The sequence below is a fragment of the Tachysurus vachellii genome, chromosome 6 (assembly GCF_030014155.1).
Source record: "Tachysurus vachellii isolate PV-2020 chromosome 6, HZAU_Pvac_v1, whole genome shotgun sequence".
NCBI lineage: Eukaryota > Metazoa > Chordata > Actinopteri > Siluriformes > Bagridae > Tachysurus > Tachysurus vachellii.
Window position 1 is genome coordinate 12,231,277 of NC_083465.1, and position 72,089 is coordinate 12,303,365.

Here is a 72,089-nt window from a genome sequence, read left to right on the forward strand (position 1 = left end):
ATAAAACTCCCAGTGAGCCTTCATATGCTGTCTGTTTGAAGGCTCGCTGAATGAACCAGTGGACTGAGGGCCAAGTAGAGGACAGAAGTATGCAGGTAGAAAAGCATGTTTAGACTATTCGAAGCACAGGTTAATTTACTCTATTAGATTTATCTACAAAGAAAAATGTTTTATTTCCCTTATACCAAAATGCTTTACCTGAAATTGCAAGTTGTCATTTATTAATAAATATCACTTTAATTTAAACAGGTTTAATGAAAATTATTCAAATTTTCAAAAATTAAAATGATGGTTTTAAATTGGTTTATCGATGTGGTATGTCTATGAAATAAGACAGTTCTTGCAGCTCAATCTCTTACCAGTCATTCTTTTTTCTTTCTCTCTTTAATATATACAGTATATATAGATATATTCTGACTTGTATACTTGCCAAGGAACCAGAAAGCACAAAATCCTCTTACCTGAAGACTGTTACAACACGATAACACCTGAATCGTCTTCCATAAATGTTAAAGGAACTCTGCTTACTTACTTACTTACTTACTTAGAATGCTTCACCATATCAATGACTGTATGCATTTTCTCTGTTAAATAACAAAATGTTTTAAATCCGCTTATTTTTAGGCTTAGCTTACATGGACCATTCACCATACAAGTACACGTGAGGGAGTTAACACTATAAAAATGATGAGTGCTTTGACTGTCACAATTGTTTCTGTTTCTTCAAGTAGTACCATCATGTTTTTCTAATATGTCTCACGGTAATGTTTCCTTTTTTTTTTTAATGTCCCATTCATTTAGCAAAAAAAAATAAAAAATACAGAAAACAGTTGTGAAAATATTTGTGTAACAAAATTAAGGTATTTACTCAAAAATGACTAAACAGAACAACTCTGGGAGTACAACTCAATTACACCACATATGCCTGACATGATTTTGGTATTAAATGAAGCCAGTGGTGTGTAACATTATAAAAAGACGTCGCAGCTCAGCTATGTACCACTTAATCTCAAGAGAGCTTAAATCAGTATTCTCTTTGCTCTGTGGGGTTCAAATTGTCCACCCCGATATCTATGCAGTAATTTCACAGAAAGTATTATATAAATAAAATTGTTCTTGGAAGAAGAGTCCATGTGAGAGTACATTGAGAAAATCTTATTCATTTTAATTCTCTGCTGTTGCAAGTGGTCTCCAGTGGGTGCACACATATACTTGATGCATATTAACTACATATATAAAAGTAGCCTTTGCTAATTTCATGCGATTTAAAGCGTGTGTGTGTGTGTGTCCAACAGTAAAGTAGGACAAATGCACTGATGACTCACTCTTGTGTTGAATACAAAGCACATATGCTCATTGATGCAGCACTTTTCAGAGCACTTTAAACGGATTTTTACTGCATACGGAACATATTGTTTCTGCTCAGTCTATCACCCTAATATACACTGTTGCACAAACTTTTATAACTGTATCTCTTTCTATATACACACATATATATCTATTTCATGACTGTAAAAATCAGTGACATGTGAGGAGAATAAATCTGGTCTGAAAGCCGAGCTACCTGAGTCATTAAGAAACAATAAGCCATGATTGAAATAATTGGATTAGGAAATGAAGCTTGGAGAGAAGTCAGGTTCGGCATGGCACCTGTTTGAAAAGAGGGGTGTGATAGTGGGAAGTGAGGAAAGTGGAATATTAGAATAAAAGCAAGAGTCTGTCAAGAGCTGCTCACATTTGTATTAAAGAGCAGCGCAAGAGATCAGTTACATCACATCACTTTGCCACAGAGTCACTGATCACGACTGCAATGATGTTTGCAATGATGCAATGATTCGTGGCAAGCTTATCCTTTTCAGCATTCACACCTCGTTTCTGATTCACACCTCGTTTCACCACCTACCCACATGCAAACACATTTATACACACACACACACACACACACACACACACACACACACACACACACAATAAAATGGTCTATCACTGACATATCAATGCTTCTCTGATTGGAAACTAGGAAGGTATACATACTTACCATTTTTTCTAAATCTGCCTCATCCCATCCTCTCTCTCTCTCTCTCTCTCTCTCTCTCTCTCTCTCTCTCTCTCTCTCTCTCCCTCCCTCCCTCTTCCTCTCTCTCTATCATCATCATATTCCGTTTTGTTTCTGCCCCTGATAGTTATGACATGCTTTGCTAAGCCCAAATCCAGCTGCAGCAAGCCATTACTTCCTCAGTGTGTTTTTTATGCATCCCTGTCAGACATTGCAGGCTTCATCATATCTGATGTATTTATTACTCATTTAATCTTCATTAGAGCAGTGGCATGTAGTAGCATAGAAATGAAAAGCTGACTGGCCATTATTCAGACAGGAATAAAATTATTTTTGAAGACAGATAAGAAAGTGGACCCTGATTTTAAAATTCAGTCAGGAAACAATTATGTAAAAATAATTGGAACGATAACTGCAGACTACACTTAAATTACACTTCCTTCACAAAAAACTCTCCCTTTAACTTCTATAATTGCTGCACACACTTCTTTCATACAAAGTTGGTATTTCCAGCTGTTTCTCAGATGTTCTGCAGTGCCTTTTCTACAACTTCCCACAGGTTTGTGCAACTGATTAGACACCTCACGCGAAACTTTTGATCCAATTCCTCCCTGTGCAGCTCAAGTGGGTTAAGGTTGGACGACTGCCCGAGTTCTTCCTTTACAGACAGAACTACCTCTTTCCTCTCCAGATATGCAATGTGTACCTTTGAAGTATGTCTAGGATTGTTCAAAATATAACTCAAGACATTTAAAAAAAGACAAGATATCTCCAAGTGTATTACTTATGTAATTATTTTCCATAAATATGTGAATCAGAACTAGCCCCACCCCATTATTTATTCCATGATCAAGTAAAATGTGTAGAAGTAATTTCCACATTACATCACATCGTCCACATCAGCTGTGAGTTTGTTATTGTAAATCAGGTAAAAGATAATAAAGCACACCCCCCACCCCCCACCTCAAGTTGATAACACCCACGCACTGACTCACAACATAGGGCTTGATTATTGAAGATTGACTTAGAGCACATGTAGGTTTATAGATGAAAGAAATCGACTCATTCAGAGTAAATAGACTTTTTTCCCGACTGTATACTGTACAGAAAATAGCTGACTATAATGATATGCTTGCATCAAATGTTTTCAGATGTTAAAAACTCACAGTAAATGATGTGTATAAGTTTTAAACAGTTACAGTGTGCATTAATTATACTGTTTGTAATTTGTTTTAATTAAACAATCATTTTATCATAAATGTGGATGCTAGATAGATAGAATAGACAGATGGATGATGGATGGATGGATGGATGGATGGATGGATGGATGGATGGATGGATGGATGGACAGAAAGCTAGATAAACAGATGGAAATTATGTAATAACGCTGCAGATATAACAAAGCTGATTTTGTTCATTCACAATTCACTCACCCCAATGTTCAAATCAAACATCAACAGTATATAAAGTAAGGTAGCATAAGGTCAATAGGTTAGCTAGCTAGTTATGTGAATTCATACATGTTTCTATGCAGATATTTAGCTATCCAGCAAAGTTGAACTTTATATATTATCCTGAGCATTATTTACAGGCATTAGTAGTGCTTACTGTAGATATATTTAACATTATATCTATAACATTATTGTAATAAATAATGTGCATCCAAGTAACATATTCAATTTATAAGTGTGTGTCCATACTGGCTAGCTCAATTAACTCACTCAGCTAATTCATGTAAATACTTTTGCTGAGTGTAAAATACTGATATCTCCACAGGTTGCGGATCACACAATTTTCGGGCTAGGCATTATCATCTGACTCCCTTGTCTCAGACATTCCTGTTTATTAAACATTTGAATTGTAGAATTTTAGCAGGAATCTGCTTTATTTTTAACGGGTCTTGAAAATGAAATATTTTGCCTTTACTTGGCTTATAGTCTTTCTGGGGTTAATTTTATTTTCTCCCTGTAATGTTAAAAATAAATATATACAGTATAAATATATAAAATTATAAATATATAAATGTTTTAAAGTAGTGATATGTTTTAAAAAATTAGCATTACAGTTAACTATGTATTCAAGTACTGATAAAAGTTCCTTTTTTTTCTTGCCACCTTATGCAGAGGAAAAAACCATCACAGACATAATAGGCTATTGCAGGTTTTGAGCAGATCATTTAAGCAGACTGTACTTTTAAGGATATACTATACATGCAGGAAATATGTAATGATTTTGTGAATTTTTATGTATCAATATTATTATATGGACAATTGGTCTGTTGAGCTTCCTACATTATGTAGGCCTTAAATGTAAATTAAAGGTAAGATACTGCATTCTGCCCATGTGCTAAACCTAGTCTGTACAGGGTCAACATCGTCAGTATTGCCTGTATTGCCATGGCAACAGCACATTTCATTTTAAACCTGCATAGAAATTCTACTTTTCTCTGCTGCCAAAGAAGTTTAATTGTTTGAGCAATAACACTATTGACAATTTTATCACATCCAGGTAAATCCAGTCTCGATATCATCCAGGTCGTCTAGATTTGATATAATTTTTCACTGTCCATAGTGAGATAGATGCATAAAGTTTATTAGGCACTGCCACTATTAATGGTTTAAAATACTACTACCTAATATGCATGATTTATCTGTTAACATCAAGCTTGAAGATTTAATGAACTGCCGAAGTGCCTTGTGGTTATATAACTAGCATGTTGTTCAACAAGCATAAACACCAAACTGACACTTTCACATACATGCACTCTTATGAGTCCAGTATAATCCATAGCTGTTATTTATTTTGAGGCTCCTTTTTATTGCATGGGTCTTTTTAATCACAGTTTGTCATAGGAAGATTCCTTCATAAATACATTAAATTATTTGTAATGCAAGATAACAAAGCTTATGGGAAGAACTAATGCTATATACATTAACCTTCTATTTCTAAATGAAATGCACAATAGATGTGGGTAAAGCTATCCATGCCCCTAAAAATAAATCTATCACAAAAAATTAAAATTAATGCATAATAGGTTTTTGTTTGTGGGGACAAAATATGTTGTCCTTGACAAGTTTCCATCAAGATCTTCATGTATATTCCAAACTGCCCTTCCTTTTTTTCTTGAAATCTTATGCAGAGGAAAAAAAACATCACAGACAGTATAGACTATTGCAGGCTTTGCTTTATAGCTTTATACATACTATACATACTATGGCTGCTTACAGGTATAGAGTTTAGAAAGACTGAAATAGGTTCTGATGATTCATTTAAGCATAGTTGTCTTTATTTACACAATAACTGCATCAAAAAGAAATCTAAGCCCAAAATAATTCATTGCTGTCTTTTATTTACATTCAAGGATGTGTTTTTGCTTTTTTAATGCATTTAATGCACAAATTAAATGAGTTACTATTGTAGTTTAATTTACAATTCACAAGTTAAATAAGTAGATACATGTTTTAACAGCTGCCTTAAAAAAGGTTGAAATTCTATAGAGGACATTGAAGTGCTATTATGTAACTGATGTCTGTTTTTTTTTTTATTGTGTTGAACCAAATTAATATAGATGCTTGAATGTCTTAAGAATGATTGATTTCTTAAGTTATATTTTGTTGCTTGTGTTTCTTGGTGCCATTCCACCTTGTGTAGCCATGTTTTTGCAAGTAGAAACCTTTGGGGAAAGGTTTGGATGCAGGAGTTGAAGGGAAGGTTTGTTTAATCTGGCAGAAGTTAAATAACTTCAACATTAAATACAGTCACTTTAATTTACTCCTCTCCTCCACTCCGGCTTTCATGTAAGAATCTCACCAACAGAAAGCACCCTATTTGGTCTATTGTAGTCGACAGAAAACAGATTGCCTAAAAGATAATGGGCGAAAGTGATGTTTGTCTCACATGTGTAATGTGAATGTGACAATGACAATTTGATCATTTTGTTATTTTGATTGTTTGTTTGTTTTTTGAATGACCATGTGTTTGTAAAAATAGAAAGAGAATATGTAACAGGCATTCAGCAGACTCTCCTCTGCGGCAGCGAGCTTGGAGCTTTGAAGTTGACACATAAGCTGAGTAAGGAGGAGAGTGTGGCTGTTAAAAATAGAAGTGTTACACAGACACAGTGTTTGAGGGACAGTGGATTTCTGAGGAAGATAAGCAGGAGTTTGAGTCATTGTTAAACTTACAGCTCTGATGAATGCTTGCAATCTTGAATAATCCCTACACTTCATCTTACAGTGATATTGATATGTGTGCTGGATTTTTTTGTGTTGGATCAGACACAGAGTATGAGTCTGCTACTGGGCCCAATTATGAAGGACTTGTATTATTTTCAATTAGCACAGAGTTAATGGCATTAGGCTTAATGATGATTAGCGCAAATGAGAGTAGAGCATTAGAGGCTAAGTGAGCACTGGCCTGAGGAGAGTGAGTGTGACTAGCAAAGAGAGACACAAGAGAGATATGAATTGCAATTAAGCTGACAGCTTCCTACCTGCTTGGTGCAGAGATCAATTTTGTAGTCCTGTGATCACTGTACTTTTGTCTAATAGGGTGTTTCAGATATACATTTGCACTGTGTATATGTGATGAACTATAGAACCTTTAAAACAGTTGTTTACAGTTGATAATGGTCCCACACAAGCAATGGTAATGGTAGCACACAAGCACCAGTTCAGACCACACATTTCTCACTCAACCACTTTCTCCATCCATTCCATCTCTCTCTGCCTGTTCCTGTGTCTGCCTCCATCCTCTTGGTGTCTGATAATGTCCTTGACATCAGTCACCATAAGTCACAATCAAAGCGTCATGCTGATGATGCGTAGCTCACCAAAGGACCCTGGGTTAGGACCTATCCATCATTCTGTCCATCTAGCAAACAACTCGCTGCACCAGGACACGCAGTGTGCTTTCCTATCATCCTCTACCAACAGCTTTCAAGTACTTCTAAACAAAAAAATAAGGTGCTGTACAGACAGTAGCTAACAGATAAAAATGTGTCATTTTGATAAACAACTAGTACTTGGTTTAAAGAGAACAGATTATACTTTTAAAGCAGGGTGACAATGTGTTACTGTCTGTGAGGACTTTCACATGTTCTCCAGAATCCATGTAGCTTTCCATCAGTTTTGCTCTTTCCATGCAAATCCCAAATGCCAGTATGTGAATTGATTGCTCCTTAGGTCTGAATGTGTGAATCCAGTGTGTACTGCTGCCTTTTTCCCAGTGTTCCCATAGGCTGAGCAGGATAAAATGCATACAGAAGATGAATGAATGTGATAAACCAATACAATATCATTATAATTGTGTTTCTGCTTCTCATCAATCCTTAATCTCTTATACAGTCCCTGCTTTTATAATTAGGCAGTACAGCATTAACAAGACAGATGATTTTTGTTTCAAGTATTAAATATAAGCCCATGTCATTTACACCACCCACACTCATAAATTTGATCCAAAGTTTGGGAACACCAAGAGACTTTTAATAAGTGTGCATTTTACATTTACTTTGTGTCTTATTTACAGCTTCATACTTGCTGTTTGAGAATGCTGGGAATCAGATCAATAACTGTCTGGTTACTAGTTTATAACCATTGACCCACTTTTCATTTACTTATTAGTGTTAACTTTTCAAATAATAAATGCTTTTTTACAAATAGACATTAATCACAGCAAAAAGGTTTTCTTTCAGGACTTAACAGAGGTCTGTGATCCTGGCTGGACACTGTTCAATCCTCTCAACACAACTGACTGCTACCTGTGCAGTTAAACTTGGTTAAGAGAACTCAAGGAGGACTGAAAATTTCATAACAAACAGCACTGCCTCCCTCCTCTGCACATATTTCTTCCAGAGTCTGGGGTCACTGACAACCATACATAATCAGAAAATAGCAAAAAGAAAAAGTGTCACCAAAGTTTTGATGGATAGATCATGTTAATGCCATTTGTCCTCTTTGCACACCCACTTTGACACAGTGAACAGATGGGGGAAAAATACAAGCACTATCAAATTACAGTAGTCTTTCACAAGGGTGCAGAATGCGTTCTGACAAAATTGTAAAGAGGGGATCAGTAGGAGAAGGAGTCCCTCTAATCTATCTATCTAATATATGCAATGTCTACCTTTCAATATTTCACAATTACACCTAAATGGATCATAGCACATCACTTGACTGGTCTCTTTCTAAGGCACTTATACATCTACTAAAACACATTATTCCTTAAAAAAAATCACAGATATAACACATTTTCTTTCAATACTCTTTGTCAGCATTCAGTTGTTTAGACAAATGCATTTACATCTTCTAAACAATACTGTTGAAATTAAAAGCGCTGGTCTGCCAAAACACATTAACTATATACCTAGACCAAAATTTGAGCATAAGGTTTATTCATTATTGATCTGTTCCTGGGAACCCAACAAACCTGTCAAGATCCTTTTATCAGGCCAATATACTATATATACGGTATATACTAAATAAACTGGCTGAGACTTACATTGGTGATATAGGACCAGCTTAATCCTTTGTGGTTAGATAGGAACATTCAGGTTGTACGTACCTGATACCCCCTGTAGAATACAGAGGTGGCCTTTTGATAGTGTGTCCGTTTTGGTGCTGGTTGCTGGTGAAGCACAAAGTGTAAATTGATGATTAGAATTAATCTTAAAATGTTTTGTGTGGAGGAGTAATTAAGGTCCTTCTACATGCATCTCTGGCCTTGATAGATATAACACTAAGAGACGCTATGCTCTTATTCTATCCAGCACAGAAAAAAAGAAATAAATGCCCTACAAAAAAGACAAAAAGTTTTTTGAAACAACAAAAATATATTTCAATAAAACTATACAATCTTCATCTTTGTTTGAGTTTGATATCACTTGCTCATTTTTTATGGAGGTTGCCAATAGTTCTCAAATACTCTGTATGTCAATGTGTCATAGTTGATTTAAGTAAAAGAAGAATAAACAAAAAAAACTGCCAAAAAAGGAGGGAGGCAAATCAATTTTTAAAAGATGAGTCTGCCAGATATATAATGGTTCCTACTCCTATAATCTTGCTACACTCACTCTCAGAGAGCAGTCATAGTGACTTTGTGTAAGCTACGGCAAAGCTGTGCACAGAAGGCATGGTGCAAAAGCCCTTTTATAACTGCAATAACCTAATGTTTCATAATTACGCTAATACAACTCAGTGGAGTCTACAGAGGCATGAATACTAACACCTGCTTTTAGAGGCAAATGGTATATTTGAATAATCCGCCATCTGCTATGTCTCTGGTCCATTCACAGTGGCTAATTAATGACCATTTAGACACAGTAACATCATTATTTTCCTCTGCTTCAGCTACTGTGTCCTCTTCCTTTCATGGAAGTTGAAGATGCAGAAACCTTCTGCATTCAGTGTTTGATAAAAAAAAAAATCCATCCACAAATTAAGAAGAAAAGCCTTGGTTTAAACAAATTATTTTAGTTAGCAGAAGCAAATATATTACTTTTTTCATTTTATCACTATCAATTAAAACTGTTTTAACCTGATCAGGGTCACATTAGATACAGAGCGTAGCCCAGGAACACTGGTCAAGAGACACTAGAAAAGATTTCATACACCCACCTTGGATGAGACCACAGTATATTGCAGAGTACCATGCATACCCTTATTCACACCTCTTTGGCATTTTTAACATAACCATGTAAACCTGTAAGCTCTGGTAAATCTGTAAATGTATCTCTATTAATAACTGTAAAAAATAGTCAACACCTACATTATGGTTATGAAAGGAAGGATGAGGTATTGCATGCTGAGGTACTACACACTTGAGCAGTAATGTGTGGTCAAGGCTGAAATTAAAATGTGCTTGTAGCTAATAAAGAGCTCTCTAGACAGCAGCTGTATTTTATTTCTTCCCCTTAGCACAGCCTATATACTATGTCCAATTCATCTTCAGAGTAACTATTCAATAACTGTTAAATGTTAATCAATTAGCAACCTTAAACATTAATTATAGCTCACAAAGTAAAAGATGCATGTGAATTTTCTAGTGGTTTATTAATGTCACCAACAATCTACCTTTAACAAACTCTTTCATACAGGAATGCTTTAACGGTCTTTGAATCCATTCTCTTGGTAGAGCATCTGTAGTTTGTGTGATTTCCATTGATAAGAACTGTCAATGGGAAATCAGAAAGATCTGAGAAATCTTGTTCATTAGGTAGCTACTTATAATAGAATTCCAGTTGCAAAACAAAACCATTACAAACAGTATAACAAAAAAAAAGCAATTGTAGTCATTTACAATTTCACCATATCATACTACTGTATGTCCAAAACATACAAACTGAGGAAACAGATATACTGCATAACCAAAAAATTCTTCCCACAGGAAAAGTGGTAATATCTCTGAGAAGTGAAATGTGTCAGATAATTGCCTGTGGTAAATACACATATGCGTTAGATGTGGTAGATAGAGATTAGGTTGAAATGTACTGGAGTATTACTTGAAAAGAATCTAAAAGCCTGATAACTAGAAAATGCACACTGTTGCATTCCATGAGTGCATTTGTGTCCTCTATTGGCTTTCCAAATAAAAAAAAAAATACAATTTAACCGGAAAGGCCAAATCAAACTCCCTTCAATACCTACACTTCTTACAAGAACCAAATACCACATGTTCACACTAAGTAATATATTAAAGAGCAAAGCTTGTCTAAATGCTGAAGACAGCAAACAGTACAGGCTTCTCTACATAAGCACACTGGCCACTCTGTAGAACAAAAAAGTGCAGTTTCAGCTCTTTTTATCCAATGAATGAGTCCTTTCTGACTTTCTGTCCTTTCTGTAGTTGGCATTAAACGAGAGAGATGGGGAGAGACAGAAAGAGAGAGAATTCCTATTATCTTGAGGAGTGTATAGATTTCTAAACTCTGATTATAAAAGTGTGTACTGTGGTATTATATATTGTAGTATTTATATGAATTACAGGCCGCAGATGAAAATACTCAGAAAGCAATGCCATATATAATCATTCTTGCTTCCTCCCCCTTTTCTTTCCTGTACAGGCACCAGGTCTCTGCAGATGGCCTTGTGTCACCCGTCAACAACAAAATCAATCAGAATAATGTGACATTACTCACACACAAACACACAGACCCAATTCATTGCTGCAGTGAACCATCTGTGAGGCAGAGTCTAATTTATGTATACAGAGGTAAGTATCTCTCTCTTTCTCTCATCTCACAAAGAGAGAGAGAGAGAGAGAGAGAGAGAGAGAAAGAGAGAGAGAGAGAGAGAGAGAGAGTTCTTTCTCCACTTTACTGAGCCGTAAATGGGCTGGGAGGAAGAGCTGAGTCCTCTATCTTCATCAGAACAAAATTCTCAGTCCATTGACCAACAGTTCTCTCTCCCTCTGTCTTTCTGGATTGAAGACACAGTGGTGAATAATCTATCTAATAATAGAGTCTATCTTCTCTTTTGAAGCAATTTTGAGCTAGAAAAATAAAGGTTACGAGACAAAGACATAACTCAGAACACACTTGTCCTGGAGCAGAGATCTCCATGATCCCGACCTCACAATGACACAGAGCATTCAGAAAGTATTCCTACCCCCTTCTCTTTTTTCAATTTTTTTATATTGCAGCCTTATACTACAATCATTTAGATTAATTTTTTAACCTATTAAGCTGTACTCAGTACCCAATAATGTCAAACTGGAAACAGAATTCTAGAAACGTCTGTAAATTTATGTATGAAAAAAAAAAAAACCCAGAAATGTATATAAGCATTCAGAACCTTTACTCAGTACTTAGTTGAAGCACCTTTGGCAGCAATTACAGCCTCAGGTCTTTTTGCAACAAGCTGAGCACACCTGGATCGGGGTAATTTCTGCCTTTTTTTTTTTTTTTTTTTTTTTGCAAATCCTCTCAAGCTCGGACAGGTTGAATGGGGACCCTCAGTGGACAAGCCATTTTCAGGTCTCTCCAGCAATGTTCAATAGGGTTCAATTCTGGGCTCTGGCTAGGCCACTCTAGGACATTCACAGAATTATCCCTAAGCCAATCCTGTGTTGTATCTGTCTGGGTTGCTGTCATGTTGGAAGGTAAACCCTCGGCCCTGTCTGAGGTCCTGAGCACTGTGGAACAGGTTTTTATTGAGGATATCTCTAAACTTTCCTACATTCAGCTTTTCCTCAACCCTGACCAGTTTCCCAGTCCCTGCTGCTAAAAACACCCTCACAGCATGATGCTGCCACCATCATGCTTCACTGTTGGGATGGTATTGGGCAGGTGATGAACAGTGACTGGTTTCCTCTAGACATAACATTTAGAATTGAAGCCAAACAGTTGTCTTTGTTTCATCAGACCTTTCAAAATCAAATCAATTTCAGTGACTGCAGGTGGACTCCAATCAACCTCTTAGTAATGATCAAGAGAAATGGGAGGCACCTCAGCTAAATTTCTAGTGTAGTTGCAAAGGGTTTAAATATGTATGTACATGTGATATTTCAGTTTTTCCTTTTTCATACATTTGCCAAGATTTCTAGAATTCTGATGCTATCATTAACATAGACCCCCAAACTGGACAGTTAAAAACTGGGGAAAAATAACAGGTTATTCTTTTGCAAGTCTGTCCAAATTGGGTGACCCAATTCCTGTCACAACTGTAGTGAGCAGCAAGGCATCACTGAACACACAACACATTAAGCCTGGATGGGTTTCAACAGCAGAAGATCACATCAGGTTTCACCGCTGTCAGCAAAGAGCAGGAATCTAAGGTTTGTGTGTGTGTGTGTGTGTGTGTGTATGTGTGTGTGCGTGCGTGTGCATGTCTGTCTCTCTATGTGTGTGTGTGTGTGTGTGTGTGTGTATGTGTGTGTGCGTGCGTGGGCGTGTTTGTCTCTCTATGTGTGTGTGTGTGTGTGTGTGTGTGTGTGTGTGTGTGTGTGTGTGTGTGTGTGTGTGTACGCCTGGCAGCAGTATTCTCTGAAATCATTTCTTATCTGTAATTGTGTGCTCTGACAGTGACATACTTAGAGTAATTAAATAGCAAACAGTGAATACTAATCAAATTCATGAACACACATACACACACACATTTCCCTGTATAAAATAATGAAATGACAAAACACTGTTATAAAATATTACAGTATTATTTTTATATTTATGTATATAGTAACAAGATTACTTCAAGAAAAACTAGACACCAGAAATTCTCCATCTGTTACTTTGGTGTGATTTAGTCTGCTAAAGTATGAAACGACCCTAACATTAATTATTTATTAATTAGCTACAATCAGGACAGTTTATTATCAGGTAAACTTTAGTCCTTGACAACATTATAGGCTTGCAGAGAAAATCAGCAACATAATTAAATATATTTATTAACCTGGCATGAAATCAGTTTTAACTGTACATATTTTATGGCATAAAGGCTCTTACAACCAAGCCTGCAGCTGCCTGAGGCTAAAGCCTGGTACATAAGGAATAAAAAAACGATGAGGCATGTTGGTATAGGAAGATGCTCAATGAGTGCTGTTGTGTTAGTGTCATTTTTTTTAGAAGTTCATAGTTTTTTTAATTCCACTTATAGCACACTGTTGTAATAAACTTTTACTTTTTATTACACTTTAGATACTTTTACAGTTTATAGTTACATTTAATATTGCAGACGTTTTTTATTAAACGAACATCTTCTTACGTCTCATTACAGAATTTGACCAATCAGTTTGAAGCATTCAGTAGCATTGAGGTTTTCTATGCTTTAACTTCAATCTGCCACGATCAGCATATCATCAACAAAATAACAAATTCTATTTTATCAAATTAATATTTTATGTTATTTATAGCAATCCACTTACATGCATTCACTATTGAGGACCTTTGTGTATAGAAAGGTTGTGGCAGTGGGTCGTGCTCCAGCATCAGCTGTGGATGCAAAGGAGGAGGGTTGAAAGAGCAAGAAAAGCGTGAAGGCGCTCACCTGTGTTTCATTATCACCAGTCTACTTATTTGTGTCTCCTTGTATGCTTTCAGTGATTCCCATAGCTGGAGAGAGAGAGAGAGAGAGAGAGAGAGAGAGAGAGAGAGAGAGAGAGAGAGAGAGAGAGAGAGAGAGAGATGTAAGAGAAATCATTTTGGTCATATTAGAACGCACAGATCTGGGTCAATTTGTGTAAGTTTTAATAGCTAAGTGATGTCAGTCTGGCACTGTCAGGTGCAGCACTGAAATAATTTCTGCATAAGATTCCTATGGGGATAGTCTAATTGTCACACTGACTGAGATGAGCTGAGCTTTAGCCCATCAGCAGAAGCCCACACACACACAAATAGGAAAATAAACTACACAGGGAAAAGAAAGACAAGGGGTGGGGAGATAGAAAAAAGGAGAAGGCTATTATTTTAACCATGAGAAAGTCTTAAAAAAACTGTTATTGCTCACATTGAATTCACCATGAAAATATCTGCTAAATTTCCCATCATTTTAGCCCTCAGATATATACTTAAAACAAATTCATACAGAATTGTGAAACTGCTAAACTATCGTAACACTTCACAACAGTTTAATTACACACCTCTGTGTTATTCATATTATATTTTTTGTTCTAAGTTTACACCTTAAACGTAGCTGCAGACTCATTTGCAAAACAGTATGATGGAAAGTGTGAACATCTGCCAACAAGTAAGGGGGAAAAAATACAAAACCACACATACACAATTAAAACAAACAGCTCTGTTTCTATGAGAGTAGAACATGAGGATGACCTGATATGTTTACTGCCTTGATGTTTTCATGGCGGATCAAACAGAGCATGTGCGTAATCTGAAATAAGTTATATTGTCATGGGGTTGATGTTCTTGCTTGAAATTGAGCAATGATCTTTGTTTAGTTATTAATAAGGTAATACAGAGAGAGAGCCATTTAGAGTTTTATTTAGTAATTAGAGTTATTGCTAACAGACGTTATATGGACACTTATATTTCTTAAGAGATCATTTGTAATTTGGTGTAACCGATTTAAACTCCCACAACAATATAAAATACTCTGTATGCAATACACTTCATTAAACTATGGTCTATTGCTGCTACTATTCTGGAAGTACGCTGGGCTTGATTTAGTGATTGTTCTACAATAATTGTTACACCTGAATAAATGAGCATAAAAGCTTGTGGAAACTACAATTTTATTATTTGTGGCTCTGTAGGAGACATGCCAAATTGCATGGCCCATTAAAGAGCAAATTAGTCAGCAAGCCATCTACATTACTAATTTGAAAAGTAAAACAAAACAAAAAATATTAAGTTAGTTTCTGAATACAATACTAACCGCCTTCTGAAGTATTTCATGAAAATGAGCAAAAAATGACTATATATATATATATATATGAATATATATATTCAGTCTTCAGAATAACGAATAAGTTATTCAGAATAACTTCAGAATGATGAACATGAGATCTGGTCTTTTTCTAATCCACAACTGTCAAGTTTCAGTGAACCTATGTTCACTGTAACATTAGATTTTTGTCAGTGGTTGACAGGAGTGGAATCTGATATAAATCTTCTGTTGATGTAACCCATCAATGTCTGATGTGTGGTCCACTTTAAGATGCTTTGTGAAAAGGGTTTATATGAGTTGCTGTATCATTTGCATTAACTTAGTCATGACTGACCATTCTTCTCTGACCTGCTCATCAACTGCTGCTCACTCAATTATTATATAGATCCTCAACCCCACTCTTTGTAGATTCTAATGTCATTTATTTGGAAAAATACAAGATCCTCTAATACTCTATATCATCCTATATGACAATAACAATAGGTATTTGGTGGTGCCAATAATAATAGTAACAGTAATAGGTGGTGCCAATACTGTAGGTATTCTAACTCTAAGTCGTTGAGAAATCTGTGATGATTTACAATGTTATTTGCTATGCAACACATTGAAAAAAAATGTTTTTTCAACTTTCAGACACTTTAAACAGCTGATGAATATGGTTGCATGTGTCCTGTGTCTGCAACCAAATCACTGCCATGTTGATATTCAGTATAACACACTCTTGCTTGAGCGATATTGCTTAATTACATATTTGGTGTTTGTGTTATAATTATATAAAGCCCATTTTAAAAGGGATTTGAGTAGTGATTACGGCTTGCGTTGGTGCTGATGAGGACCAGAATCATTTGCTGATGCTAATCTAACAGGGATTTTACCGTAGCTTGGCTGAACTGAGACTGCGAAATATACTAACCATAATAAACTGCACAGTTCTTCTTGAACTTTCATCCAGTCTCAAACCAGATGACTCAGAGCAAACTCACCAACATGCAGTTTAACTGAGTTTGAACCCAAGAAAATAGATCTCATTCCTGAGCTCGGCTGATCTAAAGTAGAGGGCAGGAGGAAGATCAGAAAGGAAAGGTATTTTATTTCCTTTTCTTCTGCCTAGTCAATGGATGTTGCAGAAAGCTACATTGGTTTAGCTGTCCTGTGAAGCCCTCAGTGCTTCTCACTGATAAACACTGAAAGAGAAAGCATTCAAAGCCACCCACAGTCCACATGAAGACACTAAAGGATACAAATTCCATTTAAATGAAACTCAAATTAATTTCAATATTTGATGTCCAGCTTTAGACCCGAAATGACGGCTCAAGCCTCAAACCCACAACATTTGTTTTGAGTTTTATAGTGTCTTTCATTAGAAAAAATGGTTGATGTAAAACAAGTGAAAGTCAGTAAATGGTTGCAGAAGGTAGAAGAGACAAATTTTAGTAGTTTATATAAAAGTCAAATAAAGGAAAGCAGGTAACGAAAAACAGCTTGGTAGAATATTCAGATTTGTACCAATAATGTACATTTATTGTCTATGTGTAGTTACTGTATTCCACATTTACCTCAAAGTAAATATTATAGGCATTTTATTATTTAGGCAAAAAAAAAACAAAATAACACCATAGTGGAATAGAGACCAAGAAACCATTTAAAACCAATATAAATGTGATTACTCTGGGCATTTATTATAGTCTGAGGGAAAAATTCCCAATTTAGTACACGGCATCATTAGACAGATGAATAACAGATTTCACAGTTGAAGCAGAAGTAAATATGCCAAGACATTTCTATGATTTCTGAAATAATTGTGTTTGTGGTTTACTACCCAGCGGCATCCTGAAATTATATTCTCTACAGTAAAGAACTGTATAATAATGGTGCCTTTAATCTATTGCTTTGTCACATTTCACCCAGAAGCTTAGAAAAGAACCTACATGGAACACTAAAGAATCATAATGTGACCTTGATCATTTTTTCCAACACGTTTATGCCGATGTCTGTGTATGTGAGGCAGAAACAGAGTGCAACAGAGACGTAGGTAATAATCATGCTTAAAATGACACACAGGTTGATGGTAAACACTTATTGGCAGCAGCAGTTTCAGGAACAACTCTTTCCATTGTCATGGATCTACAGGGATACAAAATTAAAGCTACACGATGGAAGATTTTGGCATTTTGCCATCTCCAGTAGAAAAATACTATCAAGACAATTTCATAATGTGGGTTGTTCTATGCTGTGCCTGCATTCATCTCACAGCTGCAAGTGCACACGTTCAGATAAATGGCTGTGTTCCAAACAGAAATCCCTCTTAGTTGTATGCCTAAATAGTAACAGTGTAGTGACTTTCTATTTATCATGGAAATATACAGTTTGAAGTGTGGTCCAAGTACTCAAGATTGCGAATACTCAGTATTGCAGAAGCATATGATGAAACTAAAATCATTTATTGTGTACATCAATGTGGCAGTTGTTGTAAACTTTTTCCAGAGAAGACCAGGAGACTTGGATATCCTTGTGCAATAGTCTTTATTGTAGATACACGATGAAACGAGTCTGCAAGTCAGAGCGTACTGGCACAGGCACTGCAGTCATCAAGTCTGACTTAAAGTTGTAATACATTGTAAATATACACATTTTAGGGGGTAGTACCATCAGATAGAGACAAAACACTCAGGTGGCAATCAAAGCATGAAAGGATGCAACAGCCCCCACACCAGATCCTGGAATTCCTTAAACCCATTAACATAACAGTCTTTATGTTAAAGACCTTGAATCAAATGGCCATCTTAAACAATGGGACAAATGGCACAAAGAGACAGATGAAATCCTGATTTACCTTGCCCCTTTCCTTTCATATTAATGAGATACAGGAACCACAAGTCTAATGTAAAGTTTGAATTTAACTAGCATTGTAACTTGATTTGGCTTCTACATGATCCACAAAAATATGCTAGAACTAAAAGGAAATAAAACAATGAGTTAAAATTATTTTCCCACACAGTCTTAGTTACAGAGTAGCAGACAAAGAAAAAACAACAATATAAATTTGGTATGAATCAGTGATAATACACAAGATGAAAAATACACAATATACTCATTAACCAGTTACTAACCACAGATATAACCAAGATGTAAATAAAAACATACAGAGAAACCTAAAGCACCTCACATTTGATAGTAGCTGATGATCATGAGTTCTCGAGCTAAACAACTTGTCAACTGGATAACTGTGCAAACTCCACAATAAGCCTAAACCTACTGACAGTTTATTATTAGAACTTTAAACCAAATTGAAGAACAAATAAAAGCCTCAGGATCTTTTTTTTCCACTAAAGTGAAATATTTGACTCACTCTAACTCTCCTTTCTAATTGGATGCCTGTCACCATTTAGTTGAACTTAAAGCTGAGGCATGATGACTTATATCCATGATATATCCAATCATGAGCAAACGTTTTTGCCAACCTGCCTATGACACCCATATGTGATTTTGTAACAGTCTATTCCAGATTTATTTTTATAATATACTCCATGCTCTACAAAGGCATTCTACTAGATTTTGTAGCATGACTCTGGGGATTTGTACGCATTCAACCACAAGGGCATTAGTGATGTCGGGCGAGAAGGCCTGGGGCACATGCTGCGTTCCAGCTCATCCCAAAGGTGCTCAGGTTTGGGCACCTTAGTTCCAGTGAAGTGAAGGGAAATTGTAATGTTACAGCATACAAATACATTGTACACAATTGTCTGCTCTCAACTTTGTAGCAACAGTGTAGGGAAGCTGTATATATGGTGGTATGGTCAGGTGTATTTAATATCTTGGTATTATATTCTATATTGTAATTAAAAAAGATTCACACCAGATCCCACATGACACAGGATTATTAAGAAAAGCTGATTATAAATTAAGACTAATCACAATAATCAAATTATTTACAGTTTTTTACAACTGTAGATTTAAGCACTCAGGAAAGCAGGTATCACAAAAGCAGAGAAAACAAAATCCACATCTAATTTCTGCTGCCATTTTTGAAGCCAGGTTTGAGTATTTACTAGTTATTTGCCAAAGCATTGGAAACACCTGCCCTACCCAAGTTCACACATATTTAAAGCAAGGTTTTGCAACCACTAGTTCTCGCTTTCATTAAGTCATGCATTAGTAGAGTATCATTTAAATGTTTGCAATACATTTTACAGAGTCAGACATTAAACCTATACTTCACCATGTCAACAGATCATGACAATTTGAACATAGATTTTGGATTTAGCATTTCAGATGTGAGAGTGAGAGTGAAGAATGTCAGGTTGTCAATCATTGTCAAGAATTTCACAGACATCACAGTACTTCTGGAGGTACAACACTGCCCCCTAATGGAATGTGAGGCTCAGAAGTGAAAGGATTTAGACAGATTTAGACAGAGAAACCTGATTTATCACATTTATTATATTTTGAACATGTTCTTATTATGTATGAAGTGTTACCCCACAAGTGTGTTTTATTGGAATATAAAGGATCATAACAGTTCCAGCATGTAACACTGCTTTTTTCCAGTTAAGTTCCCACTGCATTCTAAAACAATCATGCAATTTTCACACACACAGACACACACACAGACACACACACTTAAACACACTTAAACGCACTTAAACACACTTACTTCCAGGTGACTCAGATATGAATTTGCCAAATTCATTAACACTCTCTCCTAGATACTGTTGATATTTCTGTCTTAAACCTATGGAACTTAGGAAAAATCCTTAGATGCAACCTGTTAGGCATAAAACGTTCCATTAGATGTACAACATTCAGTCAAATTCTATCCGTCATTAAACTGAACTAAAGAGCTTCCCTCTACGCTTGCACAGCACATATCCAGATTATTTGCCCATGTAGCTGGATAGCTCTTTGTCCAGGGTATGTACAAAGCGATGGTTAAGGAAGAGCAGCTGCCCATGGGGAAGAAACCTCTGGAGCATTGCATCCACTCGGTCACTTTTTAACAGCACCTGAGAATGATACCAGTGTCAGCCAATGTGAAAAGTTCATGTGTACAACAGACAGAGAGACTAATAATAAGAGAAGTAATAATAACGATCATAAGAAGATTCATTTATATACCAATTCATATAACAACATTATACAACAAGATGTAATGGAGATTAATAAAAGTATTGTGGGGCAGAAAGAAAAAAAAACAAAAAAAGAATAACTGCCTGGCTACTGATGAAAAACAGCACAGAGGGAGAAAGAATACAACTGTGGATCGAATTAGAAGAGAGATGAGATTTCACTGAGGCTCTGTGGAAGTAAAAACCAAGGTTTGAGCTCCATGACACTGAAAAACCTGATGACTGTTGGAAGAAGAGAGTGGGAGTGTATGGGCGTAATAGTTCACCACAGTAACCCATAGCACAGCTGTTTTAAAGCACATGCTTTGATTGTAGGGAGCAGGATTTTGTTCTGAATGCATTTTAGATATATGCTCAGGTCTATTAATATTTGGACACTGACACCGTTTTTTATTTTTGTTATTTTAGTTGTCTATCACTGTACAGTGGATTGGAATTAAATGGTGAATATTCAAAGTGCAGGCTTTCAGCTTTAATTTGAGTGTATTTACATCAGAATCAGACGACCTCTATAGGAATTACATCACATTTTATAAGTGGTTATTAATTCAAGTAACATTACTTCACTTACAAGTAGGCAGCTAAAAGGATAAGAGCTTTAAAATTACTAAAATCTGTTGCTGTTAATTCTCAATATGAAATCTAACGAGCCAGTGAAGCAAGTAATATATAGGCTTACTCTATCAAACTAAATCTATCAGAGATATAACAGAAGCAATAGGCATGGCCAAATCAACTATTTGGTATACTCTTAAAAATAAATAAAGGAAACCAAAAGGCTTAAAAGGCTATGTACAACAATTTTGGTAGATGACAGAACGATGAGGAAAAAACCCTTTACAACAGATGGTCTGATATTGTATATTTATTAGTGTGACCAAAAGTAATGGTGCCTTCCTATAAAAAGTGCTCAATCCCTACATGGTCATTTCAGATTCAGTAAATGCAGCATAGCGATCCCGTATCAGCAGGCTGCAGGAGAGCTTCGTCCAGCAGGCCATCAGAGTGTTGAACTCTAACCAATAACACCACCACTAGCACAACCTACTCTACCCTCCATGCGCTGCACTTTATCATTTATCACATACATTTACTCTAGACTCTTACTGATGATAGCACTGAGACTCTGACTGTCCTTGTACTGAATGTACAACATCCCCCACTACAACACGTTTTGGACTGCACACAATGTTCAAATTGCTAAAAGCAAGCAATTGCATTATTTTACTTGCTAAACTACATTCATAATTTAGAATACTGTATGGGCAACATCTCTTTTTTTACGTCGAAACGTAAAAATCAAATAACTTTGTCAATGTCCATATAAATATAGTCCTGACCATATCACCAAGTCTGGTGAGTGTTCTGTCAGAAAGGCCAGTGCTAATTGCAATAATATGATAAGGATAGTTATGAAGGAATAACTGTAAGCTCAGCTAAACTGATTTTGTTGGTTGAAATCCATACAGGGTGGTGCAGCGAACAATGTAATGCTCCGTTGGACTTCATTTTCATACAGCAGATTTTAAATAAATCTCAAATCTAACAGACTTTTATATTAAGACATTTTAGGATTATCTCTAATTATCACTGTTATTTAGCACCAGTGGGTTCAAGATTGCATCAAATTTGTTCAATTAAACGACCTGGATCTCAGAAGAGAACAGCATAGGAGATGATGGTCGTATGAATATGACAGTTTTAATCTTGTTAGTGCATCACAAATTACAAAGGAGTTTTTTTATTAGTCACACTTCAACACACACGCACCTCACTTCCAGGACCAAGCAGGCGCAGTTCCTCCAGGCAGTGGCGTGTCAGGTTCCGCAGAGTTCCTTCAGCAATAAACAGGTTCTCATGTGGCTGACACACCAGAGTGAAGGCCAAAGACTGAACCCCAAGCCACAGAGCAACACAGCGCCCTGAAAATGGCTCCTTGTTAGCCAAAGACAAAACGCCATATTCAGCATCACTCAAAGCAGTAGCCTCTTCACCGAGCCCAGCCTCTACAGACACTCTGCCTGATGCCTCCCGGCTTGCAGACACAGCACTGCGCACCTGCCTGAGAGAAAAAGAGAAAAACTGTCTCTGGATTCAAGTACAATTTTCAGTGAACTGTTATCAAAACTTTCCCTTATGGCACAGAAATAAAGTAAATAAAACTAGGAAAAGGCCTAATGAAAAGCCTTTTGGGCAAAATGTATTCATGAAGTCAATCAATAGCTGTGCACTCAGTCCTCAGCCAAATGAATGACCTTTTAATCCTCTTTCAGCATGGTTTTAAATGTTTAATGATGGTCATTCTGTACATGTTAACTAAAGGTAGATTTAAAAAAAATATACTCCAAGAAACAGTTAGTAGTTCACAATTCCTCAGTAGCAATCACTGAAGTAAAAAAAAAAAAAAAAAAAAAAAGTTTACTTCTCCATCTCTAAATGTTTCTTATTTCTAATTGTTACTATGCACACATAGGCAATTATAAGATTATTTTATAATCTTATAAAATTATAAAGGATCAGGATCACTGTACCGTAGTCGAAAAAATGTTTGTGTGAGTGCGCACGTGTTACGCATGCGCAATAAAGGTAAAGCGTGCGCTCTCACACAAACATTTTGCGAGTGGGTGTTATTGCAGAGAGCGACTTTAGTGAGGTTTTTGGACAACTTTTACATAGTTTTGGAAACATTTCGGAATGTTCGGAAAGAAGAGGTTAACAGAGAAGGAGACAGCTGCTATGTTGGCCGAAAGATCCGACGACGATATTGCGTCCTCTTCGGAAAGTGAAGAATCTGTGGACTCTGAAGCTGAGGAGGATTTTCTAAATGGAAGAGATCCTGATCTAGAACTGTGAGTACATGTTATGTTATGTATTTATTATTTTATGCGTATATATATATATATATATATGTGTGTGTGTGTGTGTGTGTGTGTGTGTGTGTGTGCGCGTGCGTGCGTGTGTGTGTGTGAGGAAAAATTGTAAATGTGTAATTTCTCATTGTAAATTGAGAATTGTAAATTCTCTGACTGTGGTCAATACAGAAACTTTGTATTTTGGGAAGGGTTCTGTGTAAATAACAACACCTGCCTGGTATTGCAGTGGGTTTATTCTGGGTGTTAAGGGATGTTAGTGTGTGTGTATGAGGTGTGAGATAAGCTAATCATTGCATTTCTGTGTTTCAGAGAACCAGAGTCATCTGACTCGGATTGGCAGCCAGATCCAAAGAGGCCCACGAGGACCCCAATGACTGTTGAGGAGGAGGAGGAGGAGGAAGAGGAGGAGCTGGAACCCCATCCCTCTACCTCCACACAGCCTGCAAGACAGGGGAGGGGGAGAGCCAGAGGAAGAGCCAGAGGAAGAGCCAGAGGAAGAGGCAGAGGAAGAGCCAGAGGAAGTGCCAGAGGGAGAGCAGGAGGGAGAGGCACTCCAGAGAAGAGTTCTGGACCTGAAGGTGCATGGCAAGGCACTGATGTGGAGGACATCACTCCTGAACAGCCATCCTTCCACCCAGCACGCACACCTGGTAGCCAGCTCATGGGTGGTGTACAATACACCGTTCTACAGTTATTTAATTTGTTTGTGACCAATGATATACTCCAAGTCATTGTGAACAATTCCAACAAGTTTGGAGAAACTGACCACCCAGACACCTTTCAGAGGATCACCTTGCCAGAGATGATGTCGTACTTGGCGATTATTATCTACATGGGACTAGTCAAGGCACAGAACATCAATGACTATTGGAGAAGGTCTGAACTATACACCTTTTCTTTTCCATCGAGTGTGATGTCAGGGCGCAGGTTCAAAGCCATCTCACGCGCCATCCACCTCAGTGACATAGATGACGATGCTGCCAACAACTTAAAAAGAGGCACCGCTGGGTACGACAGGCTTTGTAAAATTAAGCCAATGTACAATGAGATTAGGCAGGTGTGCATGGCGTTTTACCAACCCCACCAGTGTGTTGCAATTGACGAGAGGATGGTCGCATCCAAAGCCCGCAACAATCTCCGCCAAAACATGAAGAACAAGCCTGTGAAGTGGGGTTATAAGCTGTTTGTGCTGGCGGATTCCACCAATGGTTACACCTGGGACTTCTTCATCTACGAAGGCAAGGGATCACAAATTGTCAAGGGGCTCAGTTATGACTCCGTAATGCGGCTCATGAATACGCAGTTGCTTGGTACCGGGTACAAGTTATTTGTGGATAACTTTTACACAAGCCCAGATCTCTTTCGTGACCTGCTGGCAAAGAAGATCTGGGCCTGCGGTACCATTCGCGGACAGCGTATTGGGTTCCCCAAAGACCGGCCAGGCGGGCTTGAGAGGCGGGCTCCCCGGGGCACCATTCGCTGGATCCGCGAGGGGCCCATGGTGTTTGTTCAGTGGAGGGACACCAGAGATGTGCTAATGTGTTCCACAATCCATGCAGCACATGGAGAGGATACAGTCCAGAGAAGGATCAAGGGGGCAGATGGGCAGTGGTCTATAAAGGATGTCCCCATTCCACCAGCCATCAGGGATTACAACAGGTATGTACAGTGTTTTCATAGTTTCAACTCTTTGAATTGAATTTTGATATCATGACAATGCATCAATATCAGTGTAATATAACGGCTATGTTCCTTTTCTACTCAGAAACATGGGTGGTGTGGACCTGTCCAATGCCCTGATTGGCTACTACTCCATCCTGCACAAGACCAAGAAGTGGTACCGGTCTTTCCTGTTCCACTTCATCGACATCGCCATTGTCAACGCCTTTATCCTGTACAAGGAGATGGCCATTGCAAGGCAGGAGAAGGTGATGTCACACAAGGCCTTTCGTGAGACCCTGGTGATGGAACTGAAAGCGGCTGGGTCTACCACCACAGCCCCTCCACAGCCACCCACTCCTGCTCCCCAAGGTGCCTTACACAAACCTGTACATTTTTCACAGGATGGCTCCGTAGGTCGGAGGAGATGTGTCCACTGCCACCAGAAGACCGCAGTGAAATGCTCCTCCTGTGATGTGTGCCTGTGCTTCACAATAACCAGGGACTGTTACAACACATGGCACACCCTGAACAATTTTTAATTTTATATATTATGTAAATAGTTTTTTATCATTCGTGTGTGTGTGTGTTTGTATTATGCACAGTTCAGTTTTGTCATTTTCTCAGGCTCTTTGGTCATGTAAATACTTTTTGCTTCATTCATGTGTGTGTATTTGTATTTTGCATAGTTTAGTTAATACATTTTCTAATCTTTCTATATAAAAAACTTTTACAGTGCACTTTGCCCGTTTTTATCAAAATCTCTCAGGCAGAATGGAAGAATATGGGTTTTGTGTGGTTATGCTAATGTAATGTTGTGCCTAATTGACTGACATCAAATCCAAATACATAAAATACCTCAATGTTTCAGAGCTTTCATCAGATACCAAGATTATGTTTCTAGGCAAAGGGGTTCAAAAGTTATAAGCCTTTGAAACTCAGCATGCAGTCTTGGTAACCAAAGTTCCTTTTGGAGTCTCCAAATGGCACAAAACAAAAACGCACAGACATATCTGTAGAAAAAAATTCATAGAAAATCCATTTTTGAGTCTTTTGACTTCAAACCTTTTTCTGTAGTAAGCTAAGCCATGTGGCTATGACCTTGAGTTTGTCTTTATCTCATTAGATGTGTTTATAGCAGTGTATTTTAGTCAGTTTACAGATGAATGACTGACTGAAATAAAAACCCTCCATTCTAGCCTCTGTAACTCTGTGTCAGTGAGGTCTAGAGTCACGCTGACACTTGTATCAGAAACCAGGATTGTTTCCTTTCCAATGATACCAGACACACCCCTGAGTGTCAAAGTATATGGGAGCTGTACCACTTTAAATTTGGGTATGTCGTTTAGACAAAAAACATGAAATTTCTCTCTACCTTATCCATCAGCAAGCATAAGTGTCTGTGCTAGCACAGACTAGCAGGAATATGGGCTGACAACAAATCATTCATCTATTTATTCTTCTTCAGTTATAGATACATCCTTCTCTAAGTAACAGTTTTAGTGAAACTGGAGCCAATCCCAGCAACAAAGGACACAAGGTAGGAGATGGGTCGTACATTGCATCGCACCATTTACACATACACATTCACATGCTCATTAACAATATTGGGCAATCTGATACAGTCAATCCACCTACATACATGGTTTGGACAGAAGGAGCCAACCTGAAAACCCAGAGGAGACCCCCACCCCACAAACATGAAACTCTGACCCTGGAACTTTGATGGGGCAAGTATACCCACATCATGCTACCCTGAAAGCAAATCAACTTTACTTAAATGCAAATCAATTAGATTAAAAAAATAAGATCAATAATAACTCAGCAATTTGAGCTTCTATAAAAAATATCATTATGAATTAAAATTACTTCCAAAAGACTCTCCCCCTTAGAATCCATTGACAGTAGCTTCACCACTATTGCTGCTTGAATTGCTTAAGGACTTTGTATGAACTATTCTAAATAATGCCAAAGTAGTTGATGATTGTCTCTCAAAGCGCACACAGCGTATCTATTACAACATTTGTTCAGTGCTCTTTACTTGATTATTCTTTTGAGGTGCTGTATTTAGCAAATACACATGTAAAGGCTGTTAACTTATACCGATCATAATCATGTTTCCAGCATTGTTACCTGGACGGTATTCTTGTTCAAACAATTTGTAAACAAGTACTTCCCAAGTGCTTGATTAATAACTCTTGACTAGAGACCTTTAATTGTTAGTGCAACCCAGGGAGCTATTGTAGTACAGTGATATATAGACAGGGATGCACAGACTTCTGAAGCAACTGCTGTGATAAAGGAGTGTAGCTTTGCCATTGTGCAGTGCAGCTTTTCAAAAGTGAGATAAGGTATAACTCACTATTACCATACAAACTACTGTGAAAAACATTATTTCTCTATCTTCAAGGTGGCTATCAAAGTCATTATAACTTAAGCAACTTATCAAATATATCACAATCAAAGGCTTAATTCATGCATAATGTAGATCATTTAGAAAAATGATCATTCTTGTTTTCAAGAATTTCTACATTCTACAGTTCTTGCTATAATTCCCTTATAGTGTGCAGCCTGATGGCCAGAAATGTTTTAAATTAAATCTATAACGCAATAATGTGTGCAAAATACTGAAGGGTTATGGTTAGGATCTTAATACATTGCTAATACACCATAGATTTGTGTATCATCTGTTAGATAGTGATTTTGTTGCCTTAATTTTTGTTGTGGTATTTTTGTGATATTGTTGTGTAAAATGTGGCCTAATGGGAGCATACAGAAACTAAACAAAGTTCCAAGCCCACAGACCCACGTGGTGCTCACAGATTCAGTATTAGACATGACTTGGTTATTCAAATGTGCACCTTTACATTTCGTCAAAATCTAATGTCTACCAATCCACCGATTACCAAACGTGCTAAATTCACCTCTTTTGATCAAACCAAAAAAACACTACACTCGTTAAGTAATCTATTTTTTTGTTCAACAAGACAATGTGTGATTAGTCCATCTACTTTTTGGTTCTCTTCCAAATTAATTTTGATAAAAGGATGTTAGAATAAATAATCCAGCACATTTGTGTTCAGTAAACCTGAACACAAAGAATGTGATGACCACCCCATTCATGCTACATGTATGTATTTTTGTTTTCCAATTGCAAAACAATCCAATATAATCTGTACATTTGTTGACAAATCTGATGTGGGTGTTAAAAATCAAACCTTTTGCTTATGTCTTTTTATCTTTGAAAGACAAGGGCACTTATGTCCTGTTTATACCAGCAAGCCCTGGCGACCCCATTCTGCCCTACAAAGAAACTTTCCATCCATGTACTGTTTGTCATCACACAGGGTAAACGGGAGCCTAAAGCCTATACCGGGTGACACTGGATGGGGTGTGAACACTACACACATACCCATTCACACACTACATACAATTTAGAAACAGCAGTCAGCCCACAGCAAATGTCTTTGGACTTGGAGAGAAAGCCAAATTACCTGGAGGAAACCAGCGAAGGGGGAAGAACATGCACACAGGGCAGAGATGGGAATCAAACACAAAGACACAAACCGAGCAGTTAATATCCCACCCGGATTTCTATGGTGAGAGTGAAAGGGGGACAGATGAAGTGAGCACACTTCTAATTCTGTATGATTATGGTTGTGCAGATTCCTCTGAATATACATAAAAAAAAGGGAAGGAAGTGAATGGGGTTACAATAAAGCACAGCATGTGAAGTCACTGCCAACAGCAGTATGTAAGAGTTGGTGAAATGTGGGCGAGTGAATATTACCTGGCTACGAGCCCTACAGTCTCTTTTTGAGCCAGTCGCTGGTGCTCGGCGGTTCTATGGAGCAGTGTGAGTTCCTCCGGCCCGAACAGGCGAGAGTACAGTACCCTGCTCTCACCAGCAGGGAGCGCGCTCACCGGACACACGGTGTGGATCAGAAAGCACACCACCATGACTTCTTTATAACAACAACAACACAATTATTACACTAAGAGAAGTTCGTAATGCGCAATTATAGAGTTAACATGCATGTTAAACAATGTTAAACTTACAGGATGGAATAAAGCGCAATAAACGTCCACGGATAGATGTTTAGCACAAGAAAAAAAACAGCATAAATATAACTAGAATAACATATCCGTAGCAAATCCTACATTTCTTTATACTTTTCCTACGTTTCTATTGCAAAACACTTTGGAAAGTGTCGGTAAATTACACAATTAAAAATAACAATAAAAATATATATTGTTTAATGAATAATATCTGATCCGTTCGACGTTAAATACAAAAACATTTCCGGGTTTTAGTCACGTGACCAATGACAAGCCTCATACATAAAGCTTCAATGCTAACACAAGATGGCGACATTAGTTCAGCGCTAAATTATGATACAACTTAAGAGACAGATGTTAAGGCTAAAGGCTGTTTCCTCGTTAATTATTCTCAATTTCGAAAATCAGTAAACAGCTATAAATAAGTGAATTAAATCTGACACTAAGTCAAATGAATGGTGCAAGTCAGCAGCAGCTGGTGTGTGAGGAGTTTCTTACCTCAGGCTGATTCCAATTACCCAGTGAAAACACTAAGGAACACACAGCTGTTTCACAAACATTCTCAGCTAAAACATTTTAAACAAAAACTGGTTAAAATATCGCATAATATCTTAAACTTCACCTAAAGCACAAAAAATATATATTACATTTTAATACACTAATGCAGTATGTTAAAAAGTGAGAGATGGTGCCAGGAGAACAATCTTCTCCTGAAAGTCAGCAAGACTAAGAGTTGATAGTGGACATCAGCACGAAGCAGGATCGGTCATACCAACCGCTAAACATCAACGGGACCCCATTGGAGAGAGTGGAAAGTTTCTGGTACCTAGGTGTCCACATCACACAGGACCTGTCTTGGTCCTGTCACATCAACACCCTGGTGAAGAAGGCCCAGCAGCGTCTGTATTAGTGTTAATTTCGTCAGACGAGACGAGACGAAATATGTTCGTCAACAACCTTTTTTTTATGACTAAGACGAGACGATGACAAGACTGCACCACTGTCCAAAAACGCTAAGACTAAATTAACATGAATTATTGTTGACGAAAAAAGACGAGACGAAAATGTTTTGTATAAAATAAAAACTAAGATAAAATCTCTCTTCATTTTTGTCTACAATTGTCTCTGCTTTTTCATCAGCTGTTACGCCTTTAAAATATTCACAACGAGTTCGCTGCTTCGCGCTGTTGCTCAAGTTACAGGTCCGAGAAGCGGATCCCGCTTATTATATTGCTACCTACCAAATAAATCGATAATTTGACACAAAATGATGATTTAAAAAGAAGTTTATTTATTTAAAAACAATTGTATTGTTTCCGCTAAAGAAAATAGTGCGCGCCGTCTCTACCCAGTCAGCAAATTTCCTTTGGCCCAGATTTGGGCCAGATAAACAGCTGAGCTGTGGCCCAGATTAGTTTGTGTTTGTCGGCCCAGAAATGGCCCACATCTCCTTTGCCAAAACTGAACCAAAGCAGTGCCATAAGTCCACCAAGCATAAGCCAAATGTAATTTATATGGCCCAAATATGGCACACCTATTCTTTGCCAAAACTGAACCAAAGCAGTGCCATAAGTCCACCAAGCATAAGCCAAATGTAATTTATATGGCCCAAATATGGCACACCTATTCTTTGCCAAAACTGAACCAAAGCAGTGCCATAGGTCCACCAAGCATAAGCCAAATGTAATTTATATGGCCCAAATATGGCACACCTATTCTTTGCCAAAACTGAACCAAAGCAGTGCCATAAGTCCACCAAGCATAAGCCTAATCTAATTTATATGGCCCAAATATGGCACACGTATTCTTTGCCAAAACTGAACCAAAGCAGTGCCATAAGTCCACCAAGCATAAGCCTAATGTAATTTATATGGCCCAAATATGGCACACGTATTCTTTGCCAAAACTGAACCAAAGCAGTGCCATAAGTCCACCAAGCATAAGCCTAATGTAATTTTATGTGGCCCAAATATGGCACACCTCTTCTTTGAAAGAACTAAACCAAAGGAGTGCCATAAGTCCACCAAACATGAGACAAATAATACAATTTAATGTGGCCCATATGTGAGCCTTATATGCAATTTTAGTATGGTTGAGTTCTGTTAAAATCTAACGGCCCATATGTGACCCACATGCAGCTGACAGTATGTAAATATCTAATTAACTTAAAGGTAAATGAAACACTCAACAACAAATGTACTCAAAACAATTTACTTCAAAACAAGTGTTTAAATAATTACAGCTTTAAGAGTAAACATAAGAATACATTTAAGAATGTATTCAACTCAGAGTAATAAAAATCACAGAAAAAAATACAAAAAAATCAGAGTAACTTGTACAGAGAACTTGAATTGAGAAAGTGAGTTTTGATGTGCAGGGACATTTTGATGTGGTTTTGATGTGCCCAATGAGGGTCGGCAGTGTTTTGTTGGGCCTTGTGTTTCTTCATTCGCTCCCTCCTACCCCCCCTCTCGGTCTCCAGCGAGGTGCAACCATTTATGTTGATTATGTCTTTATTTGAGGCTTTTGCAGTAAGGGGATTCTGCCTGACTGCACCTGCAATAAAGATAAATTTAAATAATGCTAGCAGCAATACAACCTGGAAGTTAGAGCTGGAGGATAATGGGGAAAAAATCATTTAATATAAATTATTTCCTTTAATATTTTTAATTGCAATAATTAACCACCTCTGATTGACCAAAAAAAAAAAAATTCCAGTATATTTTCGAAAGGAATTGCAAATTGTATTTTTCAATATGTGGGCCATAATAATACCATAATTTCTTATAACAAATTATTTAGATTTTGTTTTTAGAATATATTTTTAGAATACTTTTTCAACAACCGGTTAAAATTTACAACACGATGTATTCTGCTTTAAAAAAGACATGCATTACTTTCAGTGCATGAGACAGATTCCAAGGGACCGTCTGCAAAGTGCAAATCCCGAAAAGCGAATACTAAAAAAGTCAATAACGTCACTGTAATACTGTACTGTCACCAGCTCACACACATCACTGTAATACACTGTACTGTCACCAGCTCACACACATCACTGTAATACACTGTACTGTCACCAGCTCACACACATCACTGTAATACACTGTACTGTCACCAGCTCACACACATCACTGTAATACACTGTACTGTCACCAGCTCACACACATCACTGTAATACACTGTACTGTCACCAGCTCACACACATCACTGTAATACACTGTACTGTCACCAGCTCACACACATCTCTGATGTCCTGATAGTTATACTACAACACTTATTTGGGGGAAATGTGTTTTCCTTTTGGGGGAAATATTTTCATATAAAAAAAAACATAAAAATTATACAAAAAGACATTTCTCCCAAGTTGACTGTTTTTAGTATTCGCTTTTCGGGTTTTGCACTTTGCAGACGGTCCCTTGGTTCGCACATAGAGACTTATGTATTTTGTCCACCACGGAGGAAAGCTGATTTTGAGGAAAATTGGGTTGTAGCTGCGTCTCTACATTACTATGATAAAAAAAAGAGGTGTTATTTGTGTAGTAACAGCGTTTAGCTCAGGAGTTATTGACTCGGGAAACTCCAATCTGTAAATATGCGGCCAACTTTACTTAAGTGCTGTTGATTTATAGCCAAAAACATCGGAATTTAAAACGGCAAACCAGCGGACGTAGCGAACATTAAACTGTGTTGTTAAACTGAGGAAAATATTAGCTAATTTGACCCCTTCCTCAATTAAACTAATAACTAAACGCTTATAACATGTAATATTGACACATAATGCTGAATATTTCAATTATATGACTTTAAAGTGCCAATCACTTACCTGAACGTAGCCTACACAGTCGTGAGGAAAGCAGAAATGCCGCCCGCTGCCCGAGTCTCAGTCACATTCGCGCCGTAGTCTCACTCCACCAATAGGAGGGAAGATGCATAGCAACCTGAGGTGTGGAACGGCGGATGTCTGCCGCACTTGATTTCAGGATTCCTGTGTTTTTCCAAGTATAAGCCAAATGTTTACCACAAGTCGTGTTTCTCACTGTGTGCCATAGCTCAACCACATATGGTTCTCATGTGTTCGTTGTTATCTGGGCCATATACCGCAAAATGAGTTGTGAACCAAGAGAGCATTTCCCTCCGATTTTAAAGTTATGGCAAAACAAATATGGCCACAATTTGGCCCATATCTGTATAGCCACGCCACATCTAGGCCATATGTGCCAGATAATACCCACATGTGGCCCAAACGTAATTGCTATCTGGGTAAGTTTAGAATCCTGTGTGTCCATGGCAACGCTCTGTTTTTCATGGCAACGGTGTGTTATAGTTCGCAGCGGTCTGTTATCAAGAAATAAAATAGTGTGTGCATAGAAAGAATTTGTCCACACGCCGCTCAAAAAAAAAAAAAAATCTCCTGAGCGCAAGTCCACCCCTGGTCTAGGCAGCTTTTTGTGTTAAATTATATTTCCTATCGCTGCGCAGGCTCTTTTATTGTACATGACAGCTTATGTCCCGATGACCGGTCTTTGCATTACGATTAAAGCAGTATCAATAAAGTAAAAAATTGATGTGCAGTCAAGTTCGAGTGCATGCACTGTTTAAACGAGTGTTCTCAACTTCTCACTGATACTTTTGTGATTCGCGGAGTTTTGACAAGTTTTATAGCCTTGATATTGTTTCTTATTCAAAAGTGGTGACAGAAAAAACTCAGCACACCCAACCTGAAACCTCTTCCCACGCCCCTGTCACAATCACATCATAATCAAAATTAATAATTAGGCTTAAAAGCAAATGTATATGTAAGGGAATCAAGTTTAACAATTACATGTAATATTGCTCCAAATATCATCAATAATGGTGTGTGCAATACCATGTATAACTTGCATTAAGTCGGTAATTTATATATATATATATATATATATATATATATATATATATATATATATATATATATATATATATATATATATATATATATACACACCTACAGTTTTGATCTTAGGCTTTTCATTAAGTTATTTATTTCCACTATAACACTTGTGTTCCTGATATTATTGCATTTAATGAGGCCTCGTTATTTATTCTTACAATAGATTCCAGATGTGGTCAAGCTTTTTGACTAAAACTAGACTAAAATTAAAAGACTTTTAGTCGACTAAAACTAAGACTAACAAAAAAGATATGTGAATGACTAAATATAACTAAAACTAACAAGAACATTTGGCACAAGACTAAGACTAAATTAAAAATAGGTGACGAAATTAACACTACACAAGTAAAAAAAAAAAAAAAAAAAAAAAAGTTTACTTCTCCATCTCTAAATGTTTCTTATTTCTAATTGTTACTATGCACACATAGGCAATTATAAGATTATTTTATAATCTTATAAAATTATAAAGGATCTGGATCACAGATCGTGCCGTAGTCGAAAAAATATTTGTGTGAGTGCGCACGTGTTACGCATGCGCAATAAAGGTTTTGCGCACGCGTAAAGCGTGCGCTCTCACACAAACATTTTGCGAGTGGGTGTTATTGCAGAGAGCGACTTTAGTGAGGTTTTTGGACAACTTTTACATAGTTTTGGAAACATTTCGGAATGTTCGGAAAGAAGAGGTTAACAGAGAAGAAGACAGCTGCTATGTTGGCCGAAAGATCCGACGACGATATTGCGTCCTCTTCGGAAGGTGAAGAATCTGTGGACTCTGAATCTGAGGAGGATTTTCTAAATGGAAGCGAAGTATCTGTGGACTCTGAAGCTGAGGAGGATTTTCTAAATGGAAGAGATCCTGATCTAGAACTGTGAGTACATGTTATGTTATGTATTTATTATTTTATGCGTGTATATATATATATGTGTGTGTGTGTGTGTGTGTGTGTGTGTGTGTGTGTGCGCGCGTGCGTGCGTGTGTGTGAGGGAAAATTGTAAATGTGTAATTTCTCATTGTAAATTGAGAATTGTAAATTCTCTGACTGTGGTCAATACAGAAACTTTGTATTTTGGGAAGGGTTCTGTGTAAATAACAACACCTGCCTGGTATTGCAGTGGGTTTATTCTGGGTGTTAGGGGATGTTAGTGTGTCTGTATGAGGTGTGAGATAAGCTAATCATTGCATTTCTGTGTTTCAGAGAGCCAGAGTCATCTGACTCGGATTGGCAGCCAGATCCAAAGAGGCCCACGAGGACCCCAATGACTCTTGAAGAGGAGGAGGAGGAGGAGGAGGAGGAAGAAGAGGAGGAGGAGTTGGAACCCCATCCCTCTACCTCCACACAGTCTGCAAGACAGGGGAGGGGGAGAGCCAGAGAAAGAGCCAGAGGAAGTGCCAGAGGAAGTGCCAGAGGGAGAGCAGGAGGGAGAAGCACTCCAGAGAAGAGTTCTGGACCTGAAGGTGCATGGCAAGGCACTGATGTGGAGGACATCAGTCCTGAACAGCCATCCTTCCACCCAGCACGCACACCTGGTAGCCAGCTCATGGGTGGTGTACAATACACCGTTCTACAGTTATTTAATTTGTTTGTGACCAATGATATACTCCAAGTCATTGTGAACAATTCCAACAAGTTTGGAGAAACTGACCACCCAGACACCTTTCAGAGGATCACCTTGCCAGAGATGATGTCGTACTTGGCGATTATTATCTACATGGGACTAGTCAAGGCACAGAACATCAATGACTATTGGAGAAGGTCTGAACTATACACCTTTTCTTTTCCATCGAGTGTGATGTCAGGGCGCAGGTTCAAAGCCATCTCACGCGCCATCCACCTCAGTGACATAGATGACGATGCTGCCAACAACTTAAAAAGAGGCACCGCTGGGTACGACAGGCTTTGTAAAATTAAGCCAATGTACAATGAGGTTAGGCAGGTGTGCATGGCGTTTTACCAACCCCACCAGTGTGTTGCAATTGACGAGAGGATGGTCGCATCCAAAGCCCGCAACAATCTCCGCCAAAACATGAAGAACAAGCCTGTGAAGTGGGGTTATAAGCTGTTTGTGCTGGCGGATTCCACCAATGGTTACACCTGGGACTTCTTCATCTACGAAGGCAAGGGATCACAAATTGTCAAGGGGCTCAGTTATGACTCCGTAATGCGGCTCATGAATACGCAGTTGCTTGGTACCGGGTACAAGTTATTTGTGGATAACTTTTACACAAGCCCAGATCTCTTTCGTGACCTGCTGGCAAAGAAGATCTGGGCCTGCGGTACCATTCGCGGACAGCGTATTGGGTTCCCCAAAGACCGGCCAGGCGGGCTTGAGAGGCGGGCTCCCCGGGGCACCATTCGCTGGATCCGCGAGGGGCCCATGGTGTTTGTTCAGTGGAGGGACACCAGAGATGTGCTAATGTGTTCCACAATCCATGCAGCACATGGAGAGGATACAGTCCAGAGAAGGATCAAGGGGGCAGATGGGCAGTGGTCTATAAAGGATGTCCCCATTCCACCAGCCATCATGGATTACAACAGGTATGTACAGTGTTTTCATAGTTTCAACTCTTTGAATTGAATTTTGATATCATGACAATGCATCAATATCAGTGTAATATAACGGCTATGTTCCTTTTCTACTCAGAAACATGGGTGGTGTGGACCTGTCCAATGCCCTGATTGGCTACTACTCCATCCTGCACAAGACCAAGAAGTGGTACCGGTCTTTCCTGTTCCACTTCATCGACATCGCCATTGTCAACGCCTTTATCCTGTACAAGGAGATGGCCATTGCAAGGCAGGAGAAGGTGATGTCACACAAGGCCTTTCGTGAGACCCTGGTGATGGAACTGAAAGCGGCTGGGTCTACCACCACAGCCCCTCCACAGCCACCCACTCCTGCTCCCCAAGGTGCCTTACACAAACCTGTACATTTTTCACAGGATGGCACCGTAGGTCGGAGGAGATGTGTCCACTGCCACCAGAGGACCACAGTGAAATGCTCCTCCTGTGATGTGTGCCTGTGCTTCACAATAACCAGGGACTGTTACAACACATGGCACACCCTGAACAATTTTTAATTTTATATATTATGTAAATAGTTTTTTATCATTCGTGTGTGAGTTTTGTCATTTTCTCAGGCTCTTTGGTCATGTAAATACTTTTTGCTTCATTCATGTGTGTGTATTTGTATTTTGCATAGTTTAGTTATTAAATTTTCTAATCTTTCTATATAAAAAACTTTTACAGTGCACTTTGCCCGTTTTTATCAAAATCTCTCAGGCAGAATGGAAGAATATGGGTTTTGTGTGGTTATGCTAATGTAATGTTGTGCCTAATTGACTGACATCAAATCCAAATACATAAAATACCTCAATGTTTCAGAGCTTTCATCAGATACCAAGATTATGTTTCTAGGCAAAGGGGTTCAAAAGTTATAAGCCTTTGAAACTCAGCATGCAGTCTTGGTAACCAAAGTTCCTTTTGGAGTCTCCAAATGGCACAAAACAAAAACGCACAGACATATCTGTAGAAATTAATACATATAAAATCCATTTTTGAGTCTTTTGACTTCAAACTTTTTTCTGTAGTAAGCTAAGCCATGTGGCTATGACCTTGAGTTTGTCTTTATCTCATTAGATGTGTTTATAGCAGTGTATTTTAGTCAGTTTACAGATGAATGACTGACGGAAATAAAAACCCTCCATTCTAGCCTCTGTAACTCTGTGTCAGTGAGGTCTAGAATCACCCTGATCCTTGTATCAGTAACCAGAGATTGTTTCCTTTCCAATGATATGAGACACACCCCTGAGTGTCAAAGTATATGGGAGCTGTACCACTTTAAATTTGGGTATGTCGTTTAGACAAAAAAACATGAAATTTCTCTCTACCTTATCCATCAGCAAGCATAAGTGTCTGTGCTAGCACAGACTAGCAGGAATATGGGCTGACAACAAATCATTCATCTATTTATTCTTCTTCAGTTATAGATACATCCTTCTCTAAGTAACAGTTTTAGTGAAACTGGAGCCAATCCCAGCAACAAAGGACACAAGGTAGGAGATGGGTCGTACATTGCATCGCACCATTTACACATACACATTCACATGCTCATTAACAATATTGGGCAATCTGATACAGTCAATCCACCTACATACATGGTTTGGACAGAAGGAGCCAACCTGAAAACCCAGAGGAGACCCCCACCCCACAAACATGAAACTCTGACCCTGGAACTTTGATGGGGCAAGTATACCCACATCATGCTACCCTGAAAGCAAATCAGCTTTACTTAAAAGCAAAACAATTAGATTAAAAAAATAAGATCAATAATAACTCAGCAATTTGAGGTTCTCGTAGAGAAATTCGTAATGCGCAATTATAGAGTTAACATGCATGTTAAACTTACAGGATGGAATAAAGCGCAATAAACGTCCACGGATAGATGTTTAGCACAAGAAAAAAAACAGCATAAATATAACTAGAATAACATATCCGTAACAAATCCTACATTTCTTTATACTTTTCCTACGTTTCTATTGCAAAACACTTTGGCAAGTTTTGGCAAAATTACACAATTAAAAATAACAATAAGAAATATATATTGTTTAATGAATAATATCTGATCCGTTCGACGTTAAACACAAAAAAAAATTCCGGGTTTTAGTCACGTGACCAATGACAAGCCTCATACGTAAAGCTTCAATGCTAACACAAGATGGCGACATTAGTTCAGCGCTAAATTATGATACAACTTAAGAGACAGATGTTAAGGCTAAAGGCTGTTTCCTCGTTAATTATTCTCAATTTCGAAAATCAGTAAACAGCTATAAGTAAATGAATTAAATCTGACACTAAGTCAAATGAATGGTGCAAGTCAGCAGCACCTGGTGTGTGAGGAGTTTCTTACCTCAGGCTGATTCCAATTACCCAGTGAAAACACTAAGGAACACACAGCTGTTTCATAAACATTCTCAGCTAAAACATTTTAAACAAAAACTGGTTAAAATATCGCATAATATCTTAAACTTTAAACATCTTAACCTAAAGCACAAAAAATATATATATTACATTTTAATACACTAATGCAGTATGTTAAAAAGTGAGAGATGGTGCCAGGAGAACAATCTTCTCCTGAAAGTCAGCAAGACTGAGTTGATAGTGGACATCAGCACGAAGCAGGATCGGTCATACCAACCGCTAAATATCAACGGGACCCCAGTGGAGAGAGTGGAAAGTTTCCGGTACCTAGGTGTCCACATCACACAGGACCTGTCTTGGTCCTGTCACATCAACACCCTGGTGAAGGCCCAGCAGCGTCTGTACCATATGAGACGCTCAAGGGACTTCAAACTACCCTCTCAGGTGCTAAAGACTTTCTACACCTGCACCATTGAGAGCGTCCTGATGGGTAGCATCACTTCCAGGTTCGGGAACAGCACCATGCAGGAGAGGCGAGCCCTCCAGAGGGCAGTGTGGTCAGCTGAACGTACCATCCACACCGAGCTCCTTAAAAGCAAACACGGAGAGAATGAAGAGAAGCTTCTTCCCACAGGCCATTCAGAGTTTAAACCAGGAAACACCCAGGATCTAGTACTGGACCTCTCCCTCCATCTTCACTGTTTTTCTGCACACCTTTTTTGCACTATGACACTTTAACTCTGGACTTGAACAGCACAGTGGCACTTTATACACACCATACTGCACATAGACACTTTAAGGACAATCATTAAAAACCATATGCATTTATGTATATTTATGTGTATGTATACATAAATATACATATTTATGTATATACATTATTTTTGCACATATATTTTCATATTTTATATAGTTTATACTTTTTATTTATCTATCTCCTTTTGTTTTTGGTTTTATTTTTATCCCTAATTGCAATCCTTTTATACTTAAATACCAGACAGATGCTTTTCACTGCATGTCGTACCCTGTATGTATGTGTATTTGACAAATAAAATTTGATTTGATTTGAAAGTGACATCAGTCTAAGTGCACACATGGATAAGAATTACAGCAAAACCGCAAAATGCTGTCACATATTTCCAAGAAGAGTTCTTTCTTGCTTTTGGGCATGACTCATGAATGTGTGTGCAAATACACAGGGCAGCTGTTACTTAACAACTGCTAGAGACATGCTCACTTAACCCTGCAGTGCAGAAACCCCCCAGTTCAAATTTATGCTAACCATCCAACAGAAGCACAAATCACTCAAATCCTCCACAGTAATAAAGGTTAAAGGGTAGCGAGTAACAATCATAAAAGGCTTCTTTTTAGCTACGAAATAGCAAAAATAATTACAAATAAAATGTTTCCCCAAATGTAGGTCATTTATCAGTTTATTAGTGTCCTTCTAGACAGCAAATTCAATTCAAAAATGTAATTCCACTAGCTTTTTTCCATGTCAGTGTTTCCAAAGATATTTGCTCAGTCAAAGAAAAAAAATAGTGCTTTTAGTCTGGTGAATATCTGTGCAATTTGTGAAAGCAGGCCTCTTCAAAAGCAGCAAACCCCCAGGTGCAGACAGACAAAACCTGTAATTTTGTGACACAGCTCTTTTAGATCACCCATATGCTGATCTTACACAATGATGGTGCACTTATCCAGATCCTGAGAAAAAACATCCCCTACAAGTCATTAAAAGGAGGATCTGGATTTGTTTTACTTGCATTGCCACCAGCTAAAGCACATGTGGAAAGAAACTTAGATGGAGTGAGAGAGATTGGGCCATAAAATAAACTAAGTAATCAAACAATGGTTTGGCTATTAAAAGACAAACGTGCCTTCTCTAACAATGGGTTGAACTTCCAAAGAACTGTGTTTTGCAGTAATAACAGGATGTGGCCTTCATAACAGTTTCAACCAAAACCTACCAATGACAGTAAAGGATAGTTTTAAATTTAGAAGCACCCTGACTGAATTATTCACTAAATGGAAACTCACAAAGTCTATGATCCTATTTTACTCAACTCTGCCTGTATAAAATAGCTAATTAAAAACCTTTTTTCCAGATAAAAGAAATAAAAAAAGATTTAATGACTTTAATCTGACATTAAAATCACAAGAGTTAAGACAAGCTAAAATGATTGCTCAGTCATCTACAGCCATTTCTAGCAGGAGCTAACAGAAGTGTAAAAATTCCATGAATGACTTACACTTTAGATGAGACATGTAGATGATCGCCTTTTCACCTTTAGGGGTAAACAAATGGTAGGACTTTGTGATTTTCGTCCAGTAGAGCTGTTTACACACTGTAGATTTTCAAATATAATGGTGTAAAGGATTTTTACAGACCACCACACTTTTACTAACTAATAAACAAACTTGTCTGTTTAAATTGAAATCTGGGTCAGTTAGCTAAAGAAAGAAAGAAAAAAAAAGAAAACATGATTCAGCAATACAAGGGTCAACCTAGTCTGAATAAGAAAACATTGCAATTAAATAGAGGTTGTTAATTTAACCATTTTGCACATGGAAATGAGTATGAGAACAGATTATCATAACACCATACACACATCACAGGAGCAGTAAAAAAAAAAAAAGTAAAAACATGCTTCAGTGCGGTGATAATTCACTAACAGCTTAAGTTAACAGCTGCTGACACCTTTGAAGAACTCAACTAATCACCTATTCAAGAGTTTGCTCAAGACAAAAATGTGTACATTACTCACATGTCTAAGATGTGCTATTTAGCACGGGGAAAAAATGCTAATCATGTGAAGGAAAGATGGGGGGGGGGGGAGATTTGTATGCAGCTTGTTAGTTTGGTTATAGTTGTGTTCTTAACCATTTAGCTGACAGTTTCTTAGAAGTTATACAGTTTTATAGTTTAAACCTGAATTTTATGTTCTGCTACAACTGTGTATCATGAGGCTATGGTGTGTCAGGCGAACAGCTGGCTACTACCCATTAGAGGGGTCTTGAAATTGCTCTATGACCACCTTTATTGCCCGCCTTGGCAGGCGGATTAGAAACACAGACACAAAGCAACAGAACTTGAAGAGGCATAAAACCCCACAAAAAGGAGGTGTGGGGGGAAAAAAAAAAAAAAGTCACATTTGCACAAATAGATTGAAGTAGTTTATTCCCCCAACATCACATTGTTATTGCAGTTAAGAGATCTTCCACTCACACACACAGGACCAAACATGGCCAAAAGCAGAGACTCAATACACCATCTTACACACAACATTAGCTTTTAGAGAAGGGGGAATCATTACAACACAATGTTATTTTAAAAAAAGAAAAAAAAAAAAAAGTTACATGCAGGTTTATTGCTGGGCATTTTGGTGAACAAGGTTCTCACGCTGACCAGCAGCAATCAGCCAAGTCTGTCTCCCTGATTGAGTGCAGTTCAAGACAATATCCATGACAAAAATATTGAAAGTGAAAATATTTTATGCTTCCAATGAAAATTTCAAAATATAGGAATCATCATAAGAACTCTCAAAAAAAAGAAAAGAAAGTGGGGCAGTGCAAAATGGCCAAAGTAACCCACACACTGCATTCACTACTACTCTACACCCAGGCCTTCTGACAATTAAACAGCACTAGTCATTCATACTCTACTGTTAAAACCTTTCAAGCGACAGTTAAATACCTTCTTTAAAACACACTGATATTGACCCATATTATTGGAATGCACATAATTGAATAACATTTAAAACACTGGCTGGTTCTGATAAACTAATTACAATAACTGTAGATATGGCTCAGACCCAGATTGGCAGGGACAAAGATTTTGATTGCATCAGAAAAACAGGAGCACTATTCACCATAAACACTAGAAATTTAAGTGCTTGGAGGTTGTCAGCTGGAATGGGGGGAAAAAAATAGGACTGGCATAAAACCCACCAGCAGTAATCCATTGGGACAGGTAAGTTGGTGTAAAATGTATGATCGAGTTAAGGCAGTAAAGCATGCTTTGACCATGGGCAGAGGATTGGAACAATATTCAATAGGTCACTGCTACATACTGATCATGTGAACACAGTGTGAGTGACATTAGGCAGTAAACCTGAAGGCATGCATGTGCCTCAGAGCTTTTTAAGGCGGTCGTACATGTCTCTTTTGCTTCGCTCTCCTGCCCATGTCCGGCTCTTAAGGCGAAACTTCTTCAGATCATCCTTAAAGTCCTCATGAATCATCGGCCTATAATTCTGGGGCTCACATTCCATCTGCTCATAAACAAAAAACACACATCAGTAAAGATTTGAAGTATAATGTACCTGCCATGGAATACAAAAATTACTAAGAACCAAGAGTAAAGCATCACACCTTATGAAGGCGATAGAAGTCTTTGTAACCTCCCTTTAGTATGTACAGTTCAGGGTAATGGAGATTGGGATATTCATTGAGGAAACGATCTCGCTCGCGTACAAAGCGGCACATCCGGGGACCACGTTCGGAAGAAAACTCACAATGGAACACCAGCAGCACGCGCTTTTCAGGGCATTTTGACAGAATGGGCTGTTTGAAAAAGCACTCCTCAACCTGGTCCTCTTGATGAAAGTTTAGCGCACCCTAACAAAAACAAGTCAGCAAATAAAAGTAATGAGAAGTGTAACATACAAGATTTCAAATTTTGTGTACTGCTCAATAAAGAACTTCCGTGGTCAGCTTCAAAAGTTAAACACAAAGCAATGCCTGAAGATCAACACAAAGAACAGCATCATCCTCACCTTGATATGTCCTCCTTCATACTCGTATGGATAACGACAGTCAATGATGAACAGCCTCTCCACCACATCACTGAACTCTCTGTTCATTGCTGCAGACATCTGATGGCACAAAGGAAGGGAGGAAAACTTTAACATAAGCCAAAAATGAATATGATTCAATACATTTCCGATTACCTTGAGTGACCACTTACAATTTCTGGAGTGATGTATTTCAAGTCCTGGTGTTTTCCATCAACTGTGGGCAAAGCAGGAGGCTACAAAATATATTTAAAAGAAAAGGGAAAAAAAACACAAAACTTAAATACCAAATCTACCCTAGAAACTAAATTTCAGCCAGAGTAGTTCAGCCACACTCACCTTGGTAAAATCTCCAATCACATTACTGGGGTCAGCATCCAACAGTCTTTCTATCTCTGTATGATTAAAAGATTTTGAGCGCTGAACCTGTTTTTTTTTAAAAAAAAAAAAAAAAAAAAAAGGGGGGGGGGGGGGGGGTGTGGTTAGAATCAGGAACAAGTTTCAGAGATAATCATTTAGTGCAAACATGGTTGTGGGACTTACCTGTTGAGGAACAGCATCATCCTGCTCCATGGCTGTGACATGCGACCCAGCAACACTTCTCCTCCTCTTAACACGTACAGGCGTGTTGTCATCTCTGGGCCTATCTGGTCTTTTAAGTGCCGGTCGGCCTCCTGTTGGCATCGATGGGGAACGAAACAGCCCCCGTGGCCGACAGCGAACCGGCTGCAACCATAACAAGCACAAAGCCATCAAGTCAGCCATGAGCATAACCAGTGTAGCATTTATCAAATCTTTTAAAAAGTTTACGGAAGAACAAACAAAAAATAAAACCCCACCACATACCGAATCTGCAGTTTCTATGCTTTGGTCAGCAACCAGAGGAGCTGTGAGCAAACTGGCCATTCCCATAGGTACCTCAGAGTCCGTCTACCAGTGTCAGGGAAATCAAAAACACAAACATCCATTTGGTTTATTCAGTTTTCCATTGTTACAATTCAGGTATCTTCAGTTTACCTTTCTCCTCTTTTCCTTAAAAATAAATAAAATTAGAAAGCAAATACAAAAACACTACTCACCTCTACATCATCAAGCACATCCAAAAAACCATCGTCGTCATCGTTAGGAAAACTGGAGAATGATGTGCATCGCAGTGTGAAGGGACTGTCACTATCTGGTGAGGCTAGCTGATTAGATGAGGTAGGAGAAAGCTGTGGATATGAGCAAGAATTAAGTCTGCATGCATTTTATCATCAGAATACCAATGACCATAAAACAATGAAGTACTGAAGTTCAAATTACCGTTACCATAAGAGCAGGAGCAGAGTTGGGTCGGCTAGCAAAAGCTTCCTTTGCCTCCCCAGCTGAACACTTTCGGAAGCGAGAAACAGGCTGAGTGGGCTTCTTAAATTCGAAACTTGTCTACATAAGAATGCAGAAGTTAGACAGGTAATGTCAGACATTCATCGCTGAAGGTTCACAAATCTGACACATCAAAAGACTTACATCATGAAGGTTCTCCTTGTTATCCAGGCTGAGTGTGCAGCTCTGACTAAAGACACCATAGCGAGGTATATCAGAATCTTTACTCTTCAGATTGGGACTGAGACCCAGCAACTGCAGCTAAAAAGAACGGGAAAATAAATAAGTAAATAAATCAATCAATCAATGAACAAATTGGCAAATTACAAATATAACATTACTTACTGGCAAGGAGTTTATCCTGCGAATTGGTATTCTTCTGTAAAAAAAAAAATTATATTAATCTATTGAAACAAATACGCATTTTGCTCAAAAGAAAATCAACTTACTCATTTATCACTTTTGTAGCATTCTGTATGGCCTGCTCAAACCTGAACAAGGGAGCAAATACAAAGTTAGATGTGTGCCTGAGAAAAGTCTGTCAAATAACAGAACACAAAATTAGGACACAAAAGAACAACTTATTTATTTTCCAAGACTGGGCCCCTCATCACACACTGGGGTGTGAAACATGGTGATCCCCACCTGTATGCTAAAGAGTTCCCATTAGGAGAAGGGATTTCTAATCAACCATATGCCCATGCAACACTAACCCCTAATGCAAGCCCCCTTTGTCAGTGCACGGAATGAATGGTGCTTTAAAGGGGGGGGAGGAAGAGTGTGTGTCTTTTAGAGCAGAGGAAAAGGAAGAATAAGTAAGCTGAGTGCAGCCAGGTTGATGGGGGGCCTCTTTTCATTACATCAGCCCAGACGAGCACACGCTATCCACACTGCTCCATTCAAAAAAAAATATTGAAGTGTGCCAGTCTATACACCCAACCCCCCTCATGCTTTATGCAAGGGCATTAGTGACAAACAGCTGCTAGTCGAAAGGGGGCTGTAGATGAATGGGATCTTCACAAACAGTAGTTGAAAAAAAAGAAAAGAAAAAAAAAAAAAAAGGTAGCACACCTCAGACTAAAATGGCAGATGTCTACAGAAAGATAGGTGGGCACATGTGCTGCTGAAGTGAATTGCAAATCCACCATAGTCATTCTTTACAGCACATCTGTTACCTAAACAAGTGATGTGGTGACACTATGTCTATATAAACAAATTGGCCAAACAAGCCATAACAAATGCAGTTGCCAAATCACACCATAAATCTAATGCTTCTATATGCACTTGATCAAAAACCTCAGGGATTAGATTACCGCAGGGATTAGTGGCAGACTACAGTAAGCACCAAAAGACAAGTGGCTATGGACTGTGTGAATCTTGGTAAGCCAATCACCATCCAAATCTTAGAAACAAAATCAGACATGAATCCCAGTGGAGTTCTGAATTACAAGCCAGATGTAATCTGCTGTTAGTATCCACAAACACAGAAATAGCTTCCAGGGTTTCCAGCTTCACTGTAAACATGACGTCCAAGTGGTTAATTTTGGATTTGCTATTCCAAATGTAGATTAAATTTTGTAATAAACATAAATGTGACCTGTTAAAAACTTTTTGAATGCACTCTCTTTTTGCCAATGGCTGAATAGCACCCAGAAAAGGCCAAAAGGAAATTGGGGGATGTTGGCCCCAAGACAATACTGTAAGGATGCTGAAAGCTCAGTTTGAGAAATGGAGAACTTAAACTATGTATGTGATTGGCCAAACGTCATATGCATGATAAACAGCTTGCAGAGGGTCATTCAGTATAACTCACTTCTCTTCTGCCTCCATTGGGTCAACAGGGCTGGGAGAGTCCAAGCCCAGTCCTGAAACACACGAGATGGAAGAAGAAAGTCAGCCTACGCATGTGCAGCTACATTTCGATGACACGACCATACTACATGAGTAAAACGCATGGTCACATTTTGGGAATTTTAAAAAAATAAACAAATAAAAAGTCCCGATTCTGTCATTATTACCACTGAAGTGCTTTATATTAGAGGCAAAAGGACTTTATACTTCACCTGCGTCTGAAGAGGTGTCGGAAGCGAATGATGGAATCTTCAATAAAGGCACATTTTTATCCAATTTCTTCCTTTTGGGTGTCTCACATTGCCTAACAAAACAAAAACAGCTATAAATCACTTCGTATTAAATCTCTAAAACAGAATATTTCCCCATCACAGCTAAACGCTTTAGCGCGTTACAAACCAGCTCTTAAAAGAGGAAGTGAGAGCTGGCTAGAGATGTAGCAAGGAAACCAGAGCTGCTAGCTGGAAAAAGCGACTAACAACAATAACTAGTCAGTGATGCTCACCCTCCGAGAACAGCGAGATTGTCCATGTTGAGTGTTAAGTTAGTCACAGGAGACAGCACGGTAGTTCCGGGTGAGAAGAGGGTTTTGGTGCATGGGGAGCCCTTCAGCCCAACCTCGGGCAGAGTTGGCCTACAAACTCTCAGGACTGAGTCAGGGCCCGCGCTAGGCTCCAGGGAAACGGGGCTGAAATCGCTTGCAGCTTTGCCGAGCTCCATTTTTACACTTTCTCCGTGTCAGAGGGCAATAAAAAAAACCAAATCTCAGCCAGAGTTCGGACTGCAAGCGGCTGTTGTCTTTCCAAACAAAAAAGGTTGTTTCGACTTTAGCTCGATGGTTAGCTTGTTAGCAACCAACTAAATACACTAGTTTGTTTACGGCGAATAAAAACACGCACATGACGTAGACGCCTAAATTTAAAATGATCCGGATTAAAATTGTTTTTATGTTTTAAAAGGCCATTTTCTTTGTTCCGGATTGACAGAGAGCTACCGCGTCAAAGCGCTACTCTCTCTGACCTTCTCCAAACTCTGCTGTGAGAAAAGAGGTGCTGAGCTTAGCCCTTATTTATGTTCAAAATATGCAGCCAACAAGCGGCAATACGTACGACCAATCAGCGACCTCGATACATCTAATCTGTCCAATCGGAGGAGTTTGCTATTTTCTTCCGAAGGGTTCTTTAAAAAAAAGTCCACATAACAAGCACACCCTGTGGCCAATCAACGATTAGCGCACGTGTCACTGCATCCAATGACGTTCTGTCTTTGACGTTTACAGGCTGCAGTAAGTAAAGATTTCCGTAAAGAAAGGAGGAGCTTTTTTTTCTTCCCGCGGAATCATTCAAGCCCGGCTTGTACACGCCCTCAACAAGGGCTCAGCCAATAGTAAGGCAGGAAACAAGCTTGGACTGTACCACAATCTCGAACATAAAGGTTTAAATTTTAGCACTCAAAAAAAAAAAAAAAAAAAAATCCACTAGTCTATAAAAAAATATATACGGTAATGTAATTGATCATAGAAGAACAAAAGAAGTAAATTTTTTGTAAACATGCACTTTTAAACACTAAGTACTTGTGATTGATATTTGGTATTTAAACTCTATTTCGTATATGTATTGTAGGAGACTGTTTTTGTCAACAAAGCCTGAAACATTGCAGTCAGTGAGGTTTTAGACACAAAAATACCCTTTACAGTTATTCTGTGAGTAAATGGTGGAACTATTCATAGGACTATTGTTAATAAACTAATCTTAATACCTTTAGCATATGTCCCCTTTACAGTGGCACACGGAGAACAAAAGAGTTAATTAAGAGTCAAAATAAAATATTATTTTATATTAGTTATATTATATTATATTAGTTAATGGTTGGTTAACACACTTTCTTTCCCTATTTTACAAACAGACACAACCCTTTCTAACCCTTGCTTTCTACATGTCATAGCAACTGATCGGTCCCCAAAAGCAGCTGTCCCCTGTTTAACAAGATCCCTCCAAATCCAGTACAAAGAAGCAGTGAGAACGTTGGGGGAGCAGAAAGCATGGCAGAAACAGCACAATTTGTTGCTTTTAATACTCAGATGTTTTGGAATAACTGTAGAAATTACTAGCGCACAAAACACAACTAAACAAAGACTAGATGTTGGTTATGTAAAATAATGCCTCAAGTATAGTCAAACCATTTAAAAAGCAAATAGTGTGCATCATGTCCTGTGGCTTTAAGTGTAATCATTCCATCTAGACTAACAGACTAATGAGCACTATTATAGAAATGGATGTGTAACATAACATGTCCTGACACTGGGTTAAACATCCCTAAATACATGCATCCATTTTAAAACACACAGTAACTAAGATGCCACTCAATCTTTTTGTGTTGAAGTTGTTGTATGATAACTCTCATACTAAAGCAAGCATTTAGCATCTTGTCTCTTACAAATATATATTGGTCCTCTCTGCTTTGTGCTGGTTAATTCAAAACACATCAAAAGGCCACCATACTACCTTTACTATTACAGTTATTACTCTGCTCCTAATTTACTGTCTGAGAGAGCATTGGGTTTATTGGAGGGAAATTGGTATTGGGAAACAAACAAACAAAAACATACCTTTGTGAGTTTTTTAACCGTATAAGTGTAAAGGTAATAGTATATGTGTAAAAGTATCGAGGATGGGTTTAATAATCCTTTACTAAGAAATAATATATGATTATATATATTTCATATTTTCAGTTATGTGCATAACAATAGAGAGTAAAGACATTCAAATTCAGCTAGGAGTAAAAACTAGTTGAACTGGCCCCCTGTAAAGGAGCTCCAGAGGCAAGCTCAGGCACTTCTATAGAAATGCTTACATGTAAAAACGTGTCATTAGGGTTTACACTAGGATGGCAGGGTTGGTCAGGGTGTGTGAGCTAAACATTGGTTGGGCAGGGACAACTTTGCATATGGTCACATACTGTTAACAATAGGACTAACGTGCAGGCGCAACTTTTATAATAAAGAACGGACCAAGGGCAATATCTACATTAATATAACACAAACAGCATTGTCAACAATACACACTAAACAATCATCATGCAATCAGAATTGATGAGATATTTGCTTGGGTGTATGAGCTGCCATTATTTAAACAAAATTTCTACTCATTTTAATGGCCAAAAAAGGGAGCTTATGTTTAAGCATTTCCCCAGGTTATTCAATTAAAATATTCTGGGACTAATTTATGCCCGTAACAACTGGGGTATGATATTTTATATTCATTATAAACATAATAAATCTTTATGAATATCCATAATCAAGATCTAATGTGGCCAACTGTAAAACTAGGATCTTAACACAGTAACCAGATTGTATTATTGAGTGGCTTAAAATCTAAGTTAAATAGTGCCCCATCTACACAAAAAAGTTCATGTATTGCATTTCATGTCTGCTGGCCTAAAATGTAAGTCATTGGGGTGTGTACATTGGGGTGGTCTCAGCATAATAGCTTATGAAAGCATTATGTATGTGCATTGACCCATTAAGAGTGTCTGTAAGGAATAATGATCTTCCTGGGTGGGGTGTAAAGTGGAGACTCAAGGGAACAAACCCCCATCCAAACTGAGCAGTAATGAAACGGCAGTATAGCTCGAGTCAACAGAACCAAGCTGAGGTCACGTCTCCCCCACCCTCTCACAAATGCACACACAGACAAGATTATATCAACCACACCAGAATGTTTATTTCAGTTAAGGACAAGCCAGAGAATGGCCTCAGTATTGAATTTCATATTAAAGTCAGTCACAATGTTAAATTATAGCATTAAAGGATATTGTTAGGACATATAGGGTATGGCATTTTTAAACAATTTTAAGATAGTTTATGAGATGTATGATTAATATACTAAAAAATATAAATATAGTAAAATGAATATTTACTTTTGTAGATGCTTGTAAATATACATTATATGATTCCAGACGTTTGTGACTTCCTTCTTGTTCCATTCATTACTGTATGTGCACCAATATATGTCATTTTTGACTGGAGAATTGGTGACTTTTACAGGTGACTTTTCTTGACTGTGTGCTTGTTTTTTTGTTTTTTTTAATGTACATCATTGAGTATGCATGAGAAATGCTTAAAACGTTCTTCACAGTTAACCTGAGCAATTGGCCTCAGAGCATGTGGAGTCTAAAGGGCAGATCATTAACACATGCATGGAGCCAATGCTGAAGAATCAGGCCAATCCTGGATCTGAAGAGCAGATACATTTTAACATGATTTGGCAAAACACATGTTCTTTCCTCATAAATGGCAAATGTCATCAAGACTATAGCACAAATCCAATCATCTAGCTGTTTTAATACGTAGGTAATATCTAGGTGGTTTCATTTATATCCATTGGTGCTACAAACACAAAGAAATTATCCAAAGTAAAAAGGTTGCAACCTTAAAACTGAAAGAAGACAGAAGACAGTAGTAATCACTAATGCATTTGTTCCAACCTCTATGTGTTTTAAAAGACCTTTGCTTTGCCATTGCCTATTATAAATTTATCAAACTGCCATAAATCCATGTTATCATCAGCTTATCTTGCTGTTTTAATTTAAGACATAGAAAGACCAGGTGGCTGCACTTCATCTAGGAAGTGGTGGGTAATTTGAAAATATCATTACCCAACTCCAGATTGTTTCAGGAACAACGAAGCATTTTTCTTTGGCTTATGATTGTCTACAAAATACAATCAGATGAACAATGCATTTAAAAAAAGGGAAAATGTTTTTAATATACATTTTGCTTTACATATAGTACAGATTATATTTCTGTACATATATACCATATATAACATGAAAATACCCATTTTGTTAATTCAGTTAATATCAGTGTTTTTGCAGTGACCAAAACCAAAACATATTCACAAATAAAACTCTAATTCCAAAAACTTTCGCAAAGTTTTCATTTTAAAATCATATTTCCAATCATGGTAGCAGTATGACTGCATACCAGCACTCTGTGTATATAGCAGGGCACCCATTGCTGACCAGTGTCGAGAGGTCAGAGAGAGGGAAATAGAGAGAATGGATGCAGAATGAACAGCTGTCCAAGAGGCCCCAGGGGCCAGATGGGATGGTGAGGAAACTAAAACTAGGCCAGGCAAGAAATCTGGAGGGAAGCATGAATGAGAGAGACAAAAGAGATAGGGGTGGAGGGGAATGACGGGATGGCGGGATGAAAAGTCACCAATAGGACCAAGAACTAAAAAGGCACTTATATCTAAGAAACAATGAGAAATAAGGACAGGAGAGGAACAAGACACCAATTGATGCCTTCAAATTAATGAAGACTGAAGGAATCTTTACATACTTTAATGCTTTATGTACAATATTTGCAACATTTAAGTGAATATGCCCAATATCACTACTTACCAAGTATTTTTTTATTCTTTGTTCATTAAATTAAGTAATCAAACCAATAACTGATTAGTTATTGTTCTTAATCACTGGAAAACAACTGGAAAAGAAATCTTCAAATATATATAATTTTTTTTAACTATGCCATTGTAACAGAGTAAAACAAACTTTATTGATCATTTTTAAAAAATCTTTTTTTGATTCTGACATTTTATTGTGCTTTACCTTCAAAGCAAATAGACAATACATACACGCTATTATAAAAACTTGTTACCTTACAGCACCCACAAGACAAATCCCTTTTCTCTGTCCTTATTACAATAGCAAGTCCACAACTAATAGTTGTCAAAAATGTTAAATGTTTGGCATTTCAAAAGAAAAATCCAATGACACATTCACAAATACTCAGGTTTGATTAGTGTTGTGTCACTCATCACCACACAGAGTGAGAGAAAGACCGTCAACAGCGAGTGTGTTGGCATTTGAGTGTTTTCATTAGCATGTGATGTGCCAAATGCAAGTCTTTGATGTGACCAGAGGTCTTGTGTGATGAACAAAGTGCTTCCTGGGGACCAGCTCTACAGTAGAGTGGCAGAATAGCTCTCCCAGCTACACAAATTCTCTCAGTTATTAATAACCCATATCTCATGACTGCTCAATATTTCATTAGTGTAGTCATTTGATGTTAAACTCAAACTTCTGAACAATCAGCTGTCAGCTATTTGGCCACACACACACACACACACACTTAATAATAATTAATGCCTGACAGAATTAAAGTGCCTTCACTTTATATCACTTAGATTTCCAGGGCAGTCAAAGACTAGTAGTTAAAATATAGTTAGTTGATTTGAATTATATTTATATAATCTCCCATGTGGGGGGCACGGTGGCTTAGTGGTTAGCACGTTCGCCTCACACCTCCAGGGTTGGGGGTTCGATTCCCGCCTCCGCCTTGTGTGTGTGGAGTTTGCATGTTCTCCCCGTGCCTCGGGGGTTTCCTCCGGGTACTCCGGTTTCCTCCCCCGGTCCAAAGACATGCATGGTAGGTTGATTGGCATCTCTGGAAAATTGTCCGTAGTGTGTGATTGCGTGAGTGAATGAGAGTGTGTGTGTGCCCTGCGATGGGTTGGCACTCCGTTCAGGGTGTATCCTGCCTTGATGCCTGATGACACCTGAGATAGGCACAGGCTCCCCGTGACCCGAGGTAGTTCGGATAATCGGTAGAAGATGAATGAAGATGAATGAATAATCTCCCATGTTATATGAAGTCAATTTTGATTGTTCTTTAGGGTAATTATAGGTAAGATGATAGTTAGCATGGCTAGGTAATCATTGAAAGCTATATTTAGGGCCTGAGCACCGAATGGTGCGAAGCCCTATTGTTTTTCCTCGGGAGTATTATTTTTTTTTTTTTTTTTATTTTTTTTTTTTTTTTTTTTCCCACACATTGGCCAATTGGGGTCCCTTAACATGCTCGAAAACTCTTGAAATTTGGCACACACGTCAGAGTCGCGCGACACTAGGATTGGACAAAGGTTGGAATACGGGCGTGGCAGGGGGGCTCTGTAGCGCCCCCTGTAATGCAAAAACAAACATTGGTGCACAGATCGGGCAATTATGTACGCACATGTACGAGAGTTGGTACGCATATAGATCTCATCGACCCGAACAACTTTCGCGCTCTAAACTATGAGCTCCGCCCAACAGGAAGTCGGCCATTTTGGATTGTTTTATAAGTGCATGCGGTGAACTTTTAAATACTCCTCCTAGGGAATTCATGCGATTGACATCAAACGTTGTGAACATGATGCCAAGACATTGCACTTGCTAAATTGCGAAGGGATTTTTGATATCTCGAACGGTGCTGCCATGGCGAGGCGACAAAATTATGGCGAATTCAGAGAAACAGGAAGTGTCTAATATCTAAAGCAAAAAATGTCTTATTGGGATGACACGCGGTGTGTATGTTCGGCCAAGGATTCCGATCGCATCGATGTGCTTATTGTGAGTCCCGGGTATAGCGCCACCAACAGGCCCCAGGAAGTGTGTCAGTCACAAAGGTGGATTTTTTCACAGTTGCATGCAATGAACTTTTAAATACTCCTCCTAGAGGATTCATGCGATTGACACCAAAAGTGGTGAACATGATGCCGAGACATTGCACTTGCTAAATTGCGAAGTGAGTTTCGATATCTCGAACGGTGCTGCCATGGCGAGGCGACAAAATTATGGCGAATTCAGAGAAACAGAAAGTGTCTAATATCTAAAGCAAAAAATGTCTTATTGTGATGACACGCGGTGTGTATGTTCGGCCAAGGATTCCGATCGCATCTATGTGCTTATTGTGAGTCCCAGGTATAGCGCCACCAACAGGCCCCAGGAAGTGTGTCAGTCACAAAGGTGGATTTTTTGTCAGCTTCATGCAGTAAACTTTTAAATACTCCTCCTAGGGGATTCATGCAATTGAGACCAGACTTGGCCAACATGGTGCAGAGATATTGCAGATGCGAAATTGCGAACGGATTTTTGATATCTCAAACACTGTTCTCATGGTAACGTGTCAAACTTTACTTTCTTTTTCAGGCATATTTAAGTCTTTTGGCGTGCTTAGATTAACTTGAAATTTGACACATACATCACATTTGTCGGCTGTTAAGTGTGGACAAAAAGGTCAGACAAAGGTGTGTCTCTTAAGTGGCTCACTAGCGCCCCCATTTCTCTATAATGTGGGGTTTCATTTACCTACAGTCCCCAAATGGGTCAGTAACAACATAAAATAGTCCACTGATATTTACCCACTTGATGCACTTGCCCACCGTGCATTGTTTTCTGGAAGGCACCGTATAGCGATGAACAAATGTGCGAAGGCCCGTCATCGCTGCTTGCAGCTATATTTTCATATTGGCTTTGATGTTACATGTTTGTATTTGGCAGATTTAAAAAAAAAAAAGAAATACAATACACATACAATTGAGGCTGAATTACATTCCAAGAAATAAGGCCTCACATTGATATAAGTGGTGGAAAACTCATCAGAAACAAGTTTGTTTCAGGAACAATACAGGGTGACAAGAAATGAGTAACATTATCAAGAATGTTACATGACAATAATAATTGTAATAAAATATGCTAATAATGTAAATATGTAACAGATCTCTGTAATGATCTCTAGCAACAGAGATCGTCAAAAACCTTGAGACGTGGCAACTTGTAAAGGGAGCACAGATTGATATGTTCACAAACTTGCTCTCACAAAAAGTGGTGTTTAGGTGTAAATGGTATTAAAACACTCTGGGAAAGGCTGATCTTAAGGGTAGGGAAGGTAATGAATGAGCTCAGGCCTGTATGCAACCATTTTCTTTTCACTGCCAAACCAAACAATGATCTTGTAATTGTAATCTTAACTCACTCATTTTCTGTACAGAGTTGAGATCAGAGTTATAGTTATATAATAAAAATTATATATTATAGTTATAATAATATAAACATTAAAAAAAAGAAGTTTACAAAGATATTTAAGAGACACTGTGGTATGTAATAGCTTTTGGTCTTTTGTATGGTGGCCCTGAAGGAAAAAAGAGTCTAAGTAAAAACAATCAAACAATAAAAGAAGCATGGTTAAAGAAAAGTCATTAAAATACAGGGTAAGTTTTAAGTAAACTTTAAATTTAAAGAGTCAGCTTTAAATAGGATTAAAAAAAATGATTATATACTTACTTAATGTTTCAAATAGGAAAGAGATTTGCAGTTTGCATAACTGAACAGGAGATAATTGTATTTAATTTTTGAGGTTTGAGTGTGTATGTGTGTGTGTGTGTGCAAGGGTTGCAGTTGTTGCTGTAAGTCTGTCTTATGACTCAGATAGAAACTGGAAGGAGACAGAAGTTTATTCACTGATTAACCTGCACAGTGGACTACTATAATATTATGTTATATATAATGTTCTGCCCTAGGGAAAGCTAAGGCAGAACATTATATATAACATAACATTATAGTAGTCCACATAAACAAACACTATCTGCAAAATGGCTAGTGTGGGTGCAGGTTTTCATATCAACAAGCAGGAGCCACACCTGATTCCATCTGTTTAATCAGTTGATCTTGAGCTTTCAGTATACTAAGGTGTGGCTTTTGCTTGGTTAAAATATAATCCTGAACCCACATTCACTCGTTCCCGATAAGACTGGACACCCCCGCTTTAAACATTAAATACCTGGGGTAACTGATTCATTTTATCCAAAATATGTGCAATAAAATACTGTTTTTCAAAACATATAAACAGCAACCAAATGACAACTTGTCCCACAGAGCCACCCAGTGTCCATGTGTGCTATTGCATTAACAGGCTGTAATCTGCTGGACCAGTGCTGCTACTACAGTACTTGTTGACACTGGCCAAATAACACACACACACACACACACACACACACACACACACACACACAGAGTTATGTGAGAAAATTACGAAAAATCACGCATGATGACAGTCCAAATAAGTCTGTAATTTGTGTCAAGACTCATTTTGTCTACAGCACAAGACGACGTAATTCATCCCTAGAGGCAGTTTTACTGTATTTACATTGTGATCACAACCTTCACACTGTCACATGGCCGAGGGAGAATTTTGTGTTTATTGCTCTTTATTTTTAAATAATTGTTTTAATTGTTATATTTTATTTGGAGAGTAAGCCAGTAACATAAGAGCTACTAACGACTATAAGTGATGCTTAGGATCCCAAGGAGCATCTTTGCTATGTAGCCAGTAAAATATATTCATATTCATATGAGCCAGCTAATCTATTTGTCTGTCTGTCTGTCTGTCTGTCTGTTTCCTAATCAAGGTGGTGACACTCATCTCACAAGTCAGCATAAATATTTTAATAAATCCTTAGTACATAGAACATTTCCTCATAATTTGCTTCAATTGCAAGTAAAATTTAATTTAGTAATATTTAACCAGATTACTTGCTGTATTTGCTTGTGCTGTTTTCTTCTACTCAAGTGAATTATCACTGCAATAGCAATAATGTGAACAGCAACCAACCAATGGAGAGAAGGTACAACATGTATTAAAATATGTATTAAGACCATAAATCCCATAAAATGTGGGATTTAAAATACCATATTACTAAATAAATATTTTAAATATTTATAATTAATTTTCTATATGTATTGAAAAGTATTGCAGTATGGAATCAGCAAGGTAGTTGCTATAACCAAATGATGTGAAACGTAAGGACCGTTTCTACTAAATTTTAGCTTTAACTTACCATTGTTCATGGTGGATCAGAAACCTATTCTAGGAATATGGGGCAAAAGGCAGCAATACAGCCTGAATGACATGCCCTGAGTAGCAATTCACCTCCCAAGTAGTTCTGGGAAATTAGAGAGAAAACCTGAGAAAATTTGAGTCACAGGCAGTAACCTGGACTCAGGAATGAACTGGGGAGCTGTAGTACCATTCGACACATGGAACATCAAAGTGGGACTGCTACTGGAAGCAATTTATTCAGCTGTCCCAAACTGAAGTGATGGAAAGCTTTCATGCTGAGGACATTCACATGGACTGTAAAGCTTCTCACAGACTTTGTCAACACCCAGGGAGCTAGAACTAACCCAGAGGGTAGGACCCTGAAATCATACATCATTCTGCTGATGAGAAAGGGAAAGAACAGTCTGTGCACTCTAGCAATGGAAATGTGATGAGCACATTTTGTCAAGTATAATATTTCCACTGCCAACAGAGGGCATCACACACATACATGCAAAATATTGCACTTCATTTTCAGTGTGTAAGTTCTGATCCTTAAGTTCTACCCTGACACTACCTTGCCTTTGTATTGACCCTCTGATTATCTGTTTTGTTTACAAGCACAGATTATCCCTGGTCTGGTTATGGTATTTTGATTAACATTGAGCTTGTGACATAATGCTTCTCCTGAGTCAAACCTGACTGAATGACAGTTGTTTTTAAAATACATTTGGATTTCTTAGATCTCAAATTGGACAGATTCCATTTTAATTGCTTGGAATAGGAAAGGACAAAAACTGAGAATATTATACAGTCTCTTTTTTCTGTTTTTGACTTCTTATCTTGTATCCTTAGTATCCACAGCCAAATTACAGCCTAATTTAAAAATATATAGATTTCTGTTTTATATTATAGCTCTGAAAACAAAGGCTATATATATAATGTGTGTGTGTGTGTGTGTATTTTTTTTTTTTTATCACATATTTTTATCCACAAGTAAAGTTATAGTATTTTTAAGTTGATTACCACCAAAAGTGCAAAGGAAAAAAATTGAAACATTAAAAGTTTCCATTCTAACTCTGATGCAGGCGTGTCACATACATTTTCAAAGTTAGTGTCTGACAAATATCTGGCACACAGCAACAACTTGATCAAAGCCTGCCATTCATTGTGTGAGGAAATCACACTTAGTCAGAAAAGCTTAAGACTAAGCAGTCTTAAGCACTACGCAGACTGACTGGTAAGGTTATGTAAGAACGCTTTTTTTTTTTTTTTTTTTTTTTTTTAATGCCATAAACCAACAATACAATGAGATATATTCTTTAAAGTACAAATACACAGCAACTAAAATAAAATAAATAACAATGCCAGAGGACAAGAGCAAAATTATAACAAACAAAAGGAAAAGGGGAAGGGTGCTACACCTATACATCATATCTGCTTACAATATTATAACCTCGAATTGCCTTTTTGCTTCGACAATTACCCAAAACAGAACAATAAAGTTTGAAATCATTTATAAAGCAAAAAAAATTTGGTTTGGAGTCAAAACACTTCATTTTATGAATGTGAAATTTTCCCATTAATAATAACAATTGTATGAAATATGCCTTCTCTTTTTCAATCCCATGATCATTAAAGTGTATGTTTGGTTAAATGGAAACGTCGTAGTTTCTTGTGCTGCATAGGAACATGGAAAGATGCAGCCCCCTAGTGGCAGCTGCACAACAAAAGTCACACATTTATATTTTACAGCAACATACGCTTATGCTTTTTGTTAAGCTGATTCCTATACCTATACCTGTTTCTGTTGTACTAAAACATCATAGCAAAGGAGGACAGTGTCACTCGTTAATGTGACAACAAAGCTTTAATGGAAGAATATACACATTTGCTTCTACTCCTCGCAGACAAGCACAAGACTCTCAGTGGCACTATCAGTGGCACATGCTCTTTAGACCTGGACATGTGAAAATTAGGAGGAAAAAATCATCTGGACTTTTTCCAGCCTTCAACTGTCCTTCAACTGTTCAACTGTCTCATTATTCACTTTTCACACTTTTCCCTTCACATTGGGAATTCACAGGAGACTCCTTCTGAATCCACAGGAGACTATGATTTGAACTGTCTGGGATTTACATTCCTGACAATTCAAATAATGATTCCTATTTAGTTTTATATTTACATAATATACAACTTATTTAGGTTTATATTTGATACCATTCAAGGTTTGTAATTTTCAGTTTATTTCAGATGCTCATGATTATCATTGATTAATTTATTTCTATTCTTTATTATTGTACTTTTATGAGTTTGATTTTGCCCAACAGTATGTGGGAACTTGACTATCACACTCCTTCCTCGATTTGTTGCCACAATGTTAGAAGCATGCAATTGTTTAGAATGTCTTTGTGTGTTATAGCAAAATCATTTCCCTCCAGGAGAACCATGGATCCCAAACCTGTTCCAGCATGACAATGCCACTGTGCTGCACTGGTGATCTTAAATATTGATTGAGGTTTTTAAAGACATGGTTTACCCAAGTTTATGTTGAAGATCCGTGGGCTCAACCCCACTGAATACCTATGGGAATAACTGGAATGTAGACTGTACACCAGCCCTCTTCACCCTAGTGCTCTTATGGCTGAATGAGTACAAACTCCTTACAGCCACATTGAAAAATATAGTGTTAAAAACTTTTAAGAGGTTTAGACACTACTACAGCAGCAAACATGGGATTAACTCTGAAATGTGGTGTTAAGCAGGTACATTTGGCTGTGATCGGTCCACATACTTTTGGCCATGTAATGTATTCATTTGCTAAACATTTATTACTGTCTTTATTTTGTGTTATGATTATAAATTGATAGGAGTACTTTAGAGGGTGTTTGACAGCAGTTGGCCTCAGGTTTAATAACTGAATCTTTCTTTTTGACTAAATAATATGGTTCACTGAACACATGTTTTTCCCCTCTTGTATACACTATATAGGCATGTATTAAATATCATAAACCAAAATATTATGTTTCATTATACGGACAGATTTTACATTTACGTATAAACTGTCAGAGGCTATTTTTCTATTTAAGATGTGGCAAACCAGTTTTCCTTATACTCAGTGGCAGTATTTGAGGAAATATGGGGATAAATCAAGAAGTAAATTTCTGTTGGTCAAAGGAAGTGCTCTAAAAGTTTAACTTCCCATTTTAAATCATTTTCATAATGAGGAGTATTGGATGGAATTAAGAAACTGATCAAAAAAGAATGCACAAAGCAAAATACTAACAGAAGCAAATTGAAAAAATGTATCCTTTTGATTCTTATTATTTGCATTTATGAATTCTTTTTTACATCTTGATAATTAATGTTTTGCTTTAATTAAAGTTCATTAAATAACTTGATAATTAAAGTTTGGTTGGAGTGTATATATATACAAACCCGATTCCAAAAAAGCTGGGACACTGTCCAAATTGTGAATAAAAACAGAATGCAATGATGTGGAAGTTTCAAATTTCAATATTTTATTCAGAATACAACATAAATGATATATCAAACGTTTAAACTAAGAAAATGTATCATTTTAAGGGAAAAATAAGTTGATTTTAAATTTCATGGCATCAACACATCTCAAAAAAGTTGGGACAAGGCCATGTTTACCATTGTATGGCATCCCCTGTTCTTTTAATAACAGTCTGCTAACGTCTGGGGACTGAGGAGACAAGTTGCTCAAGTTTAGTAACAGGAATGTTGTCCCATTCTTGTCTAATACAGGCTTCTAGTTGCTCAACTGTCTAAGGTCTTCTTTGTCGCATCTTCCTCTTTATGATGCGCCAAATGTTTTCTATGGGTGAAAGGTCTGGACTGCAGACTGGCCATTTCAGGACACGGATTCTTCTTCTACGCAGCCATAATGTTGTAATTGGTGCAGTATGTGGTCTGGCATTGTCATGTTGGAAAATGCAAGGTCTTCCCTGAAAGAGTCTCAGTTTTCCAAAAAGAACTTCAAATTTTGATTCGTCTGACCACAGAACAGTTTTTCTCCTTTGCCACAGTCCATTTTCAATGAGCCTTGGCCCAGAGAAAACGGCTGCGCTTCTGGATCATGTTAAGATATGGCTTATTTTTTGACCTATAGAGTTTTAGCTGGCAACAGCGAATGGCACGGTGGATTGTGTTCACCGACAATGTTTTCTGGAAGTATTCCTGAGCCCATGTTGTGATTTCCATTACAGTAGCATTCCTGTATGTGATGCAGTGCCATCTAAGGGCCCGAAGATCACACGCATCCAGTATGGTTTTCCGGTGTTGACCCTTACACACAGAGATTGTTCCAGATTCTCTGAATCTTTGGATGATATTATGCACTGTAGATGATGATAACTTCAAACTCTTTGCAATTTTTCTCTGAGAAATTTCTTTCTGATATTTCTCCACTATTTTTCACGGTTGCTATAATTAACTAATCCTAAATTTTTGGGGGGAACTTATTAACTTGTCACTATTACATTCTAATGGAACTCTATATGATTACTTTATTTAAGGTGCAGTTAAGGGTAAATCTCTTAAGTCCATAGATAAAAGACTTCCCGGTCTGTACATGTGGGTGAAGGTCTAAACAGGAAGTTCCGAAAAGCAAAGTGAAAATATCTCTGACGCCCTCTAGTGGCGGTTGCAGAACAATTCTTAATCCCGCCCATTCCCGTGTCAATCAATGTGACACATGCTATTTTATGTTACATCTTCACAAATCTCAAAAGCAGAGTTAACCCTGATAGCTCTCCCAGTATTTTACCTTAGAAATGTGATATATCTGAATTAATTATTGATAAATAGCTTAAATAAATGGGTGTGTTCAATGAGGTGGTTGGCAGTTTCGACCATGGAGTCAATCCTTATGAATGCGCACATACTTTATTAAATAAACACGAAGGTTTTGATAGTTCTGATATAAAAGTCATGTCTTGTTCTGCTATAAACAGCTTTCACAGAACCCCAATAAGAGGTTGACTAGCAGAGGATAAAATACCACTTCTCCATTCATAACAATAAAAAAAGTAGAGTAACAGTTGTTTTAATACTCTGTGTTAAGTATAAATGTTGACTGTTTAGTGGCACATGGGGGAAATTCCCCAGATCCCTGATTGCCTATCCAACCCTTGCTACAAGTTAGAGTGATATTTTCTGATTATATTTGATCTAGGTTGTTAATAAACAAAGTAATGTCTACCATGTTCTCAATTTATAAACCTTTAACCATAAATTTATAAATAATTCTCAATGTGTCCACCGTTTCATGGGTATGATTTTCATATTTTATCGTATTTTAAATAATGTAATTTAAGCAAAAATAATGAATTTTTAAAAATATTTTGACGGGAAAGGTAGGTTAAGATGGTTTCAACAACATTTATCAATAAAGTAGTAAAAACTATACAACAAATGAATATTAGTGTTAATGGTATTTAAAAACAGTGTGAGCAGGGCACTGCTTCCCCCTCCTGAGGCGCCGGACGGTTTGCCAGAATTTCTTCGAGGCCAACTGAGGGGGAACTTAGGAGGGGGAAGCAGTGCCCTGCTCACACTGTTTACAGTGGGAGCGGGAATCTGCTGACTTCGACTGGGGACATTCTCGGACGGTAAAAGGAGTACTTCGAGGATCTCCTCAACCCCACCGACATGTCTTCCACTGAGGAAGCAGAGGCAGAGGGCTCAGTTGAGGACTCGTCAATCCCCCAAGCTGAGGTCACTGAGGTGGTTGAGAAGCTCCTCAGGGGCAAGGCACCGGGGGTGGATGAGATCCGCCCTGAGTACCTCAAGTCTCTGGATGTTGTGGGGCTGTCTTGGTTGACACGCCTCTGCAACATCGCATGGCGGTTGGGGACAGTGCCTCTGGACTGGCAGACTGGGGTGGTGGTCCCTCTGTTTAAGAAGGGGGACCGGAGGGTGTGTTCCAACTACAGGGGGATCACACTCCTCAGCCTCCCTGGAAAAGTCTATGCCAGGGTACTGGAGAGGAGAATTCGGCCGATAGTCGAACCTCAGATTCAGGAGGAACAATGCGGGTTTCGTCCCGGTCGTGGAACACTGGACCATCTCTATACCCTCACCAGGTTGCTGGAGGGTTCATGGGAGTTTGCTACTCAAAAAGTCCACATGTGCTTTGTGGATCTGGAGAAGGCATTCGACTGTGTCCCTCGTGGTGATCTGTGGAGGGTGCTCTGGGAGTATGGGGTCCGTGGCCCTCTGCTAAGGGTTGTCCAGTCCCTATATGACCGGAGCAGGAGTTTGGTTCGCATTGCCGGCAGTAAGTCAGACTTGTACCCGGTGCATGTTGGACTCCGGCAGGGCTGCCCTTTGTCACTGGTCCTGTTCATTATTTATATGGACAGGATTTCTAGGCGCAGTCGGGGGCCGGAGGGAGTCCGGTTTGGGGACCACGGGATTTCGTCTCTGCTTTTTGCAGATGATGTTGTCCTGTTGGCTTCTTCAAATCAGGACCTTCAGCGTGCACTGGGACGGTTTGCAGCCGAGTGTGAAGCGGCGGGGATGAGAATCAGCACCTCCAAGTCTGAGGCCATGGTTCTCAGCCGGAAAAGGGTGGCTTGCCCCCTTCAGGTTGGTGGAAAGCTCCTGCCTCAAGTGGAGGAGTTTAAGTGTCTTGGGGTCTTGTTCACGAGTGAGGGAAGGATGGAGCGGGAGATCGACAGGCGGATCAGTGTATCTTCTGCAGTGATGCGGTCGATATACCTTGTTTGTGTCTGTTGTGGTGTCTGTTGTGGTGAAGAAAGAGCTGAGCCGCAAGGCAAAGCTCTCTATTTACCAGTCGATCTACGTTCCTACCCTCACCTATGGTCATGAGCTTTGGGTCATGACCGAAAGGACAAGATCCCGGATACAGGTGACCGAAATGAGTTTCCTCCGCAGAGTGGCTGGGCGCTCCCTTAGAGATGCTGAGGAGAGGCTGAGGAGCTTGGTCCCTCGGGAGGAGCTCAGAGTAGAGCCACTGCTCCTCCGCATCGAGAGGAGTCAGCTGAGGTGGCTCAGGCATCTGTTCCGGATGCCTCCTGGACGCCTCCCTGGGGAGGTGTTCCGGGCATGTCCAACCGGGAGGAGGCCCCGGGGAAGACCTAGGACACGCTGGAGGGACTATGTCTCTCGGCTGGCCTGGGAACGCCCCGGTATTCCCCCGGAGGAGCTGGAGGAAGTGTCTGGGGAGAGGGAAGTCTGGGTGTCCCTGCTCAGACTGCTGCCCCCGCGACCCGACCCCAGATAAGCGGTAGACGATGGATGGATGGATGGATGGATGGATGGATGGATGGATGGATGGTATTTAAAAAAACAGCTGTATCATGTGCAAATCAATTTATAATGAAAAGTCTTTAATATATATATATATATATATATATATATATATATATATATATATATATATATATATATATATATATATATAACTAGTTTAAAAAGATTTGATTACTTAATTACTTGATTATAATTTAGTAAAGGACAGAAAGACATGTTTATGATTTGTGCATCATGATTCAGATGTTGGTATTTGCCCAGCAGATGGTGCAGTAGATCTGAAAACCTAATAACACTTGCCAACATCACTTGCCAAACAATTCTGCATGCAGGATCCCTGGTGAGTCTACACACATGGCTTGAGTGGGTGTTGGGTGTTGCACTAGTGAGTCACCCGAGATATATTTGCACTTTGGACACCTGTAGTCGGACCTTGATGTGTTTAAATACGTTTTTTTTTTTAATTAATTTGCAGTTTAAAGACTCAGGCTATTAGCTGCATTGGATATAAAAATTTTACAAAGCCCTGTTAAAATGCCAGGTTTCTGTGTTGTGAAAAAACACGAGACCAATATAAATAATTTCAGAACTTTTTCCACCTTTAATGTTACTGTTGGGGAGGAGTAAAAATTAGGTTTGGGGAGGAGTAAAAATAGAAAAATAAAATAATGAGGTTCCATAAATATGCACACCATTAATACTTTTTTGAAGCACTATTTGATTTTATTACAGCACTCATTATTTTTAGGTATGAGTCTATCATCATGGCGCATTTTGACTTGGCAATTTTCTAAAATGTAAATGTAAGTTCATCTGCAGCTTTCTAGCAGAAGCCTGAAGGTTTTGTGCCAACACTGACTGGTATTTGGAACTGTTCATAAATCCCTCCACCTTGACTAAAGCCCCAGTTCAAACTGAAGAAAAACAGTTCCAAAGCATGATGCTGCCATCACCATGCTTCACTGTTGGTATGGTGTTCTTTTGGTGATGTGCAGTGTTGTATTGTACCATTTGGAATTATGTCCACAAAGTTCAACCTTGGTTTCATCAGACTATAACACATTTTCCCACGTGTTTTTGGGAGATTCAAATGTGTTTTTGCAAAATTTAGCCGGGCTTGGATGCTTATCTTCATAAGAAAAGGCTTCTGTCCTGCCACCCTTCCTCACAAGAGTTGTCATATGTACTACACAGCCAGTATTTGCCAGAAATTCCTGCAGCTCCTTTAATGTAAGCCTCCTGCCAGCCTCCCTGACCAGTTTTCTTCTCGTCTTTCCATCAATTTTGCAGGGACATCCAGTTCTTGGTAATGCCACTGTTGTACCATATTTTTGAAAATGAGGATGACTGTGTTCTGTGTAATATGTAATGCCTTGGAAATTATTTTGTACCCTTTTCCTGACTGAGACCTTTTTACAATGAGTTCCCTTTGATGCTTTTCAAGCTCTCTGTGGACCATGGCTTTTGCTGTAAGATGTGACTAAAATGTCAGGAAAAGCCTGCTAGAACAGCCTTGGGGTTAATCAGAGGCACTTTAAATGATGGCAGGTGTGTACTACCTCCTATTTAACATGAGTTTGAATGTTATTGCTTTATTCTGAACACAGCCACACCCCCAGTTATAAGAGTTGTGCACACTAATGCAACCACATTATTAATTCCATCCCATAAACAAAGATTTTAGTTCATTTTTCAATAGAGTTGTACATGTAATAGGTTATATTAGGTGGAAAGGTGGAAAAGTTCTGAAATTATTTACCTTGGTCTCATTTTTACATCACAGGAACTTGGCATTTTAACAGGGGAGGGTTGACTTTTTTTGTAGTTAAACCACATTTACATGATTAGGGTACACTCACATACACATTTATAGTACCCTAACACTGATATCCATATTTGTGAAATGTAAACATGTGGAATGTGGGGATTAAGAGTGCAAACCAGTTCATACTGGAAAAACATCATCCTTTTAGCTCAGTTTGCCTCAGCCGGCAGTGGTTGTGTATAAAATTATTAAAATAGCTTTGAGATTCCCAATAGAAATGCTAGAGTGAACCATGACCAAGAACTATTCTAAAGGAATGCTCAGGACAGGGGTTTATTGGCCTAAATTCAGATTTTAACCTTGGAAAAAGTACATTCATGTTTAGTGTTAAAATTTTTGTCTTGCCCGAAAGTACTGGAACAGCAAGAACAATTGTTTTTCATTACACTAAAGAAATTTGAGATCAAAAGGTAAATTATATCAAAATTCAGCTTTCATTTTCAGATGACCAAACCAACCAAATTTTAAGGGATCAAAAATCTTAGAACATTTGACTTACAGGTGTTTCTTATTGCTTGTTGATCCAAAACAAGTTGGATCACTGGTTAAGCATAGTGGCGGTAACATCATGGCTTGGGCTTGCATGGCTTCTTCTATAACAAGCTACATTTATCTTTATTGATTTATTTATTCATGTAACTCATTAAAGCAGCCTGCCAGTTGTCATTGTTTAACAAAAACACAAGAAAAGTGGTTCCAAAACCTTCAGAGGAGACTGTATACCTGTTTTACTAATTTCACATTAATATTGCAAGTGGGGTCAATTAAAATTGTCAATACACTTTCACTCGCTTTAGTAACTGCTTTATCCTAATCAGAGTTGCAGTGGATCAGAAGTCTATCCCATGAACACTGGACATCAGACAGGAACACACTGGTCCATTGTTGAACACCATGCATACACGCATACATACACACCAATGGGCAATTAATCGTAGACAATCAAGTTAACTTTGTGTTTTTAAAAAAGGGAAAAGATTGGAGAAACCTGGAGGAACCGACACAGGAACTGGTAGAACCTGTACAGAAACTCTTCTCAGACAGTAAACTGAGCTCAGGACCAGATCTGTAGCTTTGATGCATCACTTTGTGCCAAAAATCACCAATACAATTGTCATAAAATAATGATTGAGACCAAATTATTTATTAACAATAACATATCTCCTCACACGTGGTACATGAAGCAAGTACCCGAAAGTAAAAGAGACTTATTTGAACTTTTACTAATAGTAAAAGTTCAAAAGGTGGGGGTAATTTAAAAGGTATAATTATCCTCTAAAATGTCACTAATGTGCAGAGATGGGGGACTCGAGTAATATGACTTGACTCGAGTCGGACTTAAGTCGCAAGTTTGAGACTTGAGACTTGCTTGACAAATATTAAAAAAAGACTCGACTTGACTTTGACTTGACATTCATGACTTGAGTCTTGACTCGGACTTGAGTTAAATGACTCGAAATAACTTGTTTTTTGTTTTTGTTTTATCTTTTTTTGTCTATTTTGTTCTTAAATCTGTTTTTAAACGCACGCAAGAGCGTAATCTAACCACGTGACGCAGCAGGCAAGCAGAGGGAGCGCGCGCATTAACTAATAAACCTTAACAGTCGTGACGAAACATGGAAGGCGCTACACCAAAAATAATTAAGTTATTATAATACCGGGAGTTTGTGCAAGATGAGAAGAGAAGAACAGCAGTATGCGACCACATCGCTCACATTTGAATGACAAAGTTCTATCAAAATTTTTTGCAAGCGCCATGTAGTGTAAATGGTTGGTCACTGTTTATGTGGAAATGTCAGCTGTTTTGCAATAGCACTTATAATTGGTCTTCAGTGTTAGGCTTTGAGTGAAAAGCGTATGGATCGTTTATGGGGATGCACATATATATAAAAAACATAAATATAAATATAAAAAACCTCAGAGTTGCAAGCAGAGCCATATTCTTGTCTAGCACGCACACGCACGCACACACACACACGCACACATTCAATTTAAAGGGATAGTTCACCCAAAAATAAAAAAAATCTTTTATAATTTTCTCACCCTCATGTTACAAACCTGTATAAATTTCTTTGTTCTGATGAACACGGAGGAAGATATTTTAAGGAATATTTATAACTAAACCATTCATGAGCCCCATTCACTTCCATAGTATTCTTTTTTCCCACTATGGAAGTGAATGGGGCTCGTGAATGGTTTGGTTATAAACAGTCCTCAAAATAACAGTCCTGTTCATCAAAACAAAGAAATTTATACAGGTTTGTAACATCATGAGGGCGAGATCAAGATAACAGAATTTTCATTTTTAGGTGAACTATCCCTTTAATTAATAAATTACACTAACTCCAATCTCTCTCTCTCTCTCTCTCTCTCTCTCTCTCTCTCTCTCTCTCTCATAGTTAATTCACTTCAAGGTTTGTGGGATTCAATAATTTACGTTTTTTGATTGACGTGATTGATTGTTGTTGTTATTCTGTTGTTCAAAAGGAAGGATCTAATGTAAGGATGTGTTCATGTCCCATTAAAGGTGAATGCCTGTTCAAAAAATGCCATTTGGTTGCATAGAAACCATTGCACTTTTTTATATATACTTTTCCATGGTCTTCTGCCATGTTTGAGGCATATTGAAACTTTGCATGCTTTTATGTTGGCCTTATTTCAGTTACATTTACATCTTATTCTTTGTAGTTTTGATTTTTAGTCATTTTTACATTTTTATTGTATTTACAACTCACCTGCATGTGGACACCTCTTAAAAATAAATGCTTACTGTATAATCATTTTTGTTGCAAATAAAACTCTCATAGTCCATAAATACTGTAGATTTAACTTTGTTTAATATATACATTTAGTTAAATCATCAAACATATGTATGACTTGCCAGTGACTTGCTTGACTCAAGCTACGACTTGACTTGACTTGCTTGACATAAAGCAGTGACTTGACTTGACTTGACTTGACTCTCACAAAAAATGACTCGACTGCTTGAGACTTGAAGGTTAAGACTCGAGACTTACTTGTGACTTGCACATGTGTGACTCACTCCCACCTCTGCTAATGTGTTTAAAGTTAATAAATAATCAGACAGAGGTCTGGAGAATCTCCAACCAGTAAGACACACAATGACCACAAAACACACTCCATTTAAAATTGCATCAATACATTCCTTCCAGGACGTTGTGTGTTTGTATGGGACATCTCCATGGATGCAGGCCTTTGATGTAGATTTTCGGAGGAAGACTCAGTAAAACAGCACAATTCTAATATCGTTGATTCTGAACACACGATAAAATGGCCAAAATAAACCCATTAGTATTTATATATAATCTGTATAATGGATGTATCTGTGTTAATTTAAGAGAAAGTAAAAGGACTAGAATAGAAGAAATTATTAAATAATTGTATTTTCAATATAATATTGATTAGAAAAGGTTTAGTTTTTGACAGCAAAAAATTAACAAATGTAGGTTGTCAGAAATTGTAATAATTAATTATTTCGACCATATAAATTACAGAGCCACTTGCAGAGCCACATTTTCAATGTGAAAACTAAAATGGATTAAACTCAAAATATTGTATGAAATGTTGTTGTTTTTTTTTTTTGCTATTTTCTGAAGGGAAATTTCAAGGTAAATCTATAGTAATAGATCACTGCAGTCTTCGATGCCACATATTCTCCATTCTCTCTCTTTCCTTTCTCTCGGGTGCCTGTAAACTTACAGGAAGTGTAAACACTGATGAAGTGTCAAAGTCCAACCCACCACTTCTCACCGCCATTAAAGGGTGTCTCCATGCATAACTATCTCAAATACCCCTTATAGTACCTCTAAAACACCCCCATAAAGCCCCCCTCTGCTTTTGGACCACCTGCATAGTGGCACTTGAGGAATAGGGCCATACATTAATATTGCTTGATGGGTTTTATGAGATTTCACCAAACATCACACTTAGTGTGCATTGTGTCACTTTCTCACACTGTCCCAGCACACTGTAATACTTTCAGTGAACGTGTCAGGCACTGTTGTAACACAAAGCTGAGAATGTTGTGTATTTGTGGTGGGTGCAATAAATTCATTACATATATTATTCTGCATATTTTAGAATGCAGATATCACTGGACAATTTGTTCTGACTGGATAATTAATTCTTAGAATATTATAATTAATAATAGTGCATGTTAATACAATTAGAATCTCATTTTTTTATTTTTAATTTCAGGATGATTAAGCACACCTGCTATTTTTATTCTGATACTTAGCATATTATATTCATTACTTACCTAAAGTAGGAAAAGAATGAGGCCTATTAAGTGCCATAGTATGAAGGTCACAGAACAATTGGCCTATGTGGTAATGAAGCATTAGTCACACCTACAGAATAAGTGTGAGAATGGAGCAAGGATTTAGAGCCGGCAGTCTTCAGGATACATGAATGATGCTTAGTGCTGCAGGATAAACTCTGACTAGGATTCCACAGTTAGTTCATCAAGAAGGACAAGGAGTGGTCTAGCAGTGCCAGACAGCCAGAATACACACTTGGTTCTTTTATACATGATTTTCAATGTTCAGTTTCACCCTAATTAGCAAAAATATGCATTTTTGTATCTCATCCATCAGTCCATCAGTCTCCAACCTCAAATCAAATGCTTTTGTAATCTTGTGTGTGAGATCAATGAGTCAGTTTGCAGATATTCTCATTTAGCCCCAATGCAAACAAAACTTAACAACTCACGCACTATTTCTGTTTTAGATACATAACAATTTGGACAACATTTTGTGGGTGAAAATTTTTGTCTTGAACATTAGAATATATCATTATATATAAATATACCTAAATATATGTATAAATACAATTTTGCATTATGCGATATGTCTGAACTATATTTAATGTAAAACATTCTGTACAATTTTATGTATAATTTAAAATGTGAAGCTAATTACAGTGAATTATAAGGGAATTTTAAAAAATAATTTAGTTCCAGTTGCATTATAATTTAGTTACTTTTTTCATTGCTGCTTCCTAAAATTGTTCTGCAAATAAAATTATTTATTATTATTCTCAAAAGTGAATTCATTGATGATAACTTGTATTATTTCATATTTGCAATATTTTTAATATCAAGGCAAGTGCCACTTAGTTATTTTGCATAAGAACAGCTACATAAATAGATATAAAACACACAATGCATTTTACAGTAGCTATGTTTCAAGTTTAAGCAGTAAGAGCATCTTATGCAACAAAACAGTAAAAGTCCCTATCATGTGAGTAAATAAAATTGAAATTTGATCTTTTAACTGAAATCTGAAAACTTTCAAAAATTTCTCTCATACATCTGATTCATACTCCAAATATCTCTTTAAA

General features: G+C 37.9%; 4 protein-coding genes across 5 annotated transcripts; 2 read left to right on the forward strand and 2 right to left on the reverse strand.

Annotated features, from left to right (window-relative positions):
• Positions 1-19,813: 19,813 nt before the first annotated feature.
• On the reverse strand, positions 19,814-29,349 carry ap5s1 (adaptor related protein complex 5 subunit sigma 1). Its single transcript, XM_060872260.1, has 4 exons — positions 29,105-29,349; positions 28,836-29,010; positions 22,284-22,575; positions 19,814-20,390 (listed from the first exon to the last, which is right to left on the reverse strand). Exons 2-4 carry the CDS (start codon positions 29,003-29,005, stop codon positions 20,262-20,264), a joined length of 591 nt encoding a protein of 196 aa, XP_060728243.1. The 5' UTR covers positions 29,006-29,010; positions 29,105-29,349; the 3' UTR covers positions 19,814-20,261.
• Positions 23,149-25,785, forward strand: LOC132846663 (piggyBac transposable element-derived protein 4-like). The gene is made up of 3 exons (XM_060871358.1): positions 23,149-23,362; positions 23,696-25,045; positions 25,152-25,785. The coding sequence occupies exons 1-3, from the start codon at positions 23,208-23,210 to the stop codon at positions 25,585-25,587; spliced, it is 1,941 nt and encodes a 646-aa protein (XP_060727341.1). The 5' UTR covers positions 23,149-23,207; the 3' UTR covers positions 25,588-25,785.
• A 5,279-nt stretch (positions 29,350-34,628) lies between the features above and the next one.
• On the forward strand, positions 34,629-37,574 carry LOC132846664 (piggyBac transposable element-derived protein 4-like). Its single transcript, XM_060871359.1, has 3 exons — positions 34,629-34,900; positions 35,228-36,568; positions 36,675-37,574. Exons 1-3 carry the CDS (start codon positions 34,698-34,700, stop codon positions 37,108-37,110), a joined length of 1,980 nt encoding a protein of 659 aa, XP_060727342.1. The 5' UTR covers positions 34,629-34,697; the 3' UTR covers positions 37,111-37,574.
• Positions 37,575-42,111: 4,537 nt separating this feature from the next.
• Positions 42,112-48,013, reverse strand: cdc25b (cell division cycle 25B). Of its 2 annotated transcripts, none has more exons than XM_060872262.1 (15): positions 47,462-48,013; positions 47,169-47,260; positions 46,919-46,970; positions 45,555-45,596; positions 45,451-45,484; positions 45,250-45,366; positions 45,046-45,165; positions 44,823-44,954; positions 44,590-44,673; positions 44,287-44,469; positions 44,083-44,169; positions 43,917-43,979; positions 43,726-43,824; positions 43,322-43,567; positions 42,112-43,221 (listed from the first exon to the last, which is right to left on the reverse strand). In XM_060872262.1, the coding sequence occupies exons 1-15, from the start codon at positions 47,674-47,676 to the stop codon at positions 43,081-43,083; spliced, it is 1,707 nt and encodes a 568-aa protein (XP_060728245.1). In that variant the 5' UTR covers positions 47,677-48,013; the 3' UTR covers positions 42,112-43,080. The 2 variants fall into 2 exon arrangements, with proteins under 2 accessions (XP_060728245.1, XP_060728246.1); XM_060872263.1 differs by having other exon boundaries at positions 45,052-45,165; positions 47,462-48,012.
• Between the last annotated feature and the right edge of the window lie 24,076 nt (positions 48,014-72,089).

What these genes read in the sequence shown, in the direction of transcription:
- LOC132846663 (XM_060871358.1), top strand. Translation starts at nt 23,208, where the DNA reads ATGTTCGGAAAGAAGAGGTTAACAGAGAAGGAGACAGCTGCTATGTTG. An exon ending in AGAGATCCTGATCTAGAACT is followed by an intron (nt 23,363 to 23,695) that starts GTGAGTACATGT and finishes TCTGTGTTTCAG; the next exon opens with AGAACCAGAGTCATCTGACT. An exon ending in GCCATCAGGGATTACAACAG is followed by an intron (nt 25,046 to 25,151) that starts GTATGTACAGTG and finishes TTTTCTACTCAG; the next exon opens with AAACATGGGTGGTGTGGACC.
- ap5s1 (XM_060872260.1), bottom strand. Translation starts at nt 29,005, where the DNA reads ATGGTGGTGTGCTTTCTGATCCACACCGTGTGTCCGGTGAGCGCGCTC. An exon ending in ACTGTAGGGCTCGTAGCCAG is followed by an intron (nt 22,576 to 28,835) that starts GTAATATTCACT and finishes TTTTTCTCTCAG; the next exon opens with GCAGGTGCGCAGTGCTGTGT. An exon ending in TGCTTGGTCCTGGAAGTGAG is followed by an intron (nt 20,391 to 22,283) that starts GTGCGTGTGTGT and finishes TATCATTCTCAG; the next exon opens with GTGCTGTTAAAAAGTGACCG.
- LOC132846664 (XM_060871359.1), top strand. Translation starts at nt 34,698, where the DNA reads ATGTTCGGAAAGAAGAGGTTAACAGAGAAGAAGACAGCTGCTATGTTG. An exon ending in AGAGATCCTGATCTAGAACT is followed by an intron (nt 34,901 to 35,227) that starts GTGAGTACATGT and finishes TCTGTGTTTCAG; the next exon opens with AGAGCCAGAGTCATCTGACT. An exon ending in GCCATCATGGATTACAACAG is followed by an intron (nt 36,569 to 36,674) that starts GTATGTACAGTG and finishes TTTTCTACTCAG; the next exon opens with AAACATGGGTGGTGTGGACC.
- cdc25b (XM_060872262.1), bottom strand. Translation starts at nt 47,676, where the DNA reads ATGGAGCTCGGCAAAGCTGCAAGCGATTTCAGCCCCGTTTCCCTGGAG. An exon ending in GCTACAAAAGTGATAAATGA is followed by an intron (nt 45,485 to 45,554) that starts GTAAGTTGATTT and finishes TTTTTTTTACAG; the next exon opens with AAGAATACCAATTCGCAGGA. An exon ending in ACTTCTATCGCCTTCATAAG is followed by an intron (nt 43,222 to 43,321) that starts GTGTGATGCTTT and finishes GTTTATGAGCAG; the next exon opens with ATGGAATGTGAGCCCCAGAA.